This window comes from Eptesicus fuscus, chromosome 8, assembly GCF_027574615.1.
Source record: "Eptesicus fuscus isolate TK198812 chromosome 8, DD_ASM_mEF_20220401, whole genome shotgun sequence".
Lineage (NCBI taxonomy): Eukaryota > Metazoa > Chordata > Mammalia > Chiroptera > Vespertilionidae > Eptesicus > Eptesicus fuscus.
In genome coordinates, this window is record NC_072480.1 from 502,872 (window position 1) to 574,960 (window position 72,089).

The following is a 72,089-nucleotide window of genomic DNA, read 5'->3' on the forward strand; positions in this document are numbered from 1 at the left end:
AGTCCCAGTAAGGACAGGCAAGGTCTTCTCCAGGTACCAGCCGAGGATTCAGGTGACACTTATGAAAAGACAGAATAAGAATTGTAAAAAATGAAAACATTGTTTATCTAGAAATACCAGAATATGTTACTTATCTGGCACTCATTGTCTTCCCAGGATCCCTTTGAAAGAGTCAGTTCTGTGGGACTCTTCCCTCTCCCCATGTGGGAGCCTGTACTTGTTCTTCAATAAATTTCCACCTTTGCTATACCACTTTCTGTCCCTGGATTCATTCTTCGATTTCTGCGGACAAAGAATCCGGGTTCCAGTCCAAAAATTCGGTATCATTATTTGTGGAGCTCACTGGATTTTGCTTAGATGTTGTTGTTTCTGGACTTTTGGTATTTGGGTCCCAGGTTTTCCAGTTCTCTGGTGCAGGCCCATGTGTGTTGCTATCTCTATCTGGTTCTGGGAAGCCTGGCTGAAGGCTTGCAGGGCAGATCCCCAAGTATTCTGGTGGGCAGGGCCTCCCGAGCCTAGAGACTTGCTTTGCTTCAGGGCTGGTCCCTCGAATGTACTTGTTCTGGGCTGCTTGCCCTTCCCCCTGGAACTGGAATCTCTGGGGTATTTTGTCCTGGTTAGGGTGGTTTCAACACATTTACCTTGGGGCTGGTGCCTGTAGCTTGTAGGTGGGGCGGGGGTGCTTGCTCTCCTTCCAATACCTCTGCTCTGCCTGGCACCCCTTCGTTGATGAAAGATGAAACAGAGGGCCGGAGACCGTGGGATACCAGGATACAGGCTTTATTGGAGATCACCCTGCCGGGCCGTCTTCCAGAAGGGAAAAGGGAAGAGAGAGAGAGAGAGAGAGAAAGAGAGAGAGAGAGAGGGAGCTTGCCTGGGTGAGAGTGCCTTTTAAGGAGAGGAAAAGAGGGGACGGGGCTTAGGGCACTCAGCCACACTGATTGGTGGTTTCATGTAAGGTACATGGTTAGGGGCCTAGGGATTTAGGAATTGGGGACTTATATGGCAGGTGCTGATTGGTGGTTCAATGTACAGTCCATATAAGGTGTTCAGGAATGTCCGGCTGCAGGTAGAGTTTACGTCATGCTCCGTCCATCAGTTGGGGGAAGGGAGTTAATCCCCAACTGCTAGAGTTGCCACCTCTAGCAGTTGGGGATTAACAAAAAAAAAAAAAAGGAAAACATCTATGCTTGGCTCTCTAATCTTTCAGCATAGCTGGTTCTCACTGGGTGGGGTTTCTGCCCCGGCTTCCACCAGGCCAGAGGCCCAGCTGCTTGGTTGCAGATTTCCAGCCCAGAGCCCTTCAACGTGTTGGGGAATGGGTGCCTCCTTTCCACTTGAGGTGGGAAGGATTTGGCCTCTTTCTCAGGACACTGTGACTGGCCTTCATCCTGCTCCTGCTGAATGTTATTTCAGAGAATAATCAACGCTCAGATTCAATGCTGAGTGGTCCCCTCAGACTCCTCTGCTGATAAGTATTTCTGCTGAATGGACCCTCCCACAGATACTGATGGGGGAGTTTTCCAGTAACTGTTGTAGTGTACTCCGAATCTCACAAAGGATGCCTCAATCAAGAAGCCAAATTATGGAGTCATTTATTCAAAGCCGGCAGCTTACGAGGGGGCAACAGCACTTCAAATCTCACAGCCCTGAAATGCTGGTTTCATCTGGCTTATATAGGTAGAATATCACAAAGGTATGAATTACATCTTGGCGTTTGGAATGAGGAACCTGGTTTGCACAAAGCAGTTATAGAAGCGAAATTAGCAAATTTGTTATCTATAAAGATTAAGTATAGTTTTGGGTCTATGTATCACTGAATCAACAGAAACACATTATCTGGAGCCACTGAGGCAATTTAGAGTAATTGTGCTGTCCTGGTTCCCAGGTACAGAAGAATGTACTTCGATAACCAGTGTAATGCCCAGTGTTCAGAATCCCCAAAAACCTACCAGGAAGGAGCCCAGGCCCGCTGTAAATGCAAGAGAACCTTTATTCGTGCTAGCACGAGCCCTCGTCCCCAGCAATCATGGAGAGAGAGCTTTTCTTGGGAGAACAAAGGCTTTAAAGGGGGTCCACAGGAGTGGGCAGGGGGAGCGTTTGTGGCCCCTGTCGATTGGTCAGGGGGCAGGATGAGGGGTCGAGTTACACAGGGGCACTGGGCAGTTTGCCTAAAGTCTATTGGCAGGTATGTGCAACTGTTACATTCTCGCGGCTTATAGGGAGGGGCAGCAAGGCGGGTACAGAACAAAAGTAACAAAAAAGGACTTCATGGAATCAATTTAGTTTGGCTCTATCACCAGTAAGATCACAATCAATGGGATATTCAAACCACTATCCATGGAGTATTCAATCGATTGGGATAGCATACGTAAGTTCAGAAAATCAAAATAACTTTTCTCTTGTTTTAGCAAGCAAGTAAGTACAGAACCCAAAACAGCAGGGTTAAAGTTAAAGTTAAAACTGCAGTTTCTACCTGAGATGATTGCTACCATACTTCATAACCAAGCACTAACTTTTTGCCTGGGATAAGGTGGTCTGAGCATCCCCACACAATCCCCTGTGGATTGAATTACCATTGATTTCCACTGTTCGATGCTTTGTGGGCTCCCCTTAGCTTCTTGTTGCTCTGGTTTGGGACTATCTGCATGTAGCCGAGACCCCATGCTCCCAGGGGACAGGAACTGCACTGTGGTACCTTCCCTCCGGCTTCTCACACATGCTGAGCAGCTGTGAGATTTGACTCACCCACTCAGTGTCTTCTGTCCTCTCTCCATGCTCCTCGCTCCTTTATTTCTGTTCAACTTTTTTCAGCTGTTTTTTCAAGTTGAATAGCCACAAGTCTGGTTCATTATTGAAAGCAAGCAGATGGTACTTCCTTAGAGTGCAGACTCTGGTACTATTGATCTTTCTCTTTATATCCATCAGATTTGCTTTATATATTTTGGTGCTCTTATGTTCAATTATGTCCATATTTTAAAATAATTTCATTTCTGAATAACTTCTTAATGTTATTTTAAAAAAATCTTTATTGCTGAGCCCAGGTTGAGCAGCAACCTATGAGCCAGGAGGTCACAGTTTGATTTCCAGTCAGGGCACATGCCCAGGTTGTGAGCTCGATACCAGTGTGGGGTATGCAGGAAGCAGCCAATCAATGATTATCTCTCATCATTGATGTTTCCTTCTCTCTCTTCCTCTCCTTTCCTCTCTGAAATCAATAAAAATACATTATAAAGTACTAGAGGCCCGTTGCACAAAGATTCGTGCAATAGGCCTTCCTTCCCCTGGTTGCCAGTACTGGTTTTCCTTTGGCACTTGGGACCAGGCCTTCGCTCTGGCCACAGCGGAGCCAATCCTCGAGGCTAGGCTTCACCACTCCGGCTGCAGCGAGGCTTGGCTTCTCCGCTCTGGCCGCAGGGGAGAAGCCAAGCCTCTTCAGTCTTCAGTCGTCTTCAGTCTTCAGTCTTCAGTCTTTGCTCGGGCTGGAGCCTTTAGTCTTCACTCCCCACCTGCATATGCAAATTAACCCAGCATCTTTAGTGGGTTAATTTGCATACTCACGCTTGATTGGCTGGTGGGTGTCACGGAGGTATGGTCAGTTTGCATATTTCTCTTTTATTAGTGTAGATTTATTGCTGAAAGTATTACAGATGTCCTTCCTTATTCCCCCCATTGCCACCCTCTACCTGGTTCCCACCCCACTCCATGCCTTCACCAGCCTACTGTCTGTGTCCATAGGTAAGATCTTCGTTTAATCTCTTCCTGCCCCACCTCCTCTCTTCCCTCTGAGATTTGTAATCTCTTTCATGCTTCCATGCCTCTAATTCTGTTTTATTAACCAGTTTATTTTGTTCATTAAATTTTTTGTTCACTTATTTTCATTTTTAGATTTGATTGTTGATAGATATATATTTGTTGCCATTTTATTGTTCACATTTTTTATTTCTTCTTCTTCTTAAATAATGCTCTTCAACATTTCATATATTGGTTTTGTGGTGATGAACTTCTTTAGCTTTTTCTTGTTTGTGAAGCTTTTTATGAGAGCTTTGTTGGATAGAGTAATCTTGGTTGTAGGTAATTGCTATTCATCACTTTGAATATATCTTGCCACTCCCTTCTGGCCTGCATAGTTTCTGTTGAGAAATCAACTGACAGTCTATGGGTATTCTCTTGTAGGTAACTAACTGCTTTTCTCTTTGCTGCTTTTAAGATTCTTTGTCTTTAGTCCTTGGCATTTTAATTATGATGTGTTTTGGTGTGGACCTCTTTGGGTTCAACTTGTTTGGGACTCTCTGTGCTTCCTGGACTTGTAAGTCTATTTCTTTCACCAGGTTGGGGAAATTTTCTGTCATTATTTCTTCAAATAGGTTTTCAATTTCTTCCTCTCTCTCATCTCTTTCTGGCACCCCATAATGTAAATGTTGGTAAGCTTGAAGTTGTCCTGGAGGCTCCTTAAACTTTCTTCAGGTTTTTTGGATTCTTTTTTTTTTTTCTCTCTTCTGATTGGGTGTTTTTTTGCTTCCTCGTGTTCCAAATTATTGACTTAATTCTCATAATCCTCTACTATACTATTGAATATCTGCAAATTGTTCTTTATATCAGTTAGTGTATGCTTAATTTCTGACCGGTTCTTTTTCATGTCATTGAAATTCTCACTAAGATCCTTGAAAGTCTCATGGTTTTGAACTCTGTATGCAGTAGTTTTCTTGCTCCCATTTCCTTCATTTGTGGCATGTTTCTTTGTCTACACAGTTTAGTTGCTTCCCTGTGTTTGTTTCTATTTATTTGTAGAGCTGCTGTGTCTCTTGGAATTGGTAGAGTGGACTTGTGTAGTAGATGTCTGGTGGAGCCCAGTGGCTCAACTTCCCCAGTCACCTGAGCTGGGCACTCCAGGTGTACCCCTGTGTGGGCTGTGTGAACAGTCTTGTAGTTGAGCCTTGATTGCTGTTGGAATCTTTGGGAGGAGTTGACCTCCAGGCCAATTGGCTGTGAGGACCAGCTGCACCTACAATGGGAGAGCTGCTGTGCTGGAGGCGAGGCCCAGCTGTGAAGCAAGGAACACTGGTGCTAGTGCCAACTCTTGGGCCTTTTATTGATAGGTTTGGGGCTCCTTGACCCAGTTGCAGCTTATTTGAGAGATTTTAGCAAATTCTGAAGCCTGAGCCAGGATAGGCCATTCATATGCAAAAGCTGTGGCACACAGGTTGGGTTGGGCTGCAAAATTGGATTGGGTGGGGTCTCAGGGTAGAGCAAACAGAAATGGCTGCCAGTCAGCCCTGCAACTAAGGAGCTCCCAGTATAGGAATAATAACCCATGCCAGTACCTCCATCTGGGGGAAAGCTGTCCCTGAGTTCTTGCCTGGATACCAGACAACCCAGTTTCTCCTCATATGTGTCTGTACCCTCCCCACCCCCCAGAGCCTTGCCCTGGCACTGGAGCTCAAAGGAAGCAGAACCTTTAAAGTTCAGTTCATGCGCCAACCCTTTAAGAGGAACAGTTGAGTCTCCAGCAGCCTTCGTCTCACTCAGCCCCAATCTCCACTGGTTTTTATGGTCCATAGTTACAGGAACTTCTTTTCCCAGCTCTGGAAGCCTGTACTTGGGGTCTGGGTTGGGGCTGGGACTCCTTGCTCCTCCCAGGGGGCCTCTGCAGAGGTGATCTCCCTTCTGATTATAAAAACAGCACACATGGGTGCCAGTCCAGCCTCTTCCTTGCCTCCACCCCTCCTATTAGTCTTGATGTGCTTTCTTTTTTACTTCTCTAGTTGTAGGACTTCTATTAATCCAGCTTTTGGGTGGTTCTGGATGATGGTTGTTCTGTATTTTAGTTGTAATTTTGATATAGTTGTGGGAGGCAGTGAGTATAGGCATTTATCTATACCACCATCTTGGTTTTCCTAAGTGTTGTTAAAAAGTAAACCAATGACATCCTGTGGAGGCTAACTCTTCCTAGGGCAGCTAATGAAGACTTCATGTAAAAGGTGACATTGGACTCTCAAAAAAAAAAAAGAAAGAAAGAAAGAAAGAAAGAAAGAAAGAAAAAGAAAGAAAGAAAGAAAGAAAGAAAGAAAGAAAGAAAGAAAGAAAGAAAGAAAGAAAGAAAAAAGAATTGGAAGGATATTTGATGCATGTGCAAAGTCTGAAACTTACAATTTTATATTTACCTATTTTCAGAGGGATTTTGTTTTTATTATGGCAATTTATTTTTAGTTTTCAAGTGGTTGCTTTTTATTTCTAGTTTTTTTATTCCTAGTCATGTAGGTCCAGAATTATGTCTAACGAGGCCTACAACTTTATCAGCAAATGGCATTTGCTATTATCAGGCACTGACACCAGGCTCTGGCATGGGGCCTTATGTACGTCACAGGCCACAAAGTATTGTCTTAAATACTTGTCCATGCTACATGTAAAAGCATTATTTTGGAAATAACCTCAAAAAGGAAAGAACTCTGTTTGTATTTTATACTATTATTTTGCAAAAATTTAAGTACACTTTAAAAATGTCAGCCACCTTATATCATGAATCTGATTACTGAGTGTCTTGAAAATATAGACCTAACCTAAGAATTATGTGGCTCAAAACAAGAAAAATGTTGGTCTCCTATAAATTAATGGGTTCATGTTCCTAGTGATCATGGGTCTTTCCCATGATCAAGGTCTTTTTCCCTGGTTGTTGAGGAAGGCAGCAGGTAGGACAGGTGGAGAGAGGAAACAGATTGTTGTTTAAATGTCACACATTCTTGCTGGTCTTGTTAAGACTTTGTAGGGTGTTTTTTTTAATGAATTATTCTTTATTTGCTATATGCCCATGGGATCATTTCTGGAGACTTTAATTTTTAAAAAATCATCTTTACCTGTTTCAATGGGGAGTCAGTCCACAGAGCCACGCTGGAAGTAGCACTTTTTGCCTGTAGTTTTGAGGTCATATGTTATTTGGTGAATGGAACTCATACACATTAAGATGTTTCTAATGAACTATTTGCAAGCTGCATTCACCACAGTGTTCTTTCAGTAAGTGGAATGCATACATATTCTGTAATGCATGGAGTAAAGGGTTTGACAAGACTTGCAACAAAATTTTTCTTATGAGCTACCTGTACACTGTGTTAGCACAGTGTTCTTTCAGTAAATAAACCTTCTAAGAGGAGGGGGCATGCTGTGGCACATATGGCCCTATGATGAAGCAGGGGGAGGAGGCAGAGGCAGGAGTGAGGAGGAAGCATGGTCCAGAGACTGTGTTGTGGTTTCCATGGAAAAAACAAGGCAGAGCTGGGGAAACAGTTTAGGACTGGATAGTTTGAATAATGTTAGCAGGCTCTAGAATATAGGGGTGGTCTCTAATTGTCTGCTAGCTAGCCCTGTGGTGACTTAGGACAGGGAAATATTGTCTTGGTGTGTGAGAGTTAGGTAAAGAAGGCCATTGAGGGGTATGGATTCGGGATTGGTGGGTTTGCATATGAAAAGTAGGTTCACAGATGGTTATTATTTCTAGAAATGGATAAGTCAGTCTCTCCCTGGCCAGAAAGGTCCCCCAAGATGTCAAATTATCATAACATATAGAAAATAAAATATATGATTAATACAGACTTGCATTGCAATATCGGCTCTTTTCTGGGTCTCCAGCCTGCCGGCACTCCCTGCCGATTTTGAATTGCTAGCCTACATGAGCCTAACATGAGCCAATTCCTTAAAATAAATTGATCTATCTATCTACCTATCATCTATATATCTATCTAATCTATTTGATCATCATCATCATCTATTTTTTTTCTATCTAGATAAACAGTTGATTCTTTAAAAAACCCTGAGACCTTCCTGTTGCTTTTGCAGATGTCTGCTGAAGCCCAGTCATTTAGCTATAAGAATATCCTCTTAGCAAAAACAACTTTGGGTCTCAAATATTCTGATTTTCCTCTGATTTCAGGCTTTCCACTAGAATTTGGACTGGCAGATCCCTGCCCTCTTTTTACCTCTTCAAAACCTTTATGAAAAGTTTTTTTTTTATAAATGAATTAATCAAAACTATGAGTTTATTATTCTTTTTTAAAGTAGGAGAGTTAATCCAAATAATCTAGACCACCTGTGGCAGTTAGCACCCATCTGTCCCTCCAAGTCATTCTCCAACCCTTTCACTCCACCTGTGGGATGGGAGCAGGAAGTGGGAAGGCATCAATAAGCTCCTATGACCTCTGGCTGCAGTTGGGTTCAGCCAATGGGGAGCCTCAACTGAAGATGTCAGGAAGGGAATAAAGTGGTCAGAGTATTTATTTTCATGAAAATCTTTTTTGTCAGTTTTTCTCCGCTATCTGTGTACCTCAGCTGCAGGTCCCTACTTCTTTTAAGGCAGCCTTCTCTCTGTGGCTCCCCCTCCCACTTAAGATCTAGGGGGAGCAAAAGCTCTGTTGCTGATGCTTATGCCAGGGCCTTCTATTTTCCTTATACCTAATCATACCTTGGTAATTAATTCTTTTGTAAATAAACAGTATATAAATTACCTTACCTAATTGTGCCAATTCCAAAGCCCATATTTTGTAATGTTCATACAGAGTTAACAATTGCATTCTTTTTTCATGTGTTTATCCTACCATTAACCCAATCTATTGTGATCTTTAATGCAACTATTGTATTTTTCATATGTAATATTTTGATTTGGTTCTTTTCTGTGATTTCTTTGCCTTAGGTTTTATTGATAACAATATTTTCCTAAATCTGTAAGGATATTTATTGTGCTTACTAAATTTTTTTTGGTCTGTCACTTCCAATAACTCTATGTCAAATGATATATAGTGTTCAATCGGTTGTATTTCTCATATGGTGATCATACTCCTTAGGTGTGTAGTTATTTTGGCGTGTGTGCTCATATTCCCCATGGGTTAGCAGCTAATTTGTCACTGTTTGGTAAAGTGCACTGGAGAAGAGCTGAAGTCCTTGTGGGTTCAAGGAGAAGGAATGATGACCTGAGAGCAGAGGGCCTCAGACACCAAAGAGCCACTAAATCTCTTCTCCACGCTGCCACCCTCAGGTAACTCCTTAGTGGTGGTTCTCAATCTTTCTAATACCGCAACCCTTTAATACAGTTCCTCATGTTGTGGTGACCCCCAACCATAAAATTATTTTCGTTGCTACTTCATAACTGTAATTTTGCTATTGTTAATGAATCATAATGTAAATATCTGTGTTTTCCGATGGTCTTAGGTGACCCTGCTAACACACTGGCACCTGAGAAGTATCAGGCAGCATTTATTATGATAATTTTGGGGTGGGAAGGAACCAGAGCATAGGGAGTGGGCCTCCTCACCAACCTTCCTTCTCTGTAGTGGGTTTCATCAGGAGCTCCCAATGGGCTGTGGCTCCCATCCACTCTGCACTCCAATCTCAGTCTTGTTATTTGGGGTCTTTCCTTGCCACTGACCAGAATAAATTCTTGGCCACACTTTGGACTTGTTAGCTTAAGCCTCTCAAAAGTATCCTGAGAGAGGGCTAGTCAGGGCCTGAAGCACCTGGGAATGGCCTGCATTACAAGGAAGAACAAAGATCTCTGAGCTCTCTCAAGAGATTTGGGGTGAATTCCTATTCTTCTGTTTCCTATGCATGTGACCTCAAACAAATTACTTAACCATGCTAGGCCTTGGGTCCAGATCTGTAAAGAGACCATACCTAGATAAAAGTACTGAGCACTGTGGCTTGTTCCAGGCACCAGGGAAGTAGAGCTGTGATTTGGCAGATTTGCAGAGAGGACGGGAGATGTATTTTCATTCACTGAGTTAGGGGTGCCCAAGTAATTCTATCAAGGGGCAAGCACTCACATCACTCCATGCTCCACAAAGAAGCATGGCTGTTGAACAGGCAGAGGTCACTGTAGAGGAATCCAGCATAAGGGCTACCACACACTCTCCCTAGAATGGCCACTTTCAAAGTGAGTAGCCAGTGCTCCAAATCGGAACTGACCAAATGTTGACCAGCCTCATAACTGAGGTTACCATCAAAGAAGGAATGCTTTTCTTCCCACTTCCAGACACTGCTCAGCTGGAAATAAAATATCTGTATGTGGGGTAGAGGGCTTAGAGCCAGCAAGATTCTGGTGACTGTGCATGTGACTTCAGCTGTTCTCACCTACTGGTGAGGGTCTGGACTATTTGAGTGACAACAGGATTGGAAAGAATTTGCACAGAATACCTGATAGCACTTTGGACACTGCAATAACTAGGGGCTGCTCCCACATTGTCAAGGGTGGAGGGCTATGTTTGTGAGGCCCTTATGAGAGTTCTGCTAACTAGTTAAGAGTCTGTGACCTAGACATGTTTGCAGGGGGCAGCTTAGGACATGGCTTATGGATTCAGTGCTGGATCAGCAAGTACTGGGTTAGATAACCCTAAACCACTACAGCTATAGCAAATCCACAGGAGATGGTGGGCCTGGCCCCTGGAGACTTGTGGAGGACAAGGCTATTGGTATGGAGGGATTGGCTAAGACCTGGTTCCTAGAGCAAAGCTCTTAAAACTGCTGGCTGGGATCCTGAACAGTCTACCTCAAATGGAGCCTCTGTGACTTTTGGGCCTGGAAGATTCTTCTTCATCCCCAACTCAGAGTCTATCTCTAGGAGGACTCTGTTTCCATTATATTGGCCATTAGTGCTCTATTGGTCCTAGGGCATGCCATTTCCTTCACAGGGTGAGGCCTTGGCCCCTGAGTCTGCCAGCTCTTCTGGGAGTCTTCCTAAGGAGAATGACTCATCTCCAGATGGCCAGCCAGCCACCCATTGTCTTAGTATGTATTTCTCCACCTCAGTCCAGTGAGAAGGGAGACCTTCCTGTACTGAGGAGCTTGGAGCCCAATGGGGTGGGGTTGGTGTGTGGCTCTGATAGATCAGAAACAGGAGCAGGAAGTTGTTAAATTATTTTTATTTTGTCAGTCCTAGAGCAGGCCTCGGGTGGACAGGAGAGCTCAGAGATGGACAGATTTAGGAGAATGCAGGGGCCATTGGCACTCAAGCAAGCATGCTTGTGGGTGACGACTTGAGAGGGTCACCCTGTGGTCTGTCACAGAGCCCTGAGGGAAATCAGCAGCAGAGGGAAAGTCTGTGAAAACACCAGGGTTGTGCAGCTCCTGGGCTTGTGAACAGTACCCAGAGAATTAAAGTCATCCAAAGCAGGAGGTTTGCTCTGAGGAGGAGCAGAAGAAGGATCAGGATTTGGTGAGGCTTCCTGCTTCTTACTGATCCAGCTGGAGAAGTAGGTGAGTCTGGTGAAGACGCTGGGGCTTATGGGCTGGCGGCAAGCCAGGCTCCAGCTGGACAGCCCCATCAAAAACCAGGTATTGTTCAGCTTGCAGACAAGGGGACCTCCAGAATCTCCCTGAGGAAAAAAAGGGCATAAGTCTTGGGGACCAAGACAGAGAGGGACACACGTTGTTTAGGCAGTGTGAAGAGACTACCCTTGTCCTTCACCAGAGTGGAGTTTAGGAGGCCTGTGTCAAGATGGGGTTACACTTAAGTTGTTCTAATCAGAATCACTTGGGCGATTTGAAAAGTCCAAACACAGGGTCCCACTGCAGACCTCCTGGATAAAAAAAAGAATATATATAGGTTGGGGCCTGGAGTTTATTTCACAAAGTTTTGGAAGAGACCCTGAGCATCCCTCCACACTGGCAGTCATAAACCTATAAGAATGCACATGGATCCCAGCTGGTGTGGCTCAGTGGTTGAGCATCACCCTGAACCAGGAGGTCAAGATTTAATTCCTGGTCAGGGCACATGCCCGGGTTGTGGGCTCAATCCCCAGTATGGGGTATTCAGGAGGCAGCCAATCAATGATTCTCTCTCATCATTGATATTTCCATCTCTCTCTCCCTCTCCCTTCCTCTCTGAAATCAATAAAAAATACTATATATATAAAGAATGCTCATGGAGACCTCTGGCAGCCCTCTTGTCCTCCCAACTCTATGTGGGAGAAGGTATCATCTGACGTTCCAAGGGGCAGCTTGTGGCAGGCCTGGGGGCCTGGCCTGCAGACCTCTGGCTAAATACTCAACCAGTTACTGAACCCACCTGGGCCTTTGATTTTGCCTTGGTTGTAATTGCAAGACAGCCCAAGAGTTCTAGAAGAATTCTGGGGGCTCAAGTGCAAGGTAGGGTAATGCTTTTATTTTATAGGCCAAAAAGTGGGAAACAAAGGAACACAGTACCACTCCAGCTTTCTGTTGAATAAACATGACTGAGCACCCTGTATGTGCAGGACATAGAGAGGTGGCATACAACACAGACACAGACAATATATCACATATATGCAGATGCAAGATGTAGAACAAAAGCATCTAGTGGATGGAAAAGGGCTGCTCTAACTGGGCCATCAGAGAGCTTCTCTGAACTAAGACTGGAGGAATGAGCAAGGCCTGGCTCTGTGAGATGCAGGCAGAGGTAGCCAGTGTGCTTGGTGTGTGGGAGACTGAGCAGTGGAAGGGCCAGCCCTCATGAGCGGTGTGTGTGTGTGTGTGTGTGTGTGTGTGTGTGTGTGTGTGTGTATGTGTGTATAGGGAATACTAAATGACACTCAGCAGGGAAGTGATGTGACCTGATACAGATTTTAAAAGAATGGTAGGATGGTTCTGAGACTGGGTAAGCACAGCCAGTAGCAGGGCATGAATCAGCATAGGGAGACTAGTCAGGACACTACTGTAACAGAAAGGTTTATGGAGACAGATAAGAAATGGTTAAGCCCAAAACTGGCAATAACTAACCCTTTATCTCCATCTAAGAAAAAAAATGGAGCAACAAAAGAAGCCAGAATGAGTGCTGAGTGGTGGCTCCTTGGTGTGTGGAGGTCAGAAAGAGGAGGAAAGCATGAGACACAGGAAGAACCACCCTTGGAGTCTGAGGGAAGCACTAAGGTGTGCTGCTGAGCACCACAGGGGAAGGAGGTCTGATGTTGGATAGCAGCCCTGTGAGAGAGAGAAGGGCACAAAAACTTCATGGGATGGGCTGAGGTAAGAAGGAGAAATGTGGAAGCAAGAGAGGGCAAGTGCAGAAAGCCCTGTGGTGAGCCCTGCTGGGACAGTGGCCTGTGAATCAGGACAGTGGGCAGGGGGTTTGGGGAGGGGAGAAGATGCACATAAGGTGTTTTAAGGTGGGAATCATGGCAGTATATATCTGAGCTGTTTGGAGATGGCCAGGGAGAGAGAGAAAGAGCTGGAAAGAAGGTGCAAGAGAGGGAGAAAAGACTGTAGGAGGAAGCCTGTAGTGGCCACATCTCTAAAGAAGGGCATGGCTTCTCCAGTTTGACTGTGGTCTCACTACCTTGCATTGGACTATATACTTCCCTCTCTGGGCTTCGGTTTCTCCACCATAAAATGGAAGATTGCACAGAGTGAGAGAAGACATTCATAATACATAAATCCATAATAGCCAATTCAATAGGAAAGACAGAAGGTCCCATAGAAATAATGGCAAAAAACTTGAATATACACTGTACAAAAAGGCAATACACATATAAAAATAGTGTTTATCTTCATCATTCACCAGATAAATGCAAATTAAAAATCACATGCAATGTTTAAAATGAAAATTGTGGACCATATAAAGTACTGGTGGCAATGTAGAACAACCTGAACTTTTACCTGCTGTAGGAGTCAGATTGGAACACACAGGTTGGAAATCTGCCCTACAGCATTTATGGCAGGAACATGTACCTATTATATGGCTCACTGCTCCCAGGTTATACCCAACCAAAGTGTGAACCCATGTGCACCAATATACACGCACTAGGATAGTCACAGAAGTGCTACTTGCAATGGTCTCATGTGGAAACTACCTAAATGCCACCAACACTAGAATGGATAAATAAAATGATACTATATTTACACAGTGGAACATTATTCAGCAATAAGATAATATAAACCAGAAGAGAGGACAAAATGACAGTGGAATAGACGGACGTGTCCCGAGCCTTGTTCCGGAGCAGATAGAACAAGCAGCTGAAATGAATAACACCCACCCCGAATTGGCAAAGGAAACTCAGCTGGTGAGACAATTTGCAGCCAGGAAGGGCAGAGGACCCCTGGAGAAAGGTAAAATCAAAGATCTGGGCTGGAGAGAACTGCCAGACCTCCAAGCACAGAGCGTAAGAGGGAAACTGCACGGCACCTACTTATGTCCCTTGGAACAGGCACAGCGTTTGACTGTGGAAAGGATGTCCACAGGACTGCTGATGGCTAGGGTCAATAACACCCCAGACCCAGACACAGTCACGAAAGACTGAGCCCAGAGGGGCAGCTTGAAGGGCTGATCAGACCACACAGTGCTGGCAGGAGAGGGGCTCACAGAGGCCCTCTCTGTGGCCTTTGCTTTTCTTCACTGAACCTAGTTCATAGGACCTTCTGGATATGGACACTCAGCTGTGGCTGAGGTGCAGGAGAAGGTGCGGACTTGTGGAGTCTGGGGAGAGGCTGGGGAGAGGAGAGGGTCCAGGAGAAGTGGAGAGGGTCCAGCGAGTCTGGAACTGAGTCATACCTGAGCCCAGGACCTGGGCAGCCATTTCCTCCTGAGGAGATAGCCCCTCTCTCCAGTCTCCAGGCAACCAATACAGCCACACACAGATTCCACCCTGAATGGTACAAAGAATTTTTAAAAATCTGAATAGTCCCTGAGACAGAGCGAGCCATTTAATAGTCCACAGGGACTGGCCTAAAGAGAGGCCTTCAGTCCCAGCAACAGGAAACTGAGAAACCACAGATAGTACAGAAGACTGGGATCTTAAGCCACTTCACTTTTTCATTTTTATTTTTATTTTATTTTATTATTATTTTGTTATCTTGTTTTTTCTTTTTTCTTTATTTTCCTTTGTTTCTTTATTTTATATATTTTTCACATTATTTTTCCATCATTTTATTTTATTTGTTATTTCTTATACCATTTTTAAAATCAATTTTTTGTAAATTTATTATTATTATCATTATTATTATTTATTATTATTATTTTCTTCTCATTCTCTTTCTTCCTATCCACTCATTCCCTTTCTAATTTCTCTGTACTGAACTGAGGTCCTCCCCATATTCATCCAATTCTTAACCTTATTTTCTGTATATAAGCTCAGCCTCTAAAGATTCTGCCCCCACCATCTTTGCTGGGTGTTTGGTGTTTGCATTTTCTTGGTTTATCTGTTCTGTGGTGTTTTCTTCATACATACACACACACACACACACACACACACACACACACACACACACACACACTAGAGGCCCGGTGCACAAAATTCGTGCATGGGGGGTGTCCTTCAGCCCAGCCTGCACCCTCTCCAATCTGGGACATCTCTCTCACAATCCAGGACTGCTGGCTCCCAACTGCTCACCTGCCTGCCTTCCTGATTTCCCCTAACTGCTTCTGCCTGCCAGCCTGATCACCCCTAACCACTCCCCTGCCAGCCTGATTGATGTCTAACTGCTCCCCTGCCAGCCTGTTTGTCCCCAACTTCCCTCCTCTGCCGGCCTGGTCACCCCTAACTTCCCTCCCCTGCAGGCTTGATCACTCCCAACTGCCCTCCCTTGCAGGCCTGGTCCCTCCCAACTGCCCTCTCCTGCTAGCCATCTTGTGGTGGCCATCTTGTGTCCACATGGGGGAAGGATCTTTGACCACATGGGGGCAGCCATCTTGTGTGTTGGAGTGATGGTCAATCTGCATATTACTCTTTTATTAGATAGGATAGAGGCCTGGTACATGGGTGGGGGCCAGCTGGTTTGCCCTAAAGGGTGTCCCAGATCAGGGTGGAGGTTCCCTTGGTGTGTGGGGTGGCCTGGGCAAGAGGCCTGTGGTGGTTTGCAGGCCAGCCACACCCCTGACAATCCAAGCAGAGGCCCTGGTATCTGGGATTTATTTATCTTCTATAATTGAAACTTTGTAGCCTTAACCGGAGGTCAAGGCAGGCCAGAGCTGCAGAAGCTTGGCTTCCTTCATCGCCGGGGGCAACCCTAGCCTCCTGCTCTCTCTAGCTCCATGGCTGCTGACAATTCTGTTGGGATTTATGTATCTTCTATAATTGAAACTTTGTAGCCTTAAGCGGAGGCCTGAGCCGACCAGGGTGTGCAGAAAGCTTGGCTTCCTCCATTGCTTGGGAAACCCAAGCCTCCCTCCTGCTCTCTCTGTGGCTGCAGCCATCTTGGTTGGGTTAATTTGCATATTCACTCTTCATTGGCTTGTGGGTGTGGCTTGTGAGCATGGCTGGTGGGTGTAGCAGAGTGATGGTTAATTTGCATATTACTCTTTTATTAGATAGGATATTTCCTTTTTATTTTCTCTCTTATCATTTTTTCTCTCTTCAATATCATTTGTGCTCTCTCTTCTCTCCCCTAATTCTCTTTTCTCTGGTAGTCACTTATATTGGGGTTATCAGTGTCATGAGTACATTTGTGTTTATTTCCCTTTGTGCTGTGTCTTGCCAAGGTGAATTTTATCCTGTCCAGCCAATGTGCTAGAGAGCAAGCCACATAACCAGATACTCGGAGAGGAAACTCTATCCACGAATGGGTCAATAACACCCCAGACCCAAATACAGAGTCAGGAAGAAGGCAGCAGTGAGAGAGGGAAGAGAGCATGAGTGAGTGAGGGAGCAAAGGAGGAGTGTGTGGTCATGGTGTGTGTGTGTGTGTGTGTGTGTGTGTGTGTGTGTTGCGCAGTTAGATCCACAGGACCTTCGGAGGCAGGCTAACCAGGCTTGCCTAATAGGCAGCCTCTGCTACTGTTGCAAACAGTACCGGGAGGCTGGCTCTTCCTCAGAGGCCTCACCTTGTTGAAGGGGAGAGCTGCTCTAACTGGGAGCCCAGCCTCATCTCCACCCAAGTTGCCCTCAGATAACACCTGGGACGCTACAGTCACCCCTGCCAAGGAATGCTACCTTGACTGTGCTCCCATGGTCACTGAGACTCCAGCCACCCTGGGCACAGGCTCCTGTGAGTTCCGAATTGTGCTCCCCTCTGACCGTCCCAATGCTTTAGCCCAGGGTACTGCGACCACTCGAGCAGCAACCAAGTGAGCAACATGCCCCTGTCTGAGGATCAGCAGCCCCGCAATCAGCCCGCCCTAGGCCAAAGAGCAGCAGCCTCATGTGGCCTTCCCTTGTCCAAGGAGCAGCAGCTGTGTGAGTGGCCTGCCCCCCTGTCTGAGGAGCAACAACCACATGAGCAGCCCACTCCTGTCCATGGAGCAGCAGCTGCACACAACCCACACCCTGCACCCGTACGAGGAGCAGCAGATCTGTGAACAGCCCACCCCCATTCAAGGAGCAGCAGCCACCCGAAAAGCCCGCCTTGGTCCAAGGAGTAGCATCCACATGAGCAGACCACCCCCGTCCTAGGAGCAGCAGCCCTGCACAGCCCACCCCAGTCCAAGGAGCAGCAGCCGCACGCAGCCCATACCCGTCTGATGAGCAGCAGCCGGGTGAGTGGCCCACCCTTGACCAAGGAGCAGCAGCCACACGTGCAGCTCAATCCCATCCAAGGAGCAGCAGCCACACTACAGTCCATCCCTCATCTGAGGAGCAGAATCTGGGCGAGCAGCAAGCCCCCATATGAGTAGCAGCAGCCCTGCGAGCAACCTGCCCCTATACAATGAGCAGCAGCATCACAAGCAGCCTGCCCTGTCCTAGGAGCAGTAGCTTTGCACAGCCAGCCCCCATCCAAGAAGCAGCAGCCTCGTGAGCAGCCCACCCCCATCTGAGGAGCAACAGTTGTGAGAGCAACCTCCCTGCACCAGCCAGAGGAGCCACCACAGCTGTGAAGAGCACCTACCAGAGGAGCGACTGCCAACTGAGGAGCAGCTGCTGCCATGACCGCCTGGGGAGCAACCGCAACCAGAGGAGTAACTGCCACCCAGGGAACAGCCCCTGTACAACTCGACAACTAGATCCATAGGTGAAATAAAAAATGGGTAGACAAAGAAACCCCCAAAAGGAAGAAAAGGAATCACCAGAAAAGCAGCTAACTGAAACAGAGGCATGCAATGTGTCAGAAAAATAATTCAGAATAAGGGTCATACAGTTCATATACCAGATGGATGAAAAAATCAACAACTTATGTAAGAATCAAGAAGAAATGGAGAGTGATATAGCTGCAATAAAAATACCATGGAAACTTTCAACAGTAGACTAAGAGAAGTGGAGGACCGAATTAGTGAATTAGAAGACAGGGAATCAAAACACACCTAAACTGAACTGCAATTGGAGAAAAAAAATAAAAGACAGGAGGAGAGCCTAAGGGAGCTATGGGACAACATGAAACAAAGCAACATACAAATAATAAGGGGGCCAGAACAACAGGAAGAGGAGCAAGGGTTAGAAAACCTATTTGAAGAAATAATGTCAGAAAACTTCCCTGTTGTGGGGAAGAAAAAAGGCACATAAGCACAGAGAGTCCCAAACAAGATGAACCCACACCAAGAAACATCATAATTACGATAGCAAATGTTCAGGACAAAGAGAGAATCTTGAAGGCTGCAAGAGAGAAACAGAAAGTTACATACAAAGGATCTCCCATTAGATTATCAAATGATTTCTTAACAGAAACACATCAGGCCAGAAAAGAATGGAAGGAAATTTACAAAGTGATGCAAATCAAGGGAATGAATCCAAGAATACTCTATCCAGCAAGGCTATCATTCAAAATTGAAGGGGAAATAAGGAGCTTCACAGACAAAAAAAAAAAGACTAAGGCAGTTTATCACTACCAAGCCAGCAATGCAAGAAATGCTAAAGGGACTGGTGTAAAAAAAAAAAGAAGAATAAGAAGAATAAGAAATAAAAAGGTAAGAAGGAACACAGGCACAAGAAATAAAAATGGCTACAAACAAGTACCTTTCAATAATAACTTTAAACATAAACAGACAAAATGCTCCAATGAAAAGACATCGAGTGGCTGAATGGATAAATAAACATGACCCATATTTATGCTGTCTACAAGAGACCCACCTCAGAACAAGGGACTCACACAGACTGAAAGTGAAGGGATGGAAAAATACCTTTCAGGCAAATGGAAATGAAAAAAAAAAGCTGGGGTAGCAATACTTATATCTGACAAAATAGAACTCAAAGTGATGGCCATAAGAAGAGATAAGGAAGGTCACTTCATAATACTAAAGGGATCGATACAACAAGAGGATACAACTGATAAATATATACGCACCCAATGAGGAGCTCCCAAATACATAATAAAACTCCTGAAATATATCATGGGAGAGATCAACAACAATACAATCATAGTAGGGGACTTTAATACACTACTGACATCACTGGATAAATCCGCTAGACAGAAAATCAGCAAAGAAACAGCAATCCTAAATGACTCACTAGATCAGATGGACTTAATTGACATCTTCAGAACATTTCACCCCAAAGTGACAAAATATACATTCTTCTCAAGTGCACATGAGACATTTTCAAAAATAGACCACATATTGGGTCACAAGCAAAGTCTCCCAAATTCAAGAAGATCGAAATCATATCAGGCATTTTCTCAGACCACAATGGCATAATATTATAAATAAACTATCATAAAAATAATCCAAAAAATTCAATCACTTGGCAGCTGAATAGCAGCTATAAAACAAAAAGATCAAAGAAGAAATTTAAAACATCCTGGAAACTACTTACAATCAAAACACAGCTATCCAAAATCTATGTGACAGAATGAAAGCAGTCCTGAGAAGGAAGTTTATAGCTCTACAGGCCTACCTGGAAAAAAAAAAAAAAAAAAAAAAGAAAAGAAAGAAAAGAAAAGAAAAGAAAAGAAAAGAAAAGAAAAGAAAAGAAAAGAAAAAATTGTAGTAAATCATCTAACTTTACAACATAAAGAAATAGAAAGAGAGCAACAAGAAAAGCCCAGAGTGAGCAGAAGGAAGGAGATAATAAAGATCAGAGCAGAAATAAATGACATGGAGACCAAAAAAAAAAACAAACCCAAAACAAAACAAAAGATCAATGAAACCAAGAGCTGGTTCTTTGAAAGGATAAACAAGATTGATGAATCTCTAGCCAGGCTCACCAAGAAGCAAAGAGAGAGCACTAAAATAAACAAAATCAGAAATGAAAGAGGCGAAATAACAACAGACCCCACAGAAATACAAAGGCTTGTTAAAAAATACTATGAACCACTCAATTCCAACAAACTAGACAACCTGGAGGAAATGGACATATTCCTAGAAAAATATAATCTTCCAAAACTCAATCAGGAAGAATCTAAACAGCTCAATAGGTTGATAACTATGGAAGAAATTGAAGCAGTCATCAAAAAGCTTCCAGCAAACAAAAGCCCAGGGCCAGATGGCTTCACAGGAAAGTGTTACCAAACATTCAAGGAAGAACTAAAACCTATCCTCCTCAGACTATTTCAAAAAATTCAAGAGGAAGGAACACTTCCAAGCTCATTCTATGAAGCCAGCATTACCCTAATCCCAAAACCAGATAAAGACAACACAATGAAAGAGAATTATAGGCCAATATTTCTCATGAAAATAGATGCTAAAATCCACAACAAAATTCTAACAAATTGGATCCAGCAGTACATCAGAAAGATCATACACCATGACCAAGTAGGATTTATCCCAGGGGTGCAAGGATGGTACAATATCCACAAATCAATAAATAAGATACATCACATAAACAAATTGAGAGATAAAAATCACATAGTCATATCAATTGATGAAGAAAAAGCATTTGACAAAATTCAGCACCCTTTCTTGATAAAAACTCTCAGCAAGGTGGGAATATAAGGATCATACCTCAACATAATAAAAGCCATATATGAGAAACCCACAGCCAACATCATACTCAATGGGCAAAAACTAAAACCATTTCCCCTAAGAACAGGAACAAGACAGGGATGCCCACTCTCACCACTCCTGTTTGACATAGTATTGGAAGTACTAGCCATTGCGATCAGACAACAAGAATAAATAAAAGGCATCCAAATTGGAAAAGAAGAAGTAAAACTGTCCTTATTCACGGATGACATGATACTGTACATAGAAAACCCTAAAGACTCCATCAAAAAATTATTAGACTTAATAAATGAATTTAGCAGAATACAAAATTAATGTCAAGAAATCTATGGCATTTTTATGCACCAATAGTGAACTTACAGAAAGAGAGACTAAAAAAGCAATCCCATTTACCATCGCACCAAAAAAATTAAGATACTTAGGAATAAACTTAACCAAGGAGGTAAAAGACCTATATGTGGTAAACTACAGGACACTGAAAAAAGAGATAGAGGAAGACGTAACAGATGAAAGAACATACCATGTTCATGGATTGGTAGAATTAACATCATTAAAATGTCCATACTACCCAAAGCAATCTATAGATTCAATGCACTCCCCATTAAAATACCAATGGCCTATTTCACGGACTTAGAATGAACTTTCCAAAAATTCATCTGGAATAAAAAAGACCCCAAATAGCTGCAGCAATCCTGAGAAAGAAGAACAAAGTAGATGGGATCTCAATACCAGATATCAAGCTGTATTACAAAGCCACTGTTCTCAAAACAGCCTGGTACTGACACAAGAACAGACATATAGATCAATGGAATAGAATAGAGAACCCAGAAATTGACCCAAACCACTATAGTCAATTAATATTTGACAAAGGAGGCAAGAACATACTATGGAGTCAAGACAGTCTCTTCTATAAATTGTACTGGGAAAATTGGACAGATACCTGCAAAAAAAAAATGAAACTAGACCACTAATTTACATCATACACAAAAATAAACTCAAAATGGATAAAGGACTTAAACATAAGATGGGAAACCATAAATGTACTAGGGGAATCCAAAGGCTGCAAAATCTCAGACATATGCCGAAGCAATTTTTTCACCGATACCACTCCTAAGGCAATGGAAACTAAAGAGACAATAAACAAATGGGATTACAGTAAAATAAAAAGCTTTGCACAGCAAAAGAAACCATCAACAAAACAGTAAGAAAGCCCACTGCATGGGAGAACATATTTCCCAATGTTATTACCAATAAGGTTTTAATCTCCAACATTTACGGGGAACTCATATAACTTAACAAAAGGAAGATAAACAATCCAATCAAAAAATGGGCAACGGACCTATATAGATACTTTTCAAAAGAAGACAGAAGGAAGGCCAAGAGACATATGAAAACATGTTCAAAGTCACTAATCATCTGAGAGATGCAAATCAAAACGACAATGCAGTACCATCTCACACTTGTCAGAATGGCTATTATCAACAAATCAACAAATGACAAGTGCTGGCAAGGATGCAGAGAAAAAGGAACGCTCATACACTGTTGGTGGGAATGCAGACTGGTGCAACCACTGTGGAGAACAGTATGGAATTTCCTCACAAAACTAAAAATGGAACTCCCATTTGACCCAGTGATCCCCCTTCTAGTAATATATCCCAAGAAACTAGAAATACCAATCAGAAAGAATATATGCACCTGTATGTTCATAGCGGCACAATCACCATAGCTAAGATTTGGAAACAGCCTAAGTGCCCATCTGCAGATTAGTGGATTAAAAAATTGTGGTACATCTACACAATGGAATACTACACTGCAGTAAAAAAGAAGGAATTCTTACCATTTGCAAGAGCATGGATGGGACTGGAGAGCATTATACTAAGTGAAATAAGCCAGTCAGAGAAAGATAAATATCACATGATCTCACTCATTTATGGATTATAATGAACAACATAAACTGATGAACAAAAACAGATCCAGAGACAGAGAAGCATGAGCAGACCGTCAAACTTCAGGGGAATGTAGAGGAGGGTGGGGGTAAGGGAGAAAGATCAACCAAAGGACTTGTATGCATGCATATAATCCTAATCAACAGTCACAGACAACAGGGGGGTGAGGGTATGCGTAGGGTGGTTGGAGGGCAATGGGGGGATAAGGACACATATATAATACCTTTATCAATAAAGAAAAAAAGATAATATAAATCACACACAAGATGGATAAATTTTACAAACATTACATTGACTGAAAGAGACCCAATGAGAATGTGTCCTATATGATTCCATGTATAGATGTCCTGACACTATTTCATGGTGCTTAAGAATCCAGGCCAGGGATAGCTGGGGGGAGTTAATGACAAGATAGGGGTATAAGGAGGACCCTTTGGGTGCTGGTTCCAGGAGTGTATCAATTTCTAAAATGCATCAGATGGTACACTTGTGAATGGTGCCCTTTCCTATGAATGCTGTACTTCAACAAAGCTTTTTTTTTAAATGAAGAAAACAGGTGGAGTGGACTCTATAGTGGCTTCTGTCCTTTGGCTCTGACACTTGCAACTGGGGTGGGTTAGAAATAAAAAACCAGAGGCTGAGGAAGGAGAGAGAGGGTAGAGGAGAGAGAGAGAGAGAGAGAGAGAGAGAGAGAGAGAGAGAGAGAGAGAGAACAGATGCCACAGGAGAGGAGAGATAGCCCCGACTGAAGATATAGAGCTGGTCTTACTTACTCGGCAGATGGACTTTCCGGTAATGAGGTCCCCTGCACACAGCATATCCTCATGTAGAGAGTATTTACTGGTGTTTGGTGATTGGAAATAAATTTTACAGACCTCGTTGTCCATGATGCCAACCTCTCCCTCCTGCAGTTGTGAAGGTGGAGGCAGGAACTCTGCAGGGGAGTGGTAGTTTGGTCAGATATGAAGTGGAGCCTTGGGGAGAAGCCAGCTGCCTCCCTAACCTGTCTGCTGAAGAAGAGGCCATCATTCTGGCTAAGAGGATTGAGGAAGCCTCTCAGAGGATGTGTAAAGAGAGGGGGGGAAATGTTCAAGGCAGACAAGAGAGCAAAAGTGAGCAGCATACAGTTGGAAGGACCAGGATGGAGGTCAGTGTAGTTGTTATAGGGGTGAAAAAAAATAAGGCAAAGTCATAGGATCCAGAGCAAGCAAGGCCTCCTCACCAAGATGTGAAGTTTGGATTTCATTCTAATCGTACTGGGAAACCACTGAAGGCTCTACTTAAATTTTAAGAACAATTAATCTGGCTGCTATGTAGGGACAGAAGTAGATGCACAGAGGATGGAAGCTATGAGTCCTGGCTTGGTCAAGGAGTAGCAGTGATATACCTAGCAGATGCCAGATGGAGTTAGGTGGTATGACAAATAAAATATGGCCTTGCCTCAAGGAGCATCTGGTTTGTGGCCACCTTTCCTGTAGATTCTATTTCTAGATACTGCTCACAGATCTGACCTGGTGTCCTCATGAGGCAGCACAGTGTTACAGTGACCGGGCACTCCTATGGAGTACGAGTTGTATACGGCCCTCACATGTTCTCAGGGGAAACCCAGACCAGCAACTGCAGTCCCTGGGTGGGGGTGGGGGTGGAGGGAGAAAGACAACTGAGTCCCTCTTTGGTGGCAGCTGCTCCCTGTCCTGGTGGCATCTCACTTCACTTCATTCCCCAACTCCCATCCTCTGACTGGCTTGGAGAATCTTGTTTGGTATGCCAGTGGTTCTTAATGAGTCCATCCCAGGAGGGTGTCTTTGGAAATGTTGTGTGACTGACAATGGAAAGGAGCAGGAATACTGGCACTGGCCTGCACAGCAAAGAAAGTCCTGCCCCCAATGCCTTCATTGGGATGCTCTGCCAAATTTACATCCTATTTTTCTTCACTCAATGTTATGTTTAAAACAAAAGCATTCATCCTTGTGCAAAAATCTTTGCCCAACATTTCTCTTTTCTCCATCAGCAAGCAGGCAGAATGGGCAACTTTTACTTCAGTTAGAATAAAGAGAAGTGAAGTTAATAGAGGTAAAAGCTATAAATGTCCAATTCCACCACCCAGACCAGAGAGCAGGCCTGCTTCATTTCCTGACTGCTGCCCAAGTACCTTCTGTGGCAGTAGGATTTCAAGAGGTGTTTGACAAAGCAAGCTCTGAAGGAGCCTGACCCAAGGAGGACCTGAGAGTCAGGGTGGAATCCTGAATGGTTCAAGTCAAACAGCCCAAGTTTCTGATTCCAAAAGTTAGAGGTACTCAGATTTTTTTTGAACAATGAACTAAAGGAAACTAAGTTTTAGAAGGACATGCTGTCAGGGCCTCCTGGTGGCCACTGCACCCCCCTCCTCCTCAGCCTTACTCTCCTCATCTACCCTATCCTGCTCACCTTCCTCAGTGATCATTCCCCAGCCGGTTATCCAGCAGGAGGTGTAAAGGGGCAATGTTGCATTAGGCTCTGGGAGGCAGGCAGGGAGGACATGGGAAGTAAAATTCACAGACTGATGCAGTTGCAATAATGCGATGTCGCTCCCCATGATGTGGCGCTTATTAAAATCATCGTGGACAATGACTCGGTATACCGTCATCTGCAGGCTGTGCTCGGTGGGATGCTGTAGCTTATGGTACCCCAGCAGGATCTTGTAGTCTGATGGCTCATGGGACCTATAATGGAGAGGCTCCATTATCACCCATCTCCTCTGAGTGCTGGACCAGCCCCTTACTCTTACTGCTCCCCCACCCCCTGGTTAGTAATTAGACCCCACCATTATTCCAGTGGTCTCTTTCTCCTCCCTTCCTAACATTCTGTTGAGGTGGTTTGATTGCTGTCCATAGCCTCAGGACATTTATCCTTTGAAAGTTACTGATGTCTTTCCCAGCATGCCCCAGAATGAAAGGAGCAGAGAATCTTAGTGCTGGAAACATGAAGTTATACCCCTTCATTTACAGGAGAGGAGACTTGGCTCATTCCCAACTTTGACCAGAACCTTTGTAAGGTCCCATAGCCAAAAGTGATTCTCAAAGACCCCATTTCCCATCCTAGAATGATCCATCCTCTTCCTTCCCAGTCCACACACACCATCTTCTCTAAAGGCTAATCCCCATCTGGTGACAGGCATTCAGGAAGTCTTTGTGGAGCCAATAGAGGAATGTGTGGTGTCCTGCTGTGCTGTCCCCTACCTAGACTCCCCATGCCTGAATCCTTCTTCCACAAGGCCCAGTACCTCCCTTGACACTGGCTCAGCATCTACCCTCTCACACATTATGGACTCTTTACCCTGTATCACAGTAGTCTTACTTTACTTATAGGATGAGAAGTTTCAAGTAGAGTCTTGCATCTCTACATCACCCACAGTGGGTTTCACATGGGGCCTGGCACTCATGGGTGCTGAATAAATAAATAGAAGTGGGGTCTCAAAGCCAGCTGACACCAGCAGCCTTGTCTTCCTGACATGGAGCATGATGTCTTTACCACTCCCTCAGGGCACAGAGTAAGCCCAGGATACACCTGAGGAGCAGCCCACTCTCCTATCTGCACCCATCTCCTGGGACAGAGACCAATTTCTTTATTTCTCACTCTGGTCTGTGAGGACAGTGGTGACAACAGCTATTCTTAGGCACACAGTTCTACAGAGATGAAAGAAAGAGCTGAGTTCTAGTTAGGTATGCAGAGTCCTAGCATGCCTCTAGAGAGGAACTGCCAAGTGTGTAGGTAGTCAGGACCCAGGGAAGTCTCAGGCAGTTGTGCTGGAAATAGCCTTCAGACATTTTGGCTGAAAGGGGGCAAAATACTTGTCCACAATGAGCCCTGGCTGATGATCCCCACCACCAGCCTTAGTACTATCACTCTGACTTACAGCATGAAGCCTGTGTCTGGACGTCGCAAGGGACACTACACACCAACTACCATTTGCACAAGAGAAAACTGAGGCACATTGGAGTCTTATGGGACTATCTAGAGCTGGGCAACATACAGAAACCAGACTTTATTTCCAAAATAATTGCCTCCAGTTCATTCTTTATTTTTCGTAAACTTTACGAAAGTTTGAGTTGGAACAGGATTTAGATTCCTAAAGGTTACGAAAAATAAAGAATGAACTGGAGGCAATTATTTTGGAAATAAAGTCTGTTTTCCAGGATTTACTGGTAATCATAATTAGAGCCAATTTTCATTTAGCTACTTAAAAATAATGTAGATGAGACAACCACATCATCTTGGTATTTGTTACCACAATATGAAGAGGGGGGTGAAAAGAACATCCCCATGAGGAGATGAAGCAATTAGCCTCTGTCCTAGGAGAAATTACTCAGGACAGTCAAAAGACTAGAGTCAGGTGGTGAGCAGTCATGGTATTCCAGGTAGAGAGGACTGCAACAGCACCCAGAGACACCTGGTGGCAGAAAACTATCCCAGAACAAAGCCTAGAAGAAGAAAAAAAAAAGCTTCAACCTCCTTTACTCCATTCTTTTTTGGCCATTTTGTGCTCACTCCCTCTCCACCCCCCAGCAGCTGCACCCCTGTGGGAAGACTCACTTTTGGAAACAGTGGGCAGCTGAGATCACCCAGAAGGCATTGATGAGGGCTGCTCCACAGATGTGCTTGCCATGGTAGAGCAGGCTGGCCTGCCATGGCCATCGCTGGTCAGATGCATCCTTGCCACCAAAGATCTTCCCAGTCACCACGGGCTTCCCACACACTGTGTAGACAGTCCCTGTCATGAGGCACAGCATTGCTGCCTCCATAAACCCAGGGTGAAGTGACATGGCATATGTGACAAAGGTCACCTGGCTTCACTGGAGCATTAAGGAAGCAGCCTGTGAGTCTGGAGGAGGGGGCAAAGGAGGAGGGCGGGGCAGCCAGGTAGGTACAGATCAGAACAGCAGTGAGGAGGTCCAGGCTGGGCAGTGGCATTTCCCCAGGCCCTTCCCCAGACCCATTTCACTTAACTAATACACAACTGTTTGAAGTCCCAGAAACTGAAGGCTTACAGAGGGATGCTGTTTGCTCAGGGCTACTGATAATGATCTGTTTGCACAACTCCCACCTTAGTCCAATATTCTAGGGAGCCTGAGGCCAAATGAAGCATACTTTACTTGATAATCTCCCTCCTGACATAGCACTTCCCATTCTTGAAATGAAGAGGGTGTGGTGGGCCGACAGAGACAGGCTAGTGCAGGACCTCTACTCCTGGCCTAAAATACTGAAATCTAGTGGGAAAGAGCTGCAGGGAAGAGGGGACACCTTGATCTCCCCTTCCTCTCCTTCCATGGCCCCACCGCTTATGTTCTGCCGAAACCCAGGGACCTTAGAGCCCAATCCCCCCCCTCATCCCCCTCCACCCCCACCCCCGCCTGCTGTTGAGGGTGTGGCATGTCAAAGTGGGTGACCTGGGCTCCCTTGCCCTGGCTGCCCACTCACCAGACCCGGCCTGAGTGGTCCTCGTAGGCTGGGCAGTGGTCCTCACAGTCTGGGCTTTGGTCCCAGCAGACTGGGCGGTGGTCCCCGCAGATTGGGTGTGCAGCAGTAGTGGGCACAGCCAGAGAAGGGCCACAGCCAGGGCGTAGGCTGCTCGCCAGCCTGGACCGGCAACCCCCACCCCGGCGTTCGCCATCAGATGGAGCGTACAGCACCTTGGCCACCACGCGGGGGCAGCTGGGAAACCGCCTCCTGGGGGTCGGTGAAAAGCACTGATCTGTATTCAGACGGCCCTGCGCCACATGGGGAGCTGCAGAAGCTGGTGTCAGGTCCAAGAAGGCATTCCGCACTGGGAGTCTAATCATAATTAGAACCAATTTCCATTTAGCTACTTAAAAACAATGTAGATGAGACAACCACACCATCTTGGTATATGTTACCACAATATGAAGAGGGTGGTGAAAAGAACACACAGGCTAATATGGGAAGCAGAAGGTACATAGGTTCCCTCTATCCATGGGACCCCAGTTTGGTGACAGAGTCATCAAGAAGTTATGAGGTAGACCCAGGAATATGCACTAGTTAATCAGAGGTCAGTTGCTTACATAATGTCACCAAATATTGCCAACTTGTTTTCAAGATCTGATGTAGTCATCTATACCATCTTCTATGAATATGAAGGGTAATATCTCTTTCTGAAACTCACTAGTGCAATACAGCATGGCATAATCAAGGAGAGGATATCTCTTCATACAAGTGTCTCTTCAACTCAGCAGAAGGAAATTATGGGTCAAGGGGAAAGCGGAGTCCAACCTCTGTCCTCTAATAACTGGTACCTTTCCTAAATGCAAGATTATTCACTATATCCCAAGGTTTCTGAGTCTCTTCCTATTACAGTATCAACACAAAATACAAATTCTCATCTGTTGGTGGAGGTCATCAATAGGACATGACCTCTAGTTGATCACTGAGCTGGACTCCAGCAATTAAAGATTCCTTACGCCTCCCCTGTCCTTGGACTGTACACTCTGCCAACTGTTCCCACAGTGGGAGCTGTTCCAAGAATGCAGCCGTGAGAGAGATAGGTATTGTTGAGACGATCTGGATGGTATATTTGATTGAGCCTCTGGCAGGTGGAAGTGAGTCTTCTGATTATTAAACCTGCCACCTACCTATCTGAAGTGGTCTGCTTATTTCTTCCATCTCTTCTTGCCCTCCATGTATGGGGGCTGGTTTGTGAACCAACATTATCATCTAAATCTAAATATCATTATCTCATCACCTCCAAGTCCAAGATCTCATAATCTAACTCCTCAAAGTCAGGTGAGAATGAGTTTCCTAGTGATAACTATTTTTTAAAAATGTATTTTTATTGATTTCAGAGAGGAAGGGAGAGGGAGAGAGAGATAGAAACATCAATGATGAGTGAGGATCTGGCCAACTTGATTAGATCTCAAGGCCTGGGGATGAAATTCTCTGCCACTTGGGAGAATCTGCCACCTGCACGCCCCCTACTAGGTGTTGAACCTGCAGCCCAGGCATGTGCCCTTGACCAGAATCAAACCTGGGGCCCTTCAGTCTGCAGGCCGATGATGCTCTATCCACTGAGCCAAACCAGCTAGGACGATAACTATTTAAATACAGCTTTTAAGCACAATTCTTCCTCATCTACAGACCCATGATACTGAAGAAACTACCCACCCAACATTCCCAGCACACAATGGAGGGACACGCATGGGTCACAGACATTTCTGTTTTAAAAAGGGGTGGTGGTGGATGGAAAGTAAAAGGAGTTAATGGTTCATAAGTGTGTACATATATATACGAACAAAATTAATTCTCTCTCTGTGTCCAGATTTCATTTCAAGTTTCATGCCATGACTTTTAACCAACTTCACTGTCCTTAGCAAACCTTCTAGTTGATGTTGATCTGTGTTCCTTAAAAGGTAGCCTTAAATATTTTTGTTAGCAACAGCCAGAATGGCATGACAACTAAGATAAATATCAAATTGGTAAGAGTATCAATTATAAGCAATCATTAGCAATCATTTATCACAAGACCTCTTTGTCTTGTCAATCATTATACCTAGTTATACTATAAAAGAAGTAGTGTAACAAGAATCTGGTAGTGAATAATAATTAAGAAAAATTGTTGGGTCATCTGTCCACTCTGGCCCAATCTTCCTATAAATAAATTACTTTATAATTCTGCTATTTTCTATGAAGTTGCTTGCTTCATCTTTTGGTCTGAAGATACCTTCTTGTTATGGAGGCCATTAGACTTTTGCCCCACAGTTGACAATAGGTTTTAATGTCTTTCTTTTTATTTTTTGTTAATTCTCACCCAAGGATATTTTTTCCATTGATTTTGAGAGAGAGTGGAAAGGAGGGGGAGAGAGAGACACACAGAAACATCAATGTGAGAGAGAAATATTGATTGGTTGCTTCCTGCATGCGCCCAGACCTGGGGTCAGGGATTGAGCCTGCAACCAAGGTATGTGCCTTTGACTAGAATAGAATCATTACCCTTGAGTCCGCAGACACTCTAACCACTGAGAAAAACTGGACAAGGCAGTTTTAATATCTTTCTAGGCAAACTTGATTAGATCTCAAGGCCTGGGGATGAAATTCTCTGCCATTTGGGAGAATCCAAGATGGCAGCAAAGTATGTTGAAGTTACACTCATCTCCTCCAGAACCAACCTGGAATTATAACTAAAATATAGACTAATCAACCTGAATAGTCAAATGAAGACTAGCTGAGTTGTACTTTTATCACCAAGGATTTATAGAAGAAGCCACATTTTGACTGGTCGGAAGGGCCCACATGCAGCAACTGAGAATCTGGAGGGATATCTTAGCTGCAAAGGTTTGCTCCTGAGAAGCTTGGGGTTTTAACTCCATAACAGGCTCCCCAGCCCAGAACATCAGAGCCTGGAGGAGGCGTTCACATAATATCTGGCTGTGAAAATCAGCATGGATTCTGTCTGCCAGAGAGAGACAAATTCTGCTAGAAACCCTCCTGCTGTCTTAAAGGGCCAGTGCACAAAACCTCATTTGTAGCCACTCATCTTAGGTTCTGAAAAAGGAGGGCAGCTTGAAGTGGACTAGAATTGTATGAAGAGAGACCGGGTTGTGTGGCTTTGGGAAGAGAGCTGAAGGGACAACTGCCAGAGTACCTCTCCCACACTGCCCACAGATACCATCTTTCTTGGGTTGAGCACTTCCCTCCATATGGTATCAGCCTGGAGAATATAATAGCCCTATTCTCCCAAATCCCTGTGGCCCTACCCTGCCAAGCTCATACTCTGTGGTAGAGCAGTGGTGTAGAGGTCCAGGTGAAATCAGGGGGTATCATAGACTGAGTTGTGTGGCTCTGGGGTTCCTTGACCCCACTATCCCTGAGAGCCTGATTGGTCCTGACTTCCCATGAGAAATCCACTAACCCTACCTCCTTGACTCCTGGTAGTCCTGCCCTGCCAAGCTGGGGCTCTTGAGAATGTCTGACCAGAATCAGGGACAGACTGATTTGTGTGGCTCTAGGTTAGAGGCCATTTTTCCCTCGCCTGCCCAACTAAAGCCACTGTTTCTGTGCAGGGCCATCTTTGCACAAGGCCAAATCTTGGTCTGTTTGGGCCTGATGAACTCTGCCAACAACTCTCTGAGACCCCACAACCCCATCACAAAGGTCTTTGGGCACCTGGCAGGCGGCTGCTGGCCTTGGTGTACTCTGGAACTTTTGTTGTGTCCCACAAGTGGCAACAAATTTGAATCTTTATCAATCTGGTGAACACAATTTCTGCCTACCTGGTGACTCACAAGAAACGACCTCATGAAACTCACATACTGCCAGAGGCTCTTTCAGTGATTGAGACTAACAGGCAGCTGGCAGGCAAAGGCAAGTGGAGGCAGATCTCAGGTTGCTGTGGGCCTTTTACTGACCTGACACTCTCTAGGCTTGGTACAGGTGGAAGCTGGCCTTGGTGGGCACCTTAGCCACTCCTATGCACACCAAGGCCCAGCAGAGGCACCCATAAACTGTGTATCCCTTTATAGCTCCAAAAAGGTAGCTCAAGATGTGACACAGGCAGCATCTGACATTGGCCTGCACCAGAGTCCCTCCCATGAGGTTCAAGAACCACATTAGAGCAGGACCCAATTAGTTTCTCAAGGAAGATTTTGGTAGGCACCAGACCCTGCTGGAGCAAATTTCACTTCATGTGGTCAGCATCCACGCAACAGCTTGTATACTGTTCTGCGAATCAATCCTCACAGTCAGCCATCTGAGGGTCGACCCCACACATGGATGGGCCAATAGCAATCAAGATTCAATTACAACAGGAAGGTTCACATAATCCACACAAAGGGCATTCCTGTAGTACCTTGCTTGGGTAATAAGGGAGACTGTGCTAGTGAGCCCCATAAGTCACCTACTATAAAAAACTATACCAAGACTGGGACATAGAAGATTTATCTAATACACAGAAACAACTACAGAGAGGCAGCCAAAATTAGGAGACAAAAATTCCTCAAATGAAAGAACAAGAGAAATTCCCCCCAAAAAACAACTAAATAAAATGGAGGCAAGCAATATACTAGATACAAAATTCAAAACAATGGTTATAAGGATGCTAAAGGAACTTAGAGAAAGAATGGATGAACCCATTGAGAACTTAAAAAAAAGAGATAGTAAGCATATTAAGAATATACCAGAAGGAATAAGCAGTAAGGTTGTATGAAGGAGAGGACTGAATCAGTGATTCAGAATAAGAGGTAACAGAAAACTCCCAATCAAAACAGAAAAAAAAAATTTAAAAATGAGAGTAGTTTAGCGGATGTCTAGGACAAGATAAAGAATAACATTTGCATCACAGGGGAACCAGAAGGAGAAAAGAGAAAAAGGGATTGAAAACTTATTTGAAGAAATAATGATTTAAAACTTATCTAACCTGGTGTGGGGGCCCTGTCCAGAGTACGCCGGATGTTCAAGACCAATCTGAGCAAGGACACAACAATCTTTCTGTATACACTGCCCAGACGTGCCTTTTTTCCCCCCATTTTTTAATTAAGGTATTATATGTGTACATATCTTACCATTGCCCCCCCCCATCCCACTTCCATACATGCCCTCACCCCCCAGTGTTTTGCGTCCATTGGTTATGCTTATATGCATGCATACAAGTCCTTCGGTTGATCTCTTATCTCCCTCACTTCTCCCTAACCTTCCCACTGTAATTTGACAGTCTGTTTGATGCTTTACTGTCTCCGTACCTATCTTTTTGTTCATCAGTTTATAATGTTCTTTATTATCCATAAATGAATGAGATCATGTGGTATTTTTCTTTCATTGACTGGCTTATTTCACGTAGCATGATATTCTCCAGTTCCATCCAGGTTGCTGCAAATGGTAAGAATTCCTTCTTTTTTATGGCAGCATAGTATTCCATTGTGTAGATGTACCATAGTTTTCTGATCCAGTCATCTGCTGATGGGCACCTAGGCTGTTTCCAAATCTTAGCTATTGTAAATTGTGCTGCTATGAACATAGGGGTGCATATATCCTTTCTGATTGGTGTTTCCAGTTTCTTAGGATATATTCCTAGAAGTGGGATTACTGGGTCAAATGGGAGTTTCATTTTTAGTTTTTTGAGAAAACTCCAAACTGTTCTCCACAGTGGCTGCACCAGTCTGCATTCCCACCAGCAGTGCACGAGGGTTCCTTTTTCTCCTCATGCTCGCCAACACTTGTCGTTTGTTGATTTGTTGATAATAGCCATTCTGACAGGTGTGAGATGGTACTGCACTGTCGTTTTGATTTGCATCTCTTGGATAATTAGTGACTTTGAGCATGTTTTCATGTGTCTCTTGGCCTTCCTTCTGTCTTCTTTCGAAAAGATACTATTTAGGTCCATTGCCCATTATTTTATTGGATCATTTACCTTCCTTTTACTAAATTGTATAAGTTGCCTATAGATGTTGGAGATTAAACCTTTATCAGTGATAACATTTGCAAACATGTTCTCCCATACAGTGGGGTTTCTTGTTGTTTTGTTGATGGTTTCTTTTGCTGTGAAAAAGCTTTTAATTTTGATGTAGTCCCATTTGTTTATTTTCTCTTTAGTTTCCATTGCCCTAGGAGCAGTATCAGTGAAGAAGTTCTTTCGGCATATGTCTAAGATTTTGCTGCCTGTGGATTCCTATAGTACTTTTATGGTTTCCCATCTTATGTTTAAATCCTGTATCCATTTTGAGTTTATTTTTGTGTATGGTGTAAGTTGGTGATCTAGTTTCATTTTTTTTCATGTATCTGTCCAAATTTCCCAACACCATTTAATGAAGAGACTGTCTTGACTCCATTGTATGTTCATGCCTCCTTTGTCAAATATTAATTGAACATAGTGGTTTGGGTTGATATCTGGATTCTCTATTCTATTCCATTGGTCTATATGTCTGTTCTTGTGCCAGTACCAGGCTGTTTTGAGAATAGTAGCTTTGTAATACAACTTGAAATCTGGTATTGAGATCCCTCCTACTTTATTCTTCTTTCTCAGGATTGCTGTGGCTATTCGGGGTCTTTTTTATTCCAGATGAATTTTTGGAGAGTTCTTTTTAGGTCTGTGAAATATGCTGTTGGTGTTTTAATGGGGAGTGCATTGAATCTATAGATTGCTTTGGGTAGTATGGACATTTTAATGATGTTGATTCTACCAATCCATGAACATGGTATGTTCTTTCATCTGTTTACGTCTTCCTCTATCTATTTTTTCAGTGTCCTGTAGTTTTCCACATATAGGTCTTTTACCTCCTTAGTTAAGTTTATTCCTAGGTATCTTAATTTTTTTGGTATGATGGTAAATGGAATTGCTTTTTTAGTCTCTCTTTCTGTAAGTTCACTATTGGTGTATAGAAAGGCCATAGATTTCTTGGTGTTAATTTTGTATCCTGCTACATTGCTGAATTCATTTGTTAAGTCTATTAGTTTTTTGATGGAGTCTTTCATGTTTTTTATGTACAATATCATGTCATCTGCAAATAAGGACAGCTTTACTTCTTCTTTTCCAATTTGGATGCCTTTTATTTCTTCTTGTTGTTTAATTGCAATGGCTAATACTTCCAGTACTATGTCAAACAGGAGTGGTGAGAGTGGGCATCCCTGTCTTGTTCCTGTTCTTAGAGGAAATGGTTTTAGTTTTTGCCCATTGAGTATGATGTTTGTTATATATGGCTTTTATTATGTTGAAGTATGATTCTTCTATTCCCACCTTGTTGAGAGTTTTTATCAAGAAAGGGTGTTGGATTTTGTCAAATGCTTTTTCTGCATCAATTGATGTGATTTTTATTTCTAAATTTATTTATGTGATGTATCACATTTATTGATTTGCGGATATTGTACAATCCTTGCACCCCTGGGATAAATCCTACTTGGTCATGGTGTATGATCTTTCTGATGTACTGCTGGATCCGATTTGCTAGAATTTTGTTGAGGATTTTGGCATCTATGTTCATGAGGGATATTGGCCTGTAATTCTCTTTCTTTTTTTTCCTCATTTCCAAGGTACTTTATTGGTAAAACAGGTCACAGCACTCAGTCTCGGCTGGTTCTGCCAACACACAAGCTACAAATGCTTGCCTGGCAGCTGAGGTGCGCTCTGCAGTAGCACGTTTGAGAATTGAATAAAAATCCATATAAAACAAATATTCAAATAGTTTCCATAGGAACACATAAGTGTGACCCCGTCGCCTAGGCCTTCCACCTTGTTCCATCTGTGTCACCCCCACTTATAAAGACATTTCAAACTAGCAATCATTAAGTTAAGTGGTCCCCCCAATCCTTAAGTCCACCTACACTCCCGTAACAGCTACAGGAATGGCATCTACACGTTAACTCGGGCGGTTGCGCAGGCTGCTGGGAGGAGCTCCATCCCGCTCTCCCAGGCGCAGGACAGAGGCAGGGCTCCGGCGTCCTCCTCCACCTCAGGCGGGAAGTCGTGGTTCTGAACTTGCTGCATCAGTTGCCACGTCGGCCCTGACATCACGTAGTAGATCGTCGGCCTCTGGAACCCATTGAAAGTAGAAGCAGCAGCCACGTTGTAAGCACCCATGTTTTCAAAGAGCATCCCGTCCCCCACGTGCATCTCGGGCAAGCCGCAGCGCTCCACGATGCGGTCAAGGCCGTCACAGGTCGGTCCCCAGATCCTGGAGGAGTAGTACTTCTCATCTGGTTTGGGCCTCTTCTGCAGAAGGGGCTTCATGTGCGCATGATCGTAGAGGATGCAGTTAAAGGACCCATATACTCCATCGTTCACGTAATACATGAAGGTCTTCTCGCTCCACTCGTCTTCATCATCAGAACCCGTTTGTTCCTTTAAGACCAGTTTTTTGGCAATGATATTAACTGCAAGCGTGAAAGCTGATGCAACATAGTATCTGCCTGGCTCAGCTATGAGTGTCACTCCCGAGTGTGATGGAAAATACTTGTCCAGGGCTGGGTTCATTACACTGGTGATCTCCTCAAATTTAAGCTTTGCATCCTCAGATCCAGGAAAGCCACCACCGATATCCAGCAGGTACATGTTGAAACCAACCTCAGCTCCCATGTCGAAGACACAGTGGGCATCGGAGATGGCCTGCACGAAGGTCTCAGGGTTGGTAGAGCCACTGCCCACATGGAAGCTGACACCGATGACATCAATGTTTAGCTCCTAGGCCCGTTCCAAAGAAGCCTGCTGGTCTTGAGCGTGACACCAACTGTAACACTGAGACGACAGACAGCTGAGGAGTCATCGGTGGCAATCCGCAAACCAGCTTTGCCTTTGCATGTGCCCTGGCAACCTTCATCAGCTCGACTTCGCTATCGAAAGTCATCATCTGGACTCCGTTACTGGCGGCGTATTTAATCTGAGACACTTGTTTATAAGGGTTTGCGTAGATGATCCTCTTGGAGGCACCCCAAGACTCTGCACCAACTGTATCTCAGTCTTGCTGGTGCAGTCAAAGCCGGTCCCGATGGCAGCCAGGGTCTTCACCATGGTCCTGCTGTCATTGCATTTGACTGCATAGAAGGGGGTGACCCGCGGAGGAGCTTTTAGCCACCTCAGGTGTTTCTTTAGAATGTCTCCCAGGTCCGCGACTTAGAAGGCATCCTTATCGTCTGAAGAAGAGATTTCATTAATTTTCTGGTCCAGGATGTCCTTGGCAGTAAAGCCCTCATTGAGGAAATGGCAGTCAAACTTTTCATTACTAACTATGTTCATGTTCATGGTTTCCGGATGTTCCCAAATGCTACACAAAGGAAAATGAAGAGATGGGACTTGGAAAATTATTGCCTGCTGTTCAGACGCGCTCTACAGGAACTCCTAGTCCACGGGAGACAGGTCCTCTCCGTGCAGCAGCGGGAAGCCTTGGAGCGCCGGAGGCCTCATGCCGACCCCATGGAGCCTCTGTCTCCGCGGAGCGCACAGGACCGCCAGCTGCCCCTGTCAGCCGCCCGTGGCCTCGCTCCCTCCCGGAGACCACCTGCCTGAGTGGCACCGGAGCGCTGGCAGAGGGGCGGCAGCGGTGGAGGCTGAGGGGACTGACCTGTAATTCTCTTTCATTGTGTTGTCTTTATCTGGTTTTGATATTAAGGTGAGGCTGGCTTCATAGAAGGAGCTTGGAAGTGTTCCTGCTTCTTGAATATTTTGGAACAGTATGAGGAGGATAGGTTTTAGTTCTTCCTTGAATGTTTGGTAACACTTTCCTGTGAAGTCGTCTGGCCCCGGGCTTTTGTTTGCCGGAAGCTTTTTGATGAATGCTTAAATTTCTTCCATAGTTACTGGCCTTTTGAGCTGCTTAGATTCTTCCTGATTGAGTTTTGGAAGATTATATTTTTCTAGGAATATGTCCATTTCCTCCAGGTTGTCCAGTTTGTTGGAATAGAATTGTTCGTAGTATTTTTTTTTTTAACAATCCTTTGTATTTCGGCAGGGTCTGTTGTTATTTCATCTCCTTCATTTCTGATTTTGTTTATTTGGATCCTCTCTCTTTGCTTCTTGGTGAGCCTGGCTAGAGGTTCATTAATCCTGTTTATCCTTTCAAAGAACCAGCTCTTAGTTTTGTTGATCTTTTGTATTGTTTCTTTGGTCTCGATGTCGTTTATCTCCACTCTGATCTTTATTATTTCCTTCCTTCTGCTTACACTGGGCTTTTCTTGTTGCTCTTTTTCTAACTCTTTGAGTTGTAGGGTTAGGTAATTTATTACCATTGTTTCTTGTTTTTTGCAGTAGACTTGTAGAGCTATGAACTTCCCTCTCAAGACTACTTTTGCTGTGTCCCATAGGTTTTGGATTGTTGTGTTTTCATTGTCATTTGTTGCCATGATGTTTTTTATGTCTTCCTTGATCTCTCTGGTAATCCAGTCATTGTTTAATAGAATGCTGTTTAGTCTCCATGTGTTTGATTTTTTTTTTTGGGGGGGGGATTGTTTTTATCGTAGTTGATTTCCAGTTTTATGCCACTGTGATATGAGAAGATGCTTGATATGATTTCTGTCTTTTTGAATTTGAAGAGACTTTGCCTATGACCCAACATATGGTCTATCTTTGAAAATGACCCATGTGCACTTGAGAAGAATGTATATTCTGTGGCTTTGGGGTGAAATGTTCTGAAGATGTCAATTAAATCCATCTGGTCTAGTGAGTCATTTAGGATTGATGTTTCTTTGCTGATATTTTGTTTAGAGGATTTGTCCAATGGTGATAGTAGGGTATTAAAGTCTCCTACTATGATTATATTGCTGTTAATATCTCCCTTGATATCCTCCAGGAGTTTTTTTTTTATGTATTTGGGTGTTCCTGTATTGGGTGCGTATATGTTTACCAGAGTTATTTCTTCTTACTGGATTGCTCCCTTTAGTATTATGAAGTGGCCTTCCTTATCTCTTGTTATGTCCTTCACTTTGAGATCTAATTTGTCAGATGTAAGTATTGTTACCTCAGCTTTATTTCATTTCCATTCACCTGGAAAACCTTTTTCCATCCCTTCACCCTCAGTCTGTGTGCATCTTTTTTTCTGAGGTGGGTTTCTTGTAGACAGCAGATATATGGGTCTTGTTTTCTTATCCAATCGGTTATCTTATGTCTTTTGATTGGGGCATTTAATCCATTTACATTTAAAGTTATTATTGATAGGTACTTATTTGTCTCCATTTTTATTCTTTACCCCTGTGCTCCTTCTTCGCTTCCTTTTTTTTTTTTTTTACAGCAGACCCTTTAGCATTTCTTGCATTGCTGATTTGGAGGTGATAAATTTCCTTAGTCCTTTTTTGTCTGTGAAGCTCCTGATTTTACCTTCAATTTTGATTGATAGCCTTGCTGGGTACAGTATTCTTGGATTCAGACCCTTCCTTTCCATGACTTTGTATATTTCATTCCATTCCCTTCTGGCTTTATGAGTTTCTGTTGAGAAATCAGTTGCTAGTCTGATGGGGGTTCCTTTGTATGTAACTTTCTGTCTCTCTCTGGCCACTTTTAAGATTCTTACTTTGTTGTTGGTGTTTGCCATTTTAATCATAATGTGCCTTGGCATTGGTATTTTTGGGGTTCATTTTGCTTGGAACTCTGTGAGCTTCTTGGATTTGTGTGGGTTTTTCTTCCCTGTATCAGGGAAGTTTTCTGTCATTATTTCTTCAAACAGGTTTTCTATTCCTTGCTCAGTTTCCTTTCCTTCTGTAACCCCTATTATGCAGATGTTGTTTTGTTTCATGTTGTCCCAAACTTCCCTTAGGCTCTCCTCCTGCTTTTTAATTTTTTTTTTTTCTAAAAGCTGCTCTACTTGGGTATTTTTTCCCATCTTGTCTTCTAGCTCACTGATGTGGTCCTCTGCTTCTTCTAGTCTACTCTTGATGCTTTCTATGGAGTTATTTACAGTGGTGATGTCATTTTTCATTTTTCTTGGTTCTTCTTCATTTCCTCTTGGTTCTTACTCATATCTTCGAATTTGTCTTCCATTCTTTTCAGCCACCTTATGACCATTTCTCTGAATTCTTTCTCTGATAAGTTACTTGCTTTTATTTCGTTTACTTCCTTTTCTGGTGATGGCGACTTTTCTTTCATATGCAGACTGTTTCTTTGTCTCTCCATGGTCTCTCTTGTCCGGATGTCTGCTTATGTAGTTCTTTCTCTCCTGCGTTGATTTAAAGGCACAAAATACAACACAATCAGGTATTGTATTGCAGAAGCACTGAACAGAAATGTATTCACGATATTAATAACCTCCCATAAAGGTGACCACCAGAGAAAGGCAAATTAGGGAATAGGAGAGAAAGAAGAAGTGTAAAAAGAAAGAAAGAAAGAAAAAGGAGTGTCAAAATGAAATTGGGAAAAGGAAAAAAGGTAAGAAAGATAAGAATGAGACTAAGAGAGTAAAGGAGAACAAACTACATATATGGGGAGAAAACTCCAATAGAAAAACCCCTAATCCCAGCAAATGCCAGCAACACGAACCTGGAGATTAATATAAACTACAACACCAACTAATATCAAGCGAGGCAAGGGAAAACAGAAGTAAAACACAAACAAAAGCAAAGCAAAAAAAAAAGAATAAGCAAAAAAATTTCACAAAAAAGCATAAAAATTCGATAAAATAAATATTCAAGCAAACAACAACAAAAGGACAGAGAGAAAATCAATTTTTTGGATAGCTAAGACAGCAAAGAGAGAGTTGTGTATGGACTTGGAGCAGGGGATTGGAAATTAGATATATAAGTAGGGTGAAATTTTAGCAGGTGGTAAACAGAAAGAATAGGGAAAATCTAAAGCAGGGAAGGGTTAAGATAAACAGGACACCAAAAGGGGAAAGGTTAGGAAGAGAGTGATGGCATAAAGGTAGAGTTGAGATAGGGTAAAACGATGGTAAAGGAAAGATGAAAATAGAATGTACAACACTAATCTCAAAGTAAACTAAAGAGAAAATAAAATGACACTTAAAAAAAAAGTTAAAATAGTAGTAGTAATAATACTGATTGAAAATAAAAATGTAATAATTAAAAAGGTAAAATCAAGTGAGGAAAAAAGAAAAAAATTAGTTTCTTAAGTAAAAGATGCAAAAAATGAAAATAAAAATATAAAAATTAAAAAATTAAAATAAAATGTGCAGTATTGAAGGTCATTCACTTCCTCTATTGTTCTGTTTGGCATGCCTGTTTCCCAGTCCGGACAGTATTGCAGTTCCCTGTGTTTCACTGCTCCTCAGTGTTGTAAGCCAGTCCTGATTTTTAAGCAGGCGGTGTCTTAATTTCTAGTATACCTTTATTTTTTATTACACGAGAGTCAATTTGTTATTCAGCCCCTGGGTGGAAGTGTTTCTGGATTGACTTCCAGGTCTCTATGGCCTCTCTACCCTTCTTTCCCTGTGGCACTCAATACTGGTTTGTGGGAGTGGGCTGCCTCAGAGCTGGCTCTCCGATGGTCACTCCCTGCTGCGATCCCTAGGTTCCAGAAAAACAACTTACCCCTGCAGTCTCCCAGGGTGTTCCCAACTGGGTGGTCCTATGTCTTGGGCTTAGTAATCAGAAGCAAGGAAATGAAGAGGAAAAAGCCAAAGTGTGCGAACAATGGGTCTGCGCGCATGTCTAAGCAGCCTGCACACCTTTGAAATTCTTAGGCTGTCCCTCCGCCTCAGATCAAAATGGGTTGCTTTTTAGAGATCCCTTCTGTTAGCAGCTCAGAGGTTCTCCTTCCACATTCATGGATCACACTATCCCCAACAGCCAAGGACTTTTCTAGCCACAGACTTCCCCGGTCCTCCAGCTCCCACATTGCGCGCGTTTCTCCCGCCGGGACCAGAGACCTCACCTTATCCCAGGCGAAATCTGACCTTTCCCTGGTGGAGTGAAGAGCTCCTTTGAATCCGCGTGTTTGCGCCAATTGGGGACCAGTGTTCTGGGGCTCCCAGCTGTTCGGTGGTTGCTGCAGCTGTCCAGGCATGCCTTTTTATAACCCAAATACTGATGTTACTATTTGGCAAGAAGCCTCTTTTGTTTGAGCTTGTACCTAAGTTGCCACTGACCAGCCAGTTGTTGGCTGTTTTGTTTGTAATAAAGCATGTCCCACTTGCATGCTTGCACCTGAGTTCTTCCAATTTCCTGCACCCAGAAGGGTCAAGTCCCTGGCTAAGGAACTTGGTGTAGTAGTGGGCAAGATTCTGGGGTAAGTACCCTATCTATCCCATTGGAGGACATGTGGCCTCTGACTGGTTTATGGTATCCAGTAGTAATGGTTCTGATGCCTTGGAAGACTGGGAACAAGTTGAGGCATTAGAGAAGGCTTTGTTGCCCTTGATGGACCCAATCCCCAAAGACCAGTGGAAGGTTGTCGGGCAGGTAGACTGGTTTCTCCTAATGGCCTTGAAACTGCAACACCGAGAGACACTGGCAGCTATCTTCAGCCGAGATGAAGAAGTTAGCCTCGATAATGACCCATCCCTCTTTGTGGCAGTGACTGCAGATCAGTCGCTGTTTGGGAGTCAGACAGGGAGATGACTCCCTGATGGATTGGTTAATGATGGCATCTCGAAGCATTTGGTAGGATGCCAGAGAATTGCCAGAAACCATGAGTAAATGGACTATGTATGTAGATTTAGTGCAAGTGATACAGGAAATGTGCACAAAACAAGTCATGTTTAACTTGAATACTTGTGGTCCTGATGATGAGCATTTTACTATGCGTATGAAAGACTTGATTCTCGCTGCAGCCCCTCTGGCAGCATTTGGCTGGCTGGCAGCTATTTTGACCCTTTTCGTAGACCACTGTATATGTGAGGTCACTAGAGGCCTGGTGCACAAAATTCGTGCACTGGGGGGGCGGGGCAGGTGTCCCTCAGCCCAACCTGCACCCTCTCCAATCTGGGACCCCTCAAGGGATGTCCGACTGCCAGTTTAGGCCTGATCCCTGTGTGGGATTGGGCCTAAACCGACAGTCAGACATCCCTCTCACAATCTGGGACTGTTGGTTCCTAACTGCTCACCTGCCTAACTGCCTGATTGCCCCTAACCACTTCTGCCTGCCAGCCTGATCACCCCCTAACCGCTCCCCTGCTGGCCTGATTAACACCTAACTTCTCCCCTGCTGGCTTGATTGCCCCCAACTGCCCTCCCCTGCCGGCCTGATCTCACCCCCAATTGCCCTCCTCTGCTGGCCAATTTGGTTCTGATTGGTCAGTTTCTATGCCAGTCAGCATCAAAAACTCCACCTCCTATGCAGCCATTGGCTCTTCACAGTTGACCCAGATTTGTTCTGATTGGTCAGTTTCTATGCCAGTCAGCGTCTCTGGGCCAATCAACGGGACCTGATCAGAAAGGCAGGGCTGATCAGCAGCACCGGTGGAGGCCTGGAGAGAAATGGAGGCATGGCTGCTGGCCAGGCCCCAAAAGAAAGAAGCAAGTGCTGATCAACAGCTGCCACAGAGGCTACAGATCAGACCCTTCTTCTCTCTTCAGGCCTCTCTCTGGGCCTGATTCACAGCCCTCTCAGCAGTCAGTGCTGGGTCACCATGCCTGCAGCCATAGCAGTCAGTGCTGGGTCGCCACGGCAACCCAGCCCTGACTGCAGGACTGATTTCCGGTTGGTCCAGCCTCTGGTCATTGTGGATGAGGGACCCAGGGTTTTTATATGTTAGGATTACAGCCATGGCCAGCTTGGGGGATGTGGAAGTCAAGTGGTGAGGAAAGGGAATAGCGAGACCCATCACTGTGCAAAAGCCTATAGTACATAAGGGGCGGTGCCTAAGACCATGGGCTCGGGATCCAGAAAAGTGGCAGGGACAGAGCCTATGAAAATCTCCTGCATGCAAATGTCAGTGGACCTGCTGACTGCAGGGTTTAGGAAAGAGAAGATATATCAGCAACCCAGTGATGTGCTGCTGGCCTTGTGGAGGCAATTACTGGTAAGAAAGCATTTCCAGAAGCCACTGAAGAAAGGCAGTTCCCCTAGACCAGTACACCTCCAGGCTATTTAGATTCTCCTGAGGAGGAGGAGCTTAATGTCCTAGACTGAGGAACAGGCCAAGGAACCCAGTCGGGGGCGGGGGGGGGGGGCGAGGCGGGGGACCTGGAGGACTGGAGGCTGCATGTTGAACTCACAATATATTGGTTCTCCCCCACCCCCGCAACCTGCAATGTGTGTTGGCATTGGTGGATATGGCTACAGACTACAGTTTACTGTATTGTAACCCTGACAGATATACAGATATGGAGGCAGAACTGTTCATGTACGGCAGGCAACCTTGACACTGGGTATTGGCCGCCTCCCCCTGAAAGGCCTATACTGTGTATATCTCTCCCATATTGGAATACATCTTGGGTTAACAATTGCAATGACCCAGGGTGAATTCTGCCTGTGGGTGCGTGTGGTAAAGCCTACCACAAGGGGGCACCGACATCACATGGCCATGACACTGCCTAACCCCTCTCAGGTGGTGTGGGTGTGGCAGTACCTCCTTCCAGGAGGTCATGAGAAAATCAGACAGAAGATATTGCAGCTGGAGAAGGCGAACACTATCCGGCCCATGCACAGCCCCTACATTCCCCAGTATGGCCAGTGAAGAAGCCTGACGGCACCTTGTGAATGACTGTGGATTACAGAGAACTGAATAAAGTGACTACCCCATTACATTCCATAATGCTGCTATAAAGGACCTGATTGATCGCCTAACTATGTTGTTAGGGTGATTCCACTATGTAGTGGATTTGGCTAATGCTTTCTTTTCCATAGATATAGCCCTGGAGAGTCAGGAACAGCTTGCTTTTACGTGGGAAGGTTGAGAGTGGACTTTTGTTTTCTCCCTCAAGGATATTTACACAGTCCTACCATCTGTCATGGTCTGGTGGCACAAGATTTAGCCACCTAGGGAAAGCCCCCCCCACACACACACACAGTGACAATGTTCTATTATATTGATGATATCATGCTAACTTCTGGTTCTTTTACAGATTTGAATGCAGCTTCCAGTAGCCTATGGCAGGCATTGGACTCATGGGGATGGGTGGTGAATGAGTGCCAAGGTCCAGGGACCTGGCTTGTCTGTCAAATTCTTGGGAGTCGTCTGGTTGAGTAAGACCACGGTGATACCTGAGGCAGTCATTGATAAAGTGCAGGCTTTTCCCCGACCTACAACCATGAAAGTTACAGGCCTATGTTGTCTTCTAGGGTATTGGTGAGTGTTCTTCCCCCATCTGGCACAACTGTTGCGGCCCTTGTACCTGTTGTTCTGGAAGGGAGGCGACATGGCACTGGACTCCAGAAGTTGAAGAGGCCTTTCTTGCTGCTAAGAAGGCAGTTGCCCAAGCCCAAACCATTCAGGTTGTAGATCCAACACAACCATTCCAGTTGGACATAACTGTTACTCCATCAGGGTTTGGTTGGGGTCTGTGGCAACAGCATGGGCAAAGAAGGGTACCCATTGGTCTCAGCTGTGGAAGGGGGCCATGTGTCAGTACACCCTTGATGAGAAGCAGTTGGCAGCCATTTATGTGGCCTTGCAGGCCTGTAAGGCAATCACAGCACAAAGGTGCTCGTGAAGACTGCCTATCCTTTAGCCAGTTGGCCTAGATCTTGGGTGACCACACCTAAGTCGGAAGTGGCACAAACCCCAACTTTAACAAAATGGGGGCCTATTTGGAACAGAGGGCAGTGGTGAGTACCAGCCCTCTGTCACCTAAATTGCAAACCTTGTTGGGTCTTGTGACATATGAGACCCTGTCAAGGGATGAAATGCCTATGGAGGAGGTACTCCCTAGTTCGTTCCGAGAAGGTATGCCATCCCTCCCAGATACCATGTGGTACACAGACAGGTCAAGTAGGGGGAACCCTGCTACATGGATGGCAGTGGCTGTCCATTAAGATACAAACTGTGGTTTGATTCTGGTACTGGGCAAAGTAGCCAATGGACTGAACCGAGAGCAGTCTAGATGGTTTTGACAAAGGAGCCTGGCCCTTTGGTCATTGTAAAAGACAGCTGGGCTATCTTTAAAGTCTTGACTTTGTGGTTGCCACAATGGCACAAGCAACAGTGGCTGGTAGGACTCTGTCCCATGTGGGGACAGAAAAAGTGAAAGCATATATGGCAAGTAGGGACTTCCAAAGAGGCAACAATATATCATTTGAGTGGCCATTGACCACTGTTAGCCTCTGGGAATGATGAGGCAGATGCCTTGGAAAGGGTTTGGGAGGTAGTACCTTCCCCTGAAGATTGGGCTTGGTGGCTTTATCAGAAACTAGGGCACGTGGGACCATGGATAATGATGCACGTGGCTAAGCGGTGGGGCCTGGTCTTATCCACAGGGGAACCCCTTGCTGCAGGATAAGCTTATCCCTCCTGTGCTCAGGCACACCTCCATTGATATGGCCTCCAGGGGGAGAAGGGCCATGTCCTCAGAGGAGGGGACCCTCTGCAACATTGGCAGGTGGATTTCATTGGGCCTCTCCCTCTGGACCAGGGTTTTAAGTATGCCCTGACTGCTACCGGCCTCCTCTTTGCTTACCCTGCAAGAGAGGCCATCCAACGGATAGTTGTCCAAGGTTTGGAACACTTGGGGGCCACCTATGAGTGACACCTTAGCATAGCAAGTGATAATGGAACCCATTTCACAGGGAAGGAGGTACAGAGCTTGGCCAAGGCCTAGAATATAGCTTGGCAGTTTCATGTTCCATATTATTCCCAAGCTGCTGGGGTGAGTGAATAGTATAATAGCCTGTTGAAAGATAAGCTCCACATAGGGGTGGACCCACCTAGCCTAAAAGGTTGGGCTAGATCAGTGGTCGGCAAACTCATTAGTCAACAGAGCCAAATATCAACAGTATAATGATTGAAATTTCTTTTGAGAGCCAAATTTTTTAAACTTAAACTTCTTCTAACATCACTTCTTCAAAATAGACTCACCCAGGCCGTGGTATTTTGTGGAAGAGCCACACTCAAGGAGCCAAAGAGTGTGGCTCACGAGCCGCAGTTTGCCAACCACGGGGCTAGATAATTGAATGAACAGCCAGTGCTTCCCCCTCAGAGTTAATGATGCAGAGGTATCCTCAGACGCTGCATGTGTGAAAATAACAAATAAACTGTTGGGCCCCAACGTATACCCATCTGGAACTTTGCTGCTGCCTACACCTGCCCACTTGGCAGAGGGGGAAGAGGCAGAATATACCTGGCCATGGACTGTTACTGGGGGAAGGGCCCTAGGTAGCCTTCCTATCCCCTTGGAGAAGTGGGTACAACTACAAGTTCCAGTTGCACCCTTTGATCCAGCCCTGGCCAGTAACAGTGCAAGTCCCAGCCAGAAAGCATGAGAAGGGTATATTGTTAAAGGGGACTTATGTTATTGCCCTCTAGCCAGTGCTCAGATTTCCCACAGCTTCCCCTGTGAAACCAGGCCCCTATGAAGGGAAAGATCCCATTTGGTATCACTGGCCAGGTTGTCCTCCGATTCCAGTCACAATGCTGTCTAGAAAAGACACAGTTGCTTGCATCTTGCCGGAAGGCTGTGATCTCTCTATGATGGTTTGTTTCTCTTTTGTCTCTGATCAGGGTGAGCTTGGCTAACAGCATAGTGTTGTGGGCACACACCTATGCTCAAGTGCATAATGTCTCCCATTGTTGGGTGTGCACAGAAATTTCCCCAGGAGTGGCCCGTGGATTTCCATGGTGCATCCATCTGGCCACCACTGCCAATTGGACATGGTTAGTTGACCAAGATTTCAACAACATCTCCTGGGACTCTGTGTGCCAAGCCATAGAGACTCTGTTCTGGTGGGACCACAGCAATACTCGCCCCTTTATTGGTTATACAGTATGGAATGCTTAGGGGTGGTTGCTAGAACAAGTAGAATTAAGAGACCCTGCAGACAGGTGTGTGGCACAGCACTGACTCAGTAAGAATTGAGCTGTTGGCTGGCTGCCTCCAGACTTGTGTTGTAACATAACTACTAATGTTGAGGTTCAGAAGCAATGGAATGGGAAGTGTTATACCAGCACAAAACCTGTAGATATGATGATCCCAGGATACTTATGGGTGTGTGGGAGGTATGGCTGTCCCTACCTCCCTGTGAATTGGTTGGGTCGATGTACCTGGGGTAGGCCCTACATCCCTGGGGAAATTCTTAAGACTTTATAAGAGATTCCCCATAACTGGGACTCAGTTTACCACCAGTGGCATCATGTTAAATAGACACCCTGGTGGTTTTACCCCTTAGCTGTATTCCTTCCTGTGGGAGGAGCAATTAAGGTAGAGTTATAAGTAACAGCCTTAGCCGAGAATACAGCTAAAGACTTGAGTCAGACCCAGCAAGCTTTTACCCTAATGATGGATGAAACCACATAGATGTGCAAAGTGATACTGCAGAATAGAATGGCACTTGATTTGTTAACTGCTGCACAGGAGGCACCTATGTTGTCATACATTGGTCATGGTGTATGATCTTTCCAATGTAATGCTGGATCTGATTTGCTAGAATTTTCTTGAGGACTTTAGCCACTATGTTCATCAGGGATATTGGCCTGTAATATAGTATATTTATCTGGTTTTGGAATTAGGGTAATGCTGGCTTCATAGAAAGAGCTTGAAAGTGTTCCTTCCTCTTTAATTTTTTGGAATAGTCTGAGGAAGATAGGTTTTAGTTCTTCTTTGAATATTTGGTAAACTCCCCTGTGAAGCCGTCCAGACCAGGGCTTTTGTTTGCTGAAAGTTTTTTTTATTACTGCTTCAATTTCATTGGTAGTTATTGGCTATTCAGCTTTTTTTGTTTTTTCCTGATTGAGTTTTGGAAGGTCATATTTTTCTACGAATATGTCCTTTTCATCAAGGTTGTACTGTTTGATGGAATAGAGATGTTATTAGTATTTTTTTCTTTACAATCCTGTGGGGTTGGTTGTTACTTCACCTCTTTCATTTCTGATTTGATTATTTGGGTCCTCTTTCTTTGTTTCTTGGTGAGCCTGGCTAGAGGTTCATCAATCTTGTTTATCCTTTCAGAGAACCAGCTCTTGGTATTATTGATCTTTTGTATTGGTTTTGTTGTTGTTGTTTTTTGTTTGTTTGTTTGTTTGTTTTTTGTTTTGTTTTTGTTGTTTCTATGTCATTTATTTCCACTCTGATCTTTATTGTTTCCTTCTTTCTGCTTACTCTGGGCTTTCCTGTTTCTCTCTTTCTAATTCTTTAAGTTGTAGAGTTAGATAATTTATTACCATTTTTTCTTGTTTTTTGAGATTGGCCTGCAGCGCTATAAACTTCCCCCTCAGGACTGCTTTCACTGTGTGCCATAAATTTTGGATTGTTGTGGTTTCATTGTGATTTGTTTCTAGGATGTTTTTTATTTCTTATCTGATCTTTTTGGTAACCAAATCATTGTTTAATAGCATGCTATATAGCCTCTGAGTGCTTGATTTTTTTTCCTTTTTTTTGTGTGGTTGATTTCTAATTTTACGCCATTGTGATCTGAGAAGATGCTTGGCATGATTTCTATCTTCTTGAATTTGAAGACACTTTGCCTGCATCCCAATATGTGGGACAATACCATCTTGAAGGTAGGAGGAGTGGAAGCTTTGGGCACAGCCACACCAACACCCAGACTGGCCTTGGACACCAACCAGATCCTGCACAATGAGCCGTTTGCCAGTCATAACTCAAAAGGACCCTTTTTGTGCCCCCACATTGAGTGGCATGCTACCTCACTGTGAGTTTCAGTGAGTGCACATCAGAGAGTCCTCCCATGCCTCCCCACCCATGCTCTAGGACCCTATGTTAGTGCATGCCAGAGGGACCCTGCATGTCTCCCCACCCAAGCCCAAGGACCATGTGCTATCAGTGTGCACCAGAGGCACCTGGTGTGACATCCTGCCCACGCCCCAGGACTGAACTGTGAGGGCAATCCAGAGGCACCTGTTGTATCACTCTACCCAGGCCCTAGGACCATGAGCTGTGAATGCAGGCCAGAGGTACCTGGCACAACATACCATCACGGCCCCAGGACTGTGTGCTGTGAGTGCATTCCAGAGGCACCTCATGCTCCTTCCAACCCAGGCTATGGGACTTCATGCTGCAAGCATGCCAGAGGGACCTAGCAGTCCACCCGAACTTGGCCCTGGACAGTGCACAGTGAGTGTACACCAGAGGGACATCATGTGCCACCCTTTTTTTTTTGGCACTGAGGCCATGCAGTGAATTGCATGCCAGAGAGCTCTGGGACCTCACAGGGAGTTGCACACCAGAAGAACTGTACACACACCTCCACCAATCCTGAGCATCTGTAACTGACAACCTAGGGACAAGATCCATGGGGGAATGAAGTACAACTCATAGCAGAGTCAATAAAGGTGTGACATTCAAGGCAGACCTAGCCTCTAGACTAAGGAGTCCCTGACCACTGGACCACTAGGAGCTTCAACCTCTCAGACCTCAATCAGTTTGCTCAGGGCCAGAAAGAGAAAGCAAATCACATTACATAGAAACAAATGCAATTGTACAACAAAAATGGGGAGACAAGGAACCAATCCCCAAAGGAAAGGAAAGGAGGAATTGCCAGACAAGGAATTAAATGAAATGGAGGCAAATAATTTGTCAGATAAAGAATTCAGAGTAATGGTTATAAAGATGCTCAAACATCTTTCTGAGAATTACAAGTAGCTCAATGAGAATTATAAGGAGTTGAATGAGAAATTCACCAACATGAAAAAGACTCAAGAAAAAATTAAGAATTACCTAGCTGCAATAAGAACACAATGGACTGTTTCAACAGTAGACTAGAAAAAACTGAGGAGCAAATCAGTGAGCTAGAAGACAAGATAGAAAAAAACAACAACAACCAATCAGAACAGCAATTGGAAAAAAATTAAAAAGCAGGAGGAGAGTTTAAGGGAGCTATGTGACAACATTAAATGAAGCAATATCCACATAAGAGGGGTGCCAGAAGAACCAGAAGCTAAGTAAGGAATAGAAAACCTGTTTGAAGAAATAATGACTGAATAATTCTATGAGTTGGAAAAGAAAAAAGTCACACAACTCCAGGAAGCATGGAGAGTCCCAAACAAGATGAACCCAAAAACACCCACCAAGAAAGATCATTAAAATGGAAAAGGTCAACAACAAATAAATAATTTTAAGGGCTGCAAAAGAGAGACAGAAAGTTACCTACAAGGGATCTCCCATTAGACTATCAAATGATTTTTCAACAGAAACACATCATGCCAGAAGTGAATGCCATGAAGTATTCAAAATAACGAGAAGCAAGGAACTGAATCCAAGAATACTCTATCCAGCAAGGCTATCATTCAAAATTGAAGGTGAAATCAGAAGCTTCACAGAAAAAAAAAAAAAAAAAACAGACTAAGGGGGATTATTACTACCAAACCAGCAATGCAAGAAATCCTAAAGGGACTTGTGTAAGAAGAAGAAATAGAAAGAGAGGGAAAATAAAAATGGCATACAAACAAGTACCTATCAATAATAACCTTAAACATGTATGAATTAAATGCTCCAATCAAAAGACATAGGGTAGTAAATAGATAAGAAAAGACCTATCCCAGAACAAAGAACTCAGACAGAGGGAAAGTGAAAGGACAAATGGAAATGTAAAAAAAAAGATGGTATAGCAATACTTTTATCTGACAAAATAGACCTCGAAGTGAAGGCCATAACAAGAGATAAGAAAGGCAACTTTATAATACTAAAAAGATCTATACAACAAAAGGATATAACTCTGATAAACATATATGCACACAATACAGAAGCACCCAAATACATAAAAATAAACTTTTAAAATATATCAAGGGAGAGACAGCAATACAATCATAGTAGGGGACTTTAATACTTAATTGACATGATTGGATTCATCTTCTAGACAAAAAGAAATTAACAAGGAAACTGCCATCCTAAATGACTCATTAGATAGATGGAACTAATTGATATCTTCAGAACATTTCACCACCAAACTATGAAATATATATTCTTCTCAAGTGTAAATGGGACAGTTTAAAGAAGACAACATATTTGGACAAAGGATAAGTCTTTTCAGATTCAAGAAGACTGAAATTATATCAAGCATCTTTTCACATCACAATGGCATAAAATTAGAAATAAATTACAAAAAAAAACATTCAAAAGCAATCAAACACATGGAGGCTAAATAGCATGCTATTAAACAATGAATGGGTTATCAAAAAGATAAAAATAAATTAAAAACATCCTGGAAACAAATAACAATGAAAACACAAAAATTTAAAATCTATGGACACTGTCAAAGCAAATCTGAGAAGGAATTTCCTATCACTATAGGCCTGCCTCAAAAAATAAGAAAAACTTGTAATAGGATATCTAACCCTAAAGGAATTAGAATGAGAGGAACAATAAAAGTCCAAAGTAAGAAGATGGAAGGAAATAATAAAGATCAGAGTGGAAATAAATGACACAAAACCCAAAAATCTATATATATATAAAGAGCCAGGGTGATAAACATCCAAAATGACCAAAGGCTCAACCAAATGCCAGGCTGAGTGCACGGCAGGCAAGCAGGCTGAACTGCTGACCTCTTGGAGAGAGAGATAGGAGGGCTGATCAGCAGTGGCAGTGGCTGCTGGTGAGGCCCAGAGAGAGAAGCAGGGTCTGATCACCCTGCTTCTCTCTCCGGGCCTTGCCAGCAGCCAAGCCTCTCTCTCTCTCTCCCAGAGATCAGCAGTTCAGCCTGTTCGCCAGCAGCCTGGGGTGGCTGCCGATCAGCCCTGCCTCGATGATCAGGCACCGAGATAGGCCTGGAGAAGCTGCCTGGCATAGAAACCAACCAATCAGAACCAAATCTGGGTGAATTGTGAAGAGCCAATGGCTGCCTAGGAGGTGGAGCTTTTGATGCTGACTGGCATAGAAACTGACCAATCAGAACTTACTCTGGGTGAACTGTGAAGGCAGAACCTAAGGTGGGAGCTGAAGAGGGGTTTTAAGGGCAACAGCTGTTTGGTGTAAGGTGTAAGAAAGTGATTCAATATTTTAATGACCGGTTTGGCAGTATAGTGCATATAGCTGGTTATCAGTCCAGACACAGGGATTATGTGTGTTTTTCTGCCAAGAGCATCTCCTCCTGCTGAAAAAGGCTCCCCGCACATTTAAGCAATCCTATCCTATATAATCTATCTATACTAATAACAGAGTAATATGCTAATTAGACCAGGTCCACCAGTCATTGTCCAGATGTCTGACTTCCTTTCAGACAAAACCATGGTGGTGGGGGCCGAGGCAGAGGCACTTGGGGGTGACCAGGACAGCAGGGGAGGGTAGTTGGGGGCAAGATCAGGCTGGCAGGGGAAGGAAGTTAGGGACAACCAGGCAGGCAGGCAGAGGCAGTTAGGGATGATCAGGCAAGCAGGCAGAGAGGTTAGGGGTGATCAGGCAGGCAGGAGGCAAGTTAGGGGCAATCAGGCCAGCAGGGGGGCAAGGTAGGGGTGATCAGGCTGGCAGGGGGGCAAAGTAGGACCAATCAGGATAGCAGGCAGAGGGGTTAGGAGCAATCAGGCAGGCAGGCAGAGGGGTTAGGCGTGATCAGGCAGGCAGGCAGGCAAGTGGTTAGGAGCCAGTCATCCCAGATTGCAAGAGGGATGTCCGACTGCCAATTTAGGCCCAATCCCACTGGCAGATGGACATCTCCTTTGGGGTCCCAGATTGGAGAGGGTGCAGGCCGGGCTAAGGAACCCCCTTCATGCATGAAGTTTGTGCACCAGGCCTCTAGTACAATATAAAAGATCAATGAAACCAAGAACTGGTTCTTTGAAAGGATAAACAAGATTGATGAACCTCTAGCCAGGCTCACCAAAAAAAAACAAAGAAGACCCAAATAAACAAAATCAGAAACAAAAGAGGTAAAGTAACAACAAACCCCATAGAAATGCAAAGAATCATAAAGAAAATATGATGAACAACTCTATTCCAAAAAAGTGGACAATCTAGACAAAAATGGACATATTCCTAGAAAAATACAAGATTCCAAAACTCAATGAGGAAGAATCAGAAAAACTGAATAGGCTGAAAACTACTGAAGATATAGAAGCACTAATCAAAAAACTTCCAGCAAACAAAAGCCCTGGTCTGGACAGCTTCACAGGGGAGTTTTACCAATGATTCAAAGAAGAACTAACACCTATCATCCTCAGATTATTTCCAAAAAAAATCAAGAGGAAGGAACATTTCCAAGCTCTTTCTATGAAGACAATCACCCTAATCCCAAAATCAGATAAAGAAATGATAAAGAGAATTGCATGCCAATATACCTGATGAATATAGATGCTAAAATTCTCAACAAAATGTTAGCAAATAGAATCCTGCAATATATTAAAAAGATCATAAAGCATGACCAAGTGGGATTTATTCTGGGGATGGAAGGCTGGTACAACATCCGCAAATCAATTAATGTGATACTGCACATTTAGACAAATGCAAAACAAAAATCACATGATTAAATCAATTGATGCAGAGAATGCATTTGACAAAATACAACACCCTTCCTTGATAAAAGCTCTCAACAAAGTGGGAATAGAAGGATAATGCCTCAACATAAAAGCGCTACAAGACAAACCTACAGCGAACATCATACTAAATGGGAAAAAATTAAAATGACTTCCCCTAAGAAAGGGATGCCCGATGTCAACATTCCTGTTCAACATAGTACTGGAAGTGCTAGCCCTAGCAATCAGACAGGAAGAAGAAATAAAAAGCATCCAAGTTGGAAAAGAAGTAAAATGGTCATTATTTGCAGATGACATGATATTGTACATAGAAAACCCTAAAGACTCCATCAAAAAACTACTAGATTTAAAAATGAATTTGGCAAGGTAGCAGGATATAAAATTAACACCCAGGAATCTATGGCATTTTTATAGACCAATAAAAAGTAATCCAATTTACCATTGCAACAAAAAATATTAAGAAACTTAGAAATAAACTTACTAAGGAGGTAAAAGACCTGTACTTGGAAATCTACATGACATTGAAAAAAGAGATAGAAGAAGATATAAACAAGTGGAAGAATACACCATATTCATGGGTTGGTAGAATCAATATCATTAAAATATCCATACTACCCAAAGCAATCTATAGATTAAATGCAATCCCTATTAAAATAGGAATGACATATTTCACAGACCTAGAACAAACTCTCCAAAAATTTATATGGAATAAAAAAGACCCAGAATAGCCACAGCAATCATGAGAAAGAAGAACAAAGTTACAGGGATCCCAATACCAGATATCAAGTTATATTACAAAGCCACTGTTCTCAAAACGGCCTGGTATTGGCACAAGAACAAACATATCAACCAATAGAACATAACAGAGAACCCAGAAGTTGATCAACCCATTATGCTCAATTAATATTTGACATAGGCAGCAAGAGCATAAAATGGAGCCAAGACAGTCTTTTAAATAAATGGTTTTGGTAAAATTGGACAGATACATTCAAAAATTGAAAGTAGACCACCAACTTACATCATACACAAAAATAAACTCAAAATGGATAAAATACTAAATGTAAAATGGGAAACCATAAACATCTTAGAAGAATCCATAGGCAGAAAAATTTTGGACATATTTTGTAGGAATATGTTTACAGATACATCTCCTAGGACAAAGGAAACTAAGGAAATAATAAACAAATGGGACTGTATCAAAATAAAAAGCTCTGCACAGCAAAAGAAACCATCAACAAAATAACAAGAGAGCCCACTGCATGGGAGAACATATTTGTGAATGTTATATCCAATAAGGGTTTAATCTCCAAAATTTATAGGAAACCCATACAACTTAACAAAAGGAAGATAAACAATCCAATGAAAAATGGGCAAAGGACACACTAAATAGACACTTCTCAAAAGTGGATATACAGAAGGATAAGAGACTTATGAAAAAATTATCAATGTCACTAATCATCCGAGCGATGCAAATCAAAATGACAATAAAGTACCATGTCATACCCATCAGAAAAGCTATCATCAACAAATCAACACACGACAATATTGGCAAGGATGTGGAGGAAAAGGAAACCTTGTACATTGCTGGTTGGAATGCAGACTGTTGTAGCACCTGTGGAAAACAGTATGTAATTTCCTCAAAAACTTAAAAATGGAAGTCTCATTTGACCCAGAGATCCAACTTCTAGGAATATATCATAAGAAATCAGAAATACCAATCAGAAAGAATATATGTACCCCTATGTTCATAGCACAATTTATAATAGCTAAGATTTGGAAACAGCCTAAGTGCCCATCAGTAGATGAATGGATTAAAAAACTGTGGTACATCTACACAATGGAATACTGTGCTGCTGTAAATAGGAAAGAACTCTTACTATTTGCAACAGCATGAATGGACCTTGAGAGCATTTTGCTAAGTGAAATAAGCCCATCAGGGAAAGATAGATATCACATAATCTCACTCATTTGTGGAATCTAATGAACAACATAAACTGATGAACAAAAACAGATCCAGAGACATAAAAGCATTGAACAGACTGTTAAACCTCAGAGTTGAGGCTGAGGGGGGAAGGGGGGGCGGTTTAAAAGATCAACCAAATCATGTAAGCATAATAAATAGACACAAATAATAGGAGGGGTGATGGCCTTGGCTGAGGGGCAGGCTGGGTGAGGTCAATGTGGGAAAAAGAGACATATGTAATTCTTTCAACAATAAAGACAAAAAATCAAAAACTAAATTGTTCAATAAATAAAGGAAATTAAAACAGTAATAGAAAAACCCTATCAACTAATAAAAGTTCAGATAAGATGGTTTTGCAGATGAATTACATCAAACATTTAATAAAAAATTAGTAACTATCCTTAAACTATTCCAAAAATTGAAGATGAGTGATGCTTCTAAATTCATCCTATGTCTAGCATTATCCTGATAGCAAAACAGAAAGACCCTACAAAAAATAGGATTACATACCAATATTCCTGATAAACACAAATGGAAAACTTGACAAAATACTAATAAACTGAATTCAATGATATATTAAAAGAAGTATATATACCAAAATCAAGTGGAATATATACTAGGAATTCAAGAGTGGTTTATCATCCACAAAAGAATTTATGTGATTCATTACATAAGAAAACAAACAAACAAACAAACAAAAATAAAGAATAATCCCAGATGGTTTGGCTCAGAGGATAGAGTAACAACCCATGGACTGAAGGATCCCAGGTTTGATACCAAGCAAGGGAACCTACCTTGGTTGCAAGCTCTATTCCAAGCCCTGGTTGGGGCGTGTGCAGAAGGCAACAAATTGATGTGTCTTTCTCACATTAATGTTTCTCTCTGTGTGTCTCTACCCCTCCCTTCCACTTGCTCTAAAAATTAATGTAAAAATATCCTTGGGTGAGGATTAATAACAACAAAGAATAAAAATTTCATGATCATCCCAACATATACAGAAAAATCTATTGAGAATATTCAATATTCATTTATTATTAAAGACTGTAAACAAATTGGGTTTAAGAGGAGCTTAACTAACACGATAAAGCTATATATGGCAAGCCTATAGCTAACATCATACTCAATGTCAACAAGCTAAAAGTATTTTTTAATCTAAGATCAGAAACAAGGAAAGAATGAGTATACTAAGCACTATTATGCAATATATTATTGGAAGTTATAGTCACAACAATGAGACAAGAAAAAGAAATAAATTAAATCCAAATAGAGAGGTCAAGATAGCAGCCAGCAGGATAGCAGTGAGGGAGAGAATATAATTGAGTGAGGAAGCAAAAGGGGAGTGTGTGGACGTGTGGTGTGTGTGTTGGGGTGGGGGAGTAGGTGAAAGATCCTACAGGACTTTCGGTGGCTGGTGGAACAGGCTCTCCTAGAAGGGGAGCCCCTGCTACTGCTGCAATCACTCCTGGGGTGGCTGGCTCTGATACAATAATGACACCATCTTGAAGGGAAGGGCTTTGGCCAACCTAACCACCACCCATACTGGCCTCACACACCAATCTGGACCCTACAGCCACTCTGGCCAAAGACCTGCTATCTCAGCTGCAGACCCACAGATACTGGGACTCCAGCCTCTCCAGCCACGGGCTCCTGTGGGCACCAGAACATGCTCCACTCCCACTGGCCAACCACTTTGGCCCCATGCCCCAGCACCTCAGCAACTGTGCCCTCTGGAGAGGCTTGGACTGCACAACCTTCCCACCAGCCTGGCTCTCTAACCCTGGGCCCTGAACACACTGAAAAATGGGCCCACCAGCAAGTCTCACAGTCTGAGACCCTCCTGCCAAGTTTTTGGCTGCATCCACAGGCCCTGTGCGATTCAGCTCCTAAACCATTCAGTGATAGGGAAAATGGGGAGACAAAGAAACAACCCTGTAAGGAAAGAAAAGAAGTCATCAGAAAAGGAACTAAATGAAATGGAGGCTGGCAATATGTCAGAAAAATAATTCAGAATAAGGGTCATAAAGTTTCTAAATCAGCTGGATAAGAAAATCAACAACTTATGCAAGAATTAAGAGGAAATATAGCTACAATAAAAAACACTATGGAAGGTTTCAGCAGTAGACTAGAAGCACAGGAACTAATCAGTGAATTAGAAGACAGGGCAGAAATACAAACCCTATCTGAACAGCAATTGGAGAAAAAAATTAAAAAGGAGGAAGAGAACCTAAGAGAGCTTTGGAACAACATGAAACAAAGTAGCATACATATAAAAGGGGTGCAAGAATGACAAGAAGAGGATCACGGATTAGAAAACCAACTTGAGGAAATAATGACAGAACACTTCCCTGATATGGGGTGGGGCGGGGGGAGTCACACAAGCACAGAGAGTTCCAAACAAGATGAACCCCAAAAGACCCACACCAAGACATGTTATAATTACAATGGCAAAGTTCATGACAAAAAGAATCTTAAAGTCTGCAAGAGAGTTACCTCCAAGGGATCTCCCATTAGATTATCAAATGATGTCTCAACAGAAAAACATCAGGCCAGAAGGGAATGGAATAAAGTATACAAAGTTATGCAAAGCAAGGGACTGAATCCAAGAATACTCTATCCAGCAAGGATATCATTCAAAATGACGGGGAAATCAAGAGCTTTGCAGACAACAAAAGGCCAAGGGAGTTTATCACTACCAAGCCAGAAATGCAAGAAATGCGAAAAAGAAGAAATAGGAAAGGAAGAAGGAACACAGGCACAAAGAATAAAAATGGCTACAAACAAGTACATACTAATAATAACCTTAAACGCAAAAAATTTAAATGCTCCAATCAATAGACATTAAGTGGCTGAATGGATAAGAAAACATGACCCATATATATGCTATCTACAAGAGACCCATCTCAGAACAAGGGACTTACCCAGACTGAAAGTGAAGTATTGGAAAAATATTTTTCAGGCAAATAGAAATGAAAAAAACAACAACAAACTGAGGTAGCAATACTTATAAATAATAAAATAGACCTCAAAGGGATGGCCATAACAAGAGATAAGGAAGGACACTTCATAATACTAAAGGGATAGATACAACAAGAGGATATAACCCTGATAAACATATATGCACCCAACAAGAAAAGCCCAGAGTGGGTAGAAGGAAGGAGATAATAAAGATCAGAGCAAAAATAAATGACAGAGAGACCAAAAAACAATACAAAAGATCAATGAAACCAAGAGCTGGTTTTTTGAAAGTATAAACAAGATTGATGAACCTCTAGCCAGGCTCACTAAGAAACAAAGAGAGAGGACCCAAATAAACAAAATAAGAAATGAAAGAGGCAAAATAACATCAGACCCCACAGATACACAAAGGAATGTAAAAAAAAAAAAAATACTAAGAACAACTCTATTTCAACAAACTGGTGAACTTAGAAGATATTGGCATATTCCTAGAAAAATATGACCTTCCAAAACTAAACCAGGAAGAATAAAAAAACATCTGAATAGAGCAATAACTATGAAGGAAATTGAAGCAATCATAAAAAAAAAATCCAGCAAACAAAAGCCCTGGGCCAGATTGCTTCATGGGGACATTTTACCAAACATTCAAAGAATAATTAAAACATATCCCCCTCAGACTATTTTGAAAAATTCAAGAGGAAGGAACACTTCCAAGCTCTTTCTATGAGGCCAGCATTACCCTAATCCCAAAACTAGATAAAGATACTAAAAAGAAAGTGAATTACAGGCCAATATCCCTGATAAACATAGATGCTAAAATCCTCAACTAAATTCTAGCAAATTGGATCTAGCATTACATTAGAAAGATCATACTTCATGACCAAGTGGGATTTATTCTGGGGATGCAAGGATGGTAGAATATCTGCAAATCAATAAATATGAGAAATCACATAAACAAATTGAGAGATAAAAAAACACATAATCATATCAATTGATACAGAAAAATCATTTGACAAAATTAAGAGTTCTTGTTAAAAACCCTCAGCAAAGTGGGAACAGAAGAATCATACCTCACTACAATAAAAGCCATATATGAGAAACCTACAGCCAACATACTCAATGGGCAAAAACTAAAACCATTTTCCCTAAGAAGAGGAACAAGACAGGGATGCCCACTCTCACTACTCCTGTTCGCCATACTAGTAGTATTGGAAGTTGTAGCCATAAGCGATCAGACAAAAAGAATAAATAAAAGGCATCCAAATTGGGAAAGAAGTAAAATTGTCATTATACACAGATGACGAGATATTGTACATAGAAAACAATAAAGAATACATCAAAAAATGACTAGACTTAATAAATGAATTTGGAGGTGTAGCAGGATACAAAATTAACACCCAGAAATTCATGGCATTTTTATATAACAACTAGAAGCCCGTTTGCATGAAGATTCGTGCAATAGACCTTCATTCACCTGGCTGCCTGCACCAGTTTTCTGCCGGCACCTGGGACCCAGGCCTTGCCTGTGGCCACCGCCTTCTGCCTTCTTTCAGGGTCTGGGCTTGGCCCTGGGTGGTGGCCTTGGGCTCGGCTGCACCCAGCGTCTCTGCTACCAATCGCAGGAGCCGACCCCCAGTGGTCTCCTGCGATCGGCGCAGGCTCCGTACAGGCTCCATGCTGGAGCCTTGGGCTCCGCCACACCCAGTGTCCCTGCAACGGTTTCCTGGTGGGCGTGGTTGGTGGGCGTGGCTTGTGCATAGCGAAGGTGTGGTCAATTTACATATTTGTCTATTATAAGGTAAGATAATGAAATTACAGAAAGAGAAAATTTTTTAAAATCCCACTTACCATTGCAACAAAATAACTAAGATACCTAGGAATAAAATTAACTAAGGAGATGAAAGACCTGTACTCGAAAAACTACAGGACATAAAAAAAAAAAAAAGATAGAGGTAAACATAAACAAATATACTGTTCATGGATTGGTAGAATCAACATCATTAAAATATCAATTCTACCCAAAGCAATTTATACATTCAATGCAATCCCCATTAAAATACCAATGGCAGGAGAGAGAAAATGGCAGCAGAATAGATGGATGTGTCCCAAGCCTTGTTCTGGAGCAGATAGAATGAGCAACTAAATTGAATAACATCCACCCCAAATTGGCTAAGTAGACACAGCTGGTGAGACAATTTCAGCCCGGAAGGTCAGAGGACACCAGGAGAACAGTAAAATCAGGGATCTGTGCTGGTGAGAACTGCAAGACCTCCAAGCCCAGAGGGTCAGAGGGAAATTACATGGCCCTAAGGCCACATCCCTTGGGTTAGGCACAGTGTCTGACTGTGGAAAGGAGATCCGCAGGACTGCTGGTGGCAGGGGATTCTAGATCTGGGTCCAGTGTCACGAAAGACTGAGCCCAGAGGGGGCATTCAGGATGGCTGCCCAGACCTCACAGTGGTCTCAGTTCATAGGACACTCACCCATGGCTGAGTTGCAGGAGGAGGTATGGACTTGTGGAGTCTAGGGAGAGGCTGTGGTGAGGAGAGGGCCCAGAGGAGGTGGCCATGCGTATGGTGCTGATTCATACCTGATGTGCATGGGACCTATGTAGCCATTTTTTCCTGATGCTTCAGGCAACCTATACAGCCACACCCAGACTATGCCCTGAGTGGTACACAGGAAAAAAAATCTGAATAGTCCCTAAGAGTCCATAGGGACTGGACTAAAGAGAGGCCTTTAGTCCCCGCAACAGGAAACTAAGAAGCCACAGACAGTACAGAAAAGTGGGATCTTAAACCAGCCAAAGGAAAGACACTTCACTTTTTCATTTTTATTTTATTATTGTTATTATTATTATTATCATTATTATGTTATCTCTTTTTTCTTTATTTTCCTTTTTTTATTTGTTACTTTTTTTCTATTTTGTGAAAGGCCACGGCCAGCGTGGCTTTTGGGTTCAAAGGCTTGGAGAAAGAGCTGATGTACAAATGATACACACAAGACAAGATTAATTTTATTTAATATGGGGGGAGGCCAGGGCAAACTTGACTAGGGTAGTCAAGTTCCACTGGGTCTCTACCCAGCTGCTTTTATTTACTAGAATACACAATTGCCTTTTAGAAATGCAAACAGACATATCAATGGTAATATTTATAGTAAACACTAAGATTATCAGGTTTTGGGGGTGTTTGCTTTAGGCCATTGAGTCAACAGTAGGTCATAAAATGAAAATTCACCTTATGAATTTCAAAGGGAAGTCCAGGTCAGCCTTCTGCTAGACTTCTCTCATTTATATTAATTACTGTTGACCTTGGTTTCCAGCATTTCCCCCTTCTTTAAATTCTTAATAGATGTTGATATGCCACTTGCATAGTTTCAATTCTTTTAAGATTTTTATTCTGCATCTGCAGACTAAAATTAAACAAATAAGAACAAGAATGAGACAGGCAATAGTGGTTATGCTAAAAGGTAGAAGTAAAGGAGCAAATTTCTTCAAATTGCTGCCAGGCATCTAAGGAAGTTTGCCTGGGATAATTATACAATATGCTGCTGTAATTCCAAAATATCAAGAGTGGTGTTATTTTTACTTTAAGCACCAAGAAGGTGATTTTTCATTGAAGTTATCATTTTAAACTATATCATTTTACTGGTGCAAGTGCAGCAGCTGATTTTCATTGATTATTACTATACACAGACTCATAGGGGCTTCAATCCACAAAGGAAAATACTATTCTTAAGTTTGCTGCTGGTGGGTGCCTTTCATAAGACTTTTTATATAATGGCTTAGTGGGGGGAGGTCTTAGTAATGTTACCTTCTCTTTGCCTCTCCCAGAATCAAGCAGTGATAGTAATTGTATTTAGGTTTTTGCTTCCCCCTCCTTTGGTGTGATGCTAGCCAGCTTTAATTCTACACACAAAGGAGCAATAGTTTGAATCTTGTGTTTGTGAATGAAAGAAGCCACCTGCTAACCTGACAAGCTCAGGAGAGGCCTGTGTGGCAGTCTTGAAAACTCAGAGACCTAAAATAACCACAAAAGATGGTCTGAAAATTAAATATTTAACTACAAACAGGTTATAGTGGGCAGTCATGTCCTAGGCCGATATTTTCCCTGATAACGATCAACTTAGATCTTTCCTGAGCCCATTTGCCTTTTTGCCTCTAAGATAACATATCTGTGAGATGTCTGGGTAACTTGTAACTTCCTTCTTTTGCTGGAGCCCCTGGGGCACAACCAAATGTGGTAGGCGCCAGGACAGATGCCTCAAATTCCTTCATTATCATGTTAATTGTTCCTGTACCCACCTAAGTATGTGTTCATCATTTTACTTTTTATCCAATCCCAGGGGGTTCCCACCGTTTGACTTTATCCCACCTCCTTAATCCGTCACCAATCCGTCACCATCGGGTCCCTTCCTATGGTCCCTACATAGGTAGCCCACCTATGTCCCTCCTTTGATGGCAATGTATAAATAGAGATGTAACCCTCCATTCTTCGGAGCATTATCTCAATTCATTGAGGTTCTGCTTCCTGGCATATGTCGACAGTTTGGCTCAAATATACTCACTAAAATTCTTTACAGGTTTCAATGGTTTTGTTTTTTTTTTCCCGTTAACATGTTATATAAAAAAGGGAAGGCAGATGGGGGACACCCGTGTAATTACACTTTGCCCATATATTTACTATACTAGGCAGGGTATCAGTCCACGAAAGGGATTTTACCCAGGGAGGACATCCCCATTAGCCCTTGTGAAATTACTGCCAGCATGGCAAGAAAGACATTTTTCAGGCGTTCTTGGGGTTTTGGTCTCTTCGCAAATTCGTTCAGCTTTCTGGACAGTCTTCTTTATCACTCCCCAAGTCATCTCTGGGCTGTTTATCATCCTCCTTGTTCTTCTTCCACTCCTTTCTTCAGTGTATTGCCAGGGGCTGCTGTTTGTCACTGGGGTAGCCGATTGTCTACAGCTGCATGGTGTGGCTCCAGGCGCAAGGTCCTCATTAATCTGGCTAGTTCCTCTCTTGGATCCATGTTGCAGTTTAATATTTCTAGCAGGAATCCACAAGGGTTTGGAAAAATTCTCTGGAAATATACAAGCATACCCTGTGCCAAAGCTTAATAATGGATCGGGTCCCTTCCTTAAACCAGATTCTGGATCTTTCCATTTAACTAGACCATTTTCCTTTGTTTCATTCTGACACCAGTGTAGCTCCATAGGTGCCTTATCATCAGCATCACAAGTGAAAAAATTTAAAGTAATTAAGGCTTGGTGCAGCCTACCCACAGGTGATTTCTCCATCATAATTCCCCCTTTTTGTTTTTCAAGTTGGGATTTTAGCCACTGATGCTGTCATTCAATAATGGCCTGTCCTTGGGAATTATATGGTATTCCTGTAATATGCTGAATTTTCCACTTTTTACAAAATTGCTGAAAATAACAGCTTGTGTAAGCAGGCCCATTATCAGTTTTAATAATTTTTGGAATTCCCATGATGGCAACAGCAACTAGGCAATGATTTAAAACCTGTTTTTCCATTTCCCCTGTAGATGCAGTAGCTCAAGGACTTTTGAAAAGGTGTCTACAGAGACATGCAATGCCCCAAGGCGTCCAAAAGAAGTATAATGTGTTACATCCATTTGCCAGATATGGTCCCTTAGCAAACTTCCAGGGTTGACTCCTGTGTTAGGCCCTTGAGGTAGATGTAACATGCAAGTGGGACATTCTCTGATCATCTGTTTTGCCTGCTGTTGAGAGATTGAGAATTGTTTAGACAACATTTTGGCATGCTGATGTAAAAGCTGATGAGATTCTGAGGCCTGTTTTAAAAAAGCAACCAACTGACCAGCATGTGCATTTCCTTTTGCCAAAGGGCCAGGTAATAAACTGTGAGCCCTTACATGAATAATATAGAAAGGATACATTCTGCTGTACTTGTTTAAATAGTAAAAATAAACTTTTGTCACTGAGCCATTTTGAATGAGCAGTTTCAATTCTACTTAACAAATCTGCAGCGTAAGAAGAATCTGAGATAATATTAAGAGGCTCTTGCAAATCCTGTAAAGCAGCCTTAATAGCTTCCAGCTCAATTCTTTGTACAGAAGTATGACTAGTTTGGAAGACTCAGTCTGAATTCATTGTTTGATAAGCAGCTTTGCTATTTGATGATCCATCAGTAAAAACAGTTAATGCTTCAGGAATATGTTCCTGCCTAGTATTTTTTGGTATAATAATAGGAGTATAATATAAAAATTGTAATAATTTGTCTTTTAGTAGGTGACAACTAAGTTCCCCTGAATATGCACTCAGTCCAATTTGCCAACTTAAATCAGTCTGAAATAACATTTCTAATTGCTTCCCAGTAAGGGGAAGGTAAATACATTGGGGTTCTTGTCCTCTACACTGCCTGCATTGCTCTCTAAGGTGAAAAATTAATTGAGCCATAAATTCTATATATGTAACTGCAGTTTTAGAGGATTGGTGTCCTAGGTGGACCCATTCAATAATAGCAAGAAAGTTTTTATTTTGGAAGGTTACTCCAGTGGGACTATTTGCAGTAGGATTAATCTGTCCCAATAAAGGCAATTCAGGCAGTACTCGTGCCACTTGGGCTAAGGAGATTTCCTGCTCAATTCTTTGTAACTCCTTTCTAACTTCACCTGTCAATACTCGGGGTGAGGAAAGATTAGAGTCACCTCTAAATATATTAAATAAATTTGTCATTTCTCCTGTAGAGATTGTTAGATAAGGTCTTAACGAATTAATGTCTCCTAATAATTTTTGAAAGTCATTTAAGGTTTTAAGGCAGTCTTTCCTTATTTCTAACTTCTGAGGCCTAATATATTGGTTTTCAACTATGGTACCTCGACATTTAAAAGGCATTTATTTCTGTACTCTTTCTGGAGCTATTTTTAGAGCCCCTTTAGGAAGTTCATTTTCTAATTGAGAAAACATTGCTAAAGTCTGATCTTCCTGTGGACTCGCTGGGAGCAAGTCATTCATGTAATGGACAATATAATACTGGGAATATTTGTCTCTTAAGGCTGAATAGCTTGAGCTACATATTTTTGACATAAAGCAGGGCTTTTGGCCATTCCTTGAGGCAAAACTTTCCATTAATATCTTTTCATAGGCTCTATATTATTTTTTTCACTTTTTTCCATTTTTTTATTAAGGTATTACATGTGTACATATCTTCCCCTCCCCCCCACCGCAACCTGCTCCCATACATGCCCTCACCCCCCAGTGTCTTACGTCCATTGGTTATGCTTATATGTATTCATACAAGTCCTTTGGTTGATCTCTTATCTCCCCTACCTCTCCTAACCTTCCCACTGTAATTTGACAGTCTGTTTGATGCTTTACTGCCTCTGTATCTATCTTTTTGTTCATCAGGTTATAATGTTCTTCATTATCCACAGATGAGTGAGATCATGTGGTATTTTTCTTTCATTGACTGGCTTATTTTACTTAGCATAATGCTCTCCAGTTCCATCCAGGTTGCTACAAATGCTAAGAATTCCTTCTTTTCTATGGCAGCATAGTATTCCATTGTGTAGATGTACCATAGTTTTCTGATCCAGTCATCTGTTGATAAGCACCTAGGCTGTTTCCAAATATTAGCTATTTTAAACTGTGCTGCTATGAACATAGGGGTGAATATATCCTTTCTGACTGGTGTTTCTAGTTTCTTAGGATATATTCCTATAAGTGGGATTACTGGGTCAAATGGGTGTTCCATTTTTTGTTTTTGAGGAAACTCCATACTGTTCTCCACAGTGGCTGCACCAGTCTGCATTCCCACCAGCAGTGCATGAGGGTTCCTTTTTCTCCACATCCTCGCCAACACTTGTCGTTTGTTGATTTGTTGATGATATCCATTCTGACAGGTGTGAGATGGTACGGCACTGTCGTTTTGATTTGCATCTCTTGGATAATTAGTGACTTTGAGCATGTTTTCATGTGTCTCTTGGCCTTCCTTCTGTCTTCTTTTGAAAAGATTCTATTTAGGTCCATTGCCCATTTTTTTATTGGATTATTTATCTTCCTTTTATTAAGTTGTATAAGTTGCCTGTAGATGTTGGAGATTAAACCTTTATCAGTTATAACATTTGCAAATATGTTCTCCCATACAGTGGGCTTTCTTGTTGTTTTGTTGATAGTTTCTTTTGCTGTGAAAAAGCTTTTTATTTTGGCCGAAACCGGTTTGGCTCAGTGGATAGAGCGTCGGCCTGCGGACTGAAAGGTCCCGGGTTCGATTCCGGTCAAGGGCATGTACCTTGGTTGCGGGCACATCCCCAGTAGGGGGTGTGCAGGAGGCAGCTGATCGATGTTTCTCTCTCATCGATGTTTCTAACTCTCTATCCCTCTCTCTTTCTCTCTGTATAAAAAAAAATCAATAAAATACATTAAAAAAAAAAAGCTTTTTATTTTGATGTAGTCCCATTTGTTTATTTTCTCTTTAGTTTCCATTGCCCTAGGAGTGGTATCGGTGAATAAATTGCTTCTGCATATGTCTGAGATTTCGCTGCCTGTGGATTCCTCTAGTATTTTTATGGTTTCCAGTCTTATGTTTAAGTCCTTTATCCATTTTGAGTTTATTTTTGTGTATGGTGTAAGTTGGTGGTCTAGTTTCTTTCTTTTTTTTTTTTTTTTTTTGCATGTATCTGTCTAATTTTCCCAACACCATTTATTGAAGAGACTGTCTTGGCTCCATTGTATATCACGACTCCTTTGTCAAATATTAATTGAGCATAGTGGTTTGAGTCAATATCTGTGTTCTCAATTCTATTCCATTGGTCTATATGTCTGTTCTTATGCCAGTACCAGGCTGTTTTGAGAACAGTGGCTTTGTAATACAGCTTGAAACCTGGTATTGAGACCCCACTTACTTTGTTCTTCTTTATAAGGATTGCTATAGCTATTGGGGTCTTTTTTTATTCCAGATGATTTTTTGGAGAGTTTTTTCTAGGTCTGTAAAATATGCTGTTGGTATTTTAATGGGAAGTGCATTGAATCTATAGATGCTTTGGGTAGTATGGACATTTTAATGATGTTGATTCTACCAGTCCATGAACATGGTATGTTCTTCCATCTGTTTATGTCTTCCTCTATCTCTTTTTTCAGTGTCCTGTAGTTTTCCGCGTATAGGTCTTTTATCTCCTTAGTTAAGTTTATTCCTAGGTATCTTTATTTTTTTGGTGTGATGGTAAATTGGATTGCTTTTTTAGTCTCTCTTTCTGTAAGTTCACTATTGTTGTATAGAAAGGCCATAGATTTCTTGGTGTTAATTTTGTATCCTGCTACATTGCCAAATTCATTTATTAAGTCTAATAGTTTTTTGATGGAGTCTTTCGGGTTTTTTATGTACAATATCATGTCATCTGCAAATAAGGACAGCTTTATGTCTTCTTTCCAATTTGGATGCATTTTATTTCTTCTTGTTGTTTAATTGCAATGGCTAATACTTCCAGTACAATGTAAAACAGGAGTGGTGAGAGTGGGCAATCCTGTCTTGTTCATGTTCTTAGGGGAAATGGTTTTAGTTTTTCCCCATTGAGTATGATGTTGGCTATGAGTTTGTCATATATGGCTTTTATTATGTTGATGTATGATCCTTCTCTTCCCATATTGCTGAGAGTTTTTATCAAGAGAGGATGTTGAGGAGGAACCAAGATGACGGCATAGTTAAGCAGCTAATCTGCGACCTCACACAACAATTTCAAGGGTACAACTAAGGGACAGAGCGTCTACCACCCAGAACCACGGGAAAGCTGGCTGAGTGGAAGATATACAACTAGGAAGAGAAAGGAGCACAAACGCTGGGGAGCTGAGGTACGGAGGCGCGCGAATCGGGCTGGCAGCGGGCGACTGGGTACGCGGTTTTTCTTCAACCCGCAGGGAGACAAGCTCCCGATCACTGTGAAATCCAGTTTCTGGGGACACTCGGGGGACCCAGACACCTACGGGGAGAGGCTGGACTCTCGGCCATCAGGTCAGAAAGTGAGAGTGACTTTTTTGCAGTGGTGCACCCAGCAATCATCGTTTACTGCGCTGGAGCGCGGGGCGCAGGGACTTGGAAACGGGAAAGGCAGAGACGGCTGACGCCAGCCATCACTGTTGGCCACGCCCCAGCCTAGTGACGCCCTGAGACCCCGCCCCGCCCTGAGGCCCCGCCCCACACATTCTACAACACCCCCCCAGGCTCCACACAGCGGCTTTTGCATATAAATGGCCTGTTCTGTGGCAGCTTAACCAAATAAACTACAGCTCCAGTCAGACTGCTCCAAAACTGCCCAAGCAAAGGAGGAGAGAACTAGTTCTTGCTGTAGCTCCTGCTGGGGGACACACAGTACACAAGGGTACACCAAGAGTGTCCACCTCAGGTAACTGGGAGGCTGACCCGTTGAACCAATAGGACACCTAGTACACAAAGCTACCCTACCAACTCAGGGAAGCAGAGAATATGAGAAGGCAAGGAAACAGATCACAAACCAAAGAAATGGAGGAGAACAAGCGACTGGACATAGAGTTCAAAACCACAGTTATAAGGTTTTTCAAGAATTTCATGGAAAAGGCCGATAAATTCAATGAGACCCTCGAGGATATGAAAAAGGACCAACTAGAAATTAAACATACACTGACTGAGATAAAAAATATTATACAGAGACCCAAAAGCAGACTAGAGGATTGCAAGAATCAACTCAAAGATTTGGAATACAAAGAGGCCAAGGACACTCCTCCAGAGAAGCATGAAGAGAAGAGAATTCAGAAAGTTGAAGATAGTGTAAGAAGCCTCTGGGACAACTTCAAGCGAACCAACATCAGAATTATGGGGGTACCAGAAGAAGAGAGAGAGCAAGATGCTGAAAACCTATTTGAAGAAATAATGAACGAAAACTTCCCCCACCTGATGAAAGAAATAGACTTACAAGTCCAGGAAGTGCACAGAACCCCAAACAAAAGGAATCCAAAGAGGACCACACCAAGACACATCATAATTAAAATGCCAAGAGCAAAAGACAAAGAGAGAATCTTACAAGCAGCAAGAGAAAAACAGTTCGTTACCTACAAGGGAGCTCCCATACGATTATCAGCTAATTTCTCAACAGAAACCATGCAGGCCAGACGGGAATGGCAAGAAATATTCAAAGTGATGAATAGCAGGAACCTACAACCAAGACTACTCTTCCCAGCAAAGTTATCATTCAGAATTGAAGGGCAGATAAAGAGCTTCACAGATAAGAAAAAGCTAAAGGAGTTCATCACCACCAAACCAGTATTATATGAAATGCTGAAAGGTATTCTTTAAAAAGAGGAAAAAGAAAGATAAAAATTATGAACAACAAATACATATCTATCAACAAGTGAATCTAAAAGTCAAGTGAATTAAAAATCTGAGGAACAGAATAAACTGGTGAACTTAATAGAATCAGAGGCATAGAATGGGAGTGGATTGATAATTCTCAGGGGGAAATGGGTGTCTGTGTGGAGAGTATGGGAAGAGACTGGACAAAAATCATACACCTATGGATAAGGACAGCGGGGGGGAGGTAGGGGCAGAGGGGGGTGGGAACTGGATGGTGGGGAGATATGTGGGGGAAAAGGAGAAACAATTGTAATCTGAACAATAAAGATTCATTAAAAATAAAAACAAACAAACAAACAAAAAGAGAGGATGTTGAATTTTGTAAAATGCTTTTTCTGCATCAAATGATATGACTGTGATTTTTATCTCTCAATTTGTTTATGTGATGTATCACGTTTATTGATTTACAGATATTGTACCATCTTTGCATTCCTGGGATAAATCCTACTTGGTCATGGTGTATGTATGATCTTTCTGTTGTACTGCTGGATCTGATTTGCTAGAATTTTGTTGAGGACTTTGCCATCTATGTTCATGCGGATTATTGGCCTGTAATTCTCTTTCATTGTGTTCTTTATCTGGTTTTGGTATTAGGGTGATATGGCTTCATAGAATGAGCTTGGAAGTGTTTCTTCCTTTTGAATTGTTTGAAATAGTCTGAGGAGGATAGGTTTTAGTTCTTCCTTGAATATTTGGTAAAACTCCCCTGTGAAGCTGTCTGGACCCTGGCTTTTGTTTGCTGGAAGCTTTTTGATGACTGCTTAAATTTCTTCCATAGTTATTGGCCTATTGAGATGTTTAGATTCTTCCTGTTTGAGTTTTGGAAGGTTGTATTTTTCTAGAAATATGTCCATTTCCTCCAGGTTGTCCAGTTTGTTGGAATAGAGTTGTTCATAGTATTTTTTTTAACAATCCTTTGTATTTCGGCGGGGTCTGTTGTTATTTCTCCTCTTTCATTTCTGATTTTATTTGGGTCCTCTCTCTTTGCTACTTGGTGAGCCTGGCTAGAGGTTCATCAATCTTGTTTATCCTTTCAAAGAACCAGCTCTTGGTTTTGTTGATCTTTTGTATTGTTTTTGTTGTTTGTTGTTGTTTTTGGTCTTTATGTCAATTATCTCTGCTCTGATCTTTATTATTTCCTTTCTTCTGCTTACACTGGACTTTTCTTGTTGTTCTCTT

The 72,089-nt window shown here is 42.9% G+C and overlaps 1 protein-coding gene and 1 pseudogene across 2 annotated transcripts; both read right to left on the reverse strand.

The window, feature by feature from the left end:
- Positions 1-10,885: 10,885 nt before the first annotated feature.
- LOC103304665 (serine protease 40-like) lies at positions 10,886-28,369 on the reverse strand. Of its 2 annotated transcripts, none has more exons than XM_054720213.1 (5): positions 28,159-28,369; positions 27,274-27,436; positions 25,129-25,403; positions 23,475-23,635; positions 10,886-11,354 (listed from the first exon to the last, which is right to left on the reverse strand). In XM_054720213.1, the coding sequence occupies exons 1-5, from the start codon at positions 28,349-28,351 to the stop codon at positions 11,040-11,042; spliced, it is 1,107 nt and encodes a 368-aa protein (XP_054576188.1). In that variant the 5' UTR covers positions 28,352-28,369; the 3' UTR covers positions 10,886-11,039. The 2 variants fall into 2 exon arrangements, with proteins under 2 accessions (XP_054576188.1, XP_054576187.1); XM_054720212.1 differs by having other exon boundaries at positions 27,274-27,451.
- A 7,659-nt stretch (positions 28,370-36,028) lies between these two features.
- On the reverse strand, positions 36,029-37,414 carry LOC103304664 (ornithine decarboxylase-like; annotated as a pseudogene).
- Between the last annotated feature and the right edge of the window lie 34,675 nt (positions 37,415-72,089).

Excerpts from the sequence above, each read along its gene's own strand:
- LOC103304665 (XM_054720212.1), bottom strand. The coding sequence starts at position 28,351 with ATGGCGAACGCCGGGGTGGGGGTTGCCGGTCCAGGCTGGCGAGCAGCC. Across the intron at positions 27,452-28,158 it reads GACCACTCAGGCCGGGTCTG|GGACTGTCTACACAGTGTGT; the intron begins GTGAGTGGGCAG and ends GCCTCATGACAG. Across the intron at positions 25,404-27,273 it reads GCTGCCCACTGTTTCCAAAA|GTCCCATGAGCCATCAGACT; the intron begins GTGAGTCTTCCC and ends TCTCCATTATAG.